Genomic DNA, 72,089 nt, shown 5'->3' with positions numbered 1-72,089 from the left:
GTGCTGTTTCATCAAGATTAATAGTGGGCTTTTGACAGTGCCTAGACCCCATCTGTTTGCCCAGGATGTCAGTTTCCATGCTTTTACATTTCTTCTAGTAGCTTCACATGCTAGGATAAGTTTTGTTCACCATCTCCTATCTGAACTTCCTCATCAAGAGTCCTCACTAGTACCATCCTCCAGAAGCCCTTGGGAAACTGTTGTACTGTCCACACGTGTGCCACCTGGAGCCCTGAAAGACATGGGGCAGTGATGTGGACAAGAATGTCTGTTCCCCAACCCCGACACGCTCAGTCAGCCTTTGTTTCTTGGGTCCCTAAAGGGGGCCCCACCTGAGCCCGGAGTCTCATACTTGGTTTATCATCTCCCTAGACCTCTCACATAGGAGAATATCTTGCAGATACTGAACTGGAAGTTTAAAAATTCCCCTCTTTGAGTCATATTACCATCAAGACTTGAACATTTTACCTTCAAGTATAAACCGAGAGAGAGAGAACCCTGATGCTGCCCAGAACAGAATTTAGTCAGCATTCATTTTGTGAGCTCTTTAGTGAGCCTGTGGCTTTGTAGGGAGGTCTCTAAATAATGCTTTTTTAAAAAATATGTTAAGAAGTGGGCTTGGAGACTGGAACAGAAGTTCTCAAATTTTTGGTCTCGAGATGCTTTTTAACTCTTAAAAAATTATGGAAGACCTTAAAAAGCTTTTGATTTGTGTGGATTACTGATATTTACTTAATAGAACTTTAAACTGAGAAGTTATAAAATAATTAAATATACAGTCATGTGTCACTTAATGATGGGGCTACATTCTGAGAAATGTGTCATTAGGTGATTTCATCATTGTGGGAACATCACAAGGGGACTTATTCAAACCTAGATGGCCTAGCCTATTACGTATCTAGGTTATATGGTCTAGCCATTGCTCCTCGACTACAAACTTGTACAACATGTTACTCTACTGAGTACTGTAGGCAGTGGTAGCACAATGGTAATTAAATGTATATCTAAACATAGAGCAGATACAGTAAAAATATGGTAGGAAAGAGTTTTAAAAAGGGCCCATTTGTGTAGGACACTTGCCACGAATGGAGCTTGTGGGACTGGAAGTTGCTCTGGGAGTCAGTGGGTGAATGGTGAGTGAATGTGAAGGCTTAGAACATTACTGTCCACTACCGTAGATGTTATAAACACTGTACACTTAGGCTACACTAAATTTATTTAAAAACTTTTCTTTCTTCAATAATAAAATAACCTTAGCTCACTGTAAATGTTTTACTTTGTACACTTTTAAATTATTTTAAAACCTTTTAACTTTTTTATAATAACACTTAGCTTAAAACACATTGTACAGATGTAAGAATATTTTCTTTATAACCTTATTCTGTAAGCTTTTTTCTACTTTTACAATTGTTTATTTTTCTTTGTAAACTTTTTTTTTTTGTTAAAAACAAAGACACAAACACACACATTAGCCCAGGCCTGCACAGGGTGAGGATCATCAATATCACCGTCTTCCACTTCCACATCTTGTCCCACTAGACGGTCTTCAGGGGCAATAACATATGTGGAGCTGTCATCTCCCATAACAGAGCCTTCTTCAGCCGAGCACGGTGGCTCACGCCTGTAATCCCAGCACTTTGGAAGGCCGAGGCGGGCATATCACGAGGTCAGGAGATCGAGACCATCCTGGCTAACATGGTGAAACCCCATCTCTACTAAAAAATACAAAAAATTAGCCGGGTGTGGTGGCAGGCGCCTGTAGTCCCAGCTGCTTGGGAGACTGAGGCAGGAGAATGGCATGAACCTGGGAGGCCAAGATTGTGCCACTGCACCCCAGCCTGGGAGACAGAGCAAGACTCAGTCTCAAAAAAAAAAAAAAAAAAAAAAGCCGCCTTCTGGAATACCTACTGAAGGACCTGCCTGAGGGGCTGTTTTATAGTTTTTTTTCTTCTTTTGTAAGTAGAAAGAGTACACTCTGAAATAATAACAAAAGTATAGCATAGTAAATACATAAACCGGTAACCTAGTCATTTGTGATCACTATTAGTATTCCATACTGTACATAATTGTATATGCCAGACTCTCATACAACTGGCAGTGCAGTAGATTTTTTTTTGCTCCAGCATCACCATAAACACTTGAGTGATGCATTGTGCTGCAATATGATGGTTATGATTTTACTCAGCAATAGGAATTTTTTCGGCTTTATTGTCATCTTATATGACTACTGTTGTATATACTGTCTGTCATTGACTAAAATGTTAATGTGGTGCTTGAGTGTAAATTCACTGTAAAATATCAATGATATGAATAAAAATCAATAATAAACCCATTACATGTTACCATAAATAACATATTTTTCTTTTAAAAAACTATATTTTCTGAAACCAGAAAAAAATTAGAGCGGCACTGCTTAACACTTTGCAAATGTCTGGCTTAATAGAAAGCACCTGGATTCTCATGTCTTCTGTGTTCAGTGTTTTAAGATATCACACATCATGTAGCTTCTGGAAAATGGCACTGTATGAGTGTCAAAGAATGAGAGTGAAAAGGAAAGTAACATTTTAGTATATGAGAATGGTTTTGATCTTGCAGACCTCTTGAAAAAGGCTTACAGGCCCCATGTTGAGAACTTGTTGACTGTAGCTTGAGTAACCTATTCCACGGGGAGATCTCAGGCTACTATTTAGAGAAAACTGTCCTTGCCAGTCTTGGTGATTGTGGAAAGAATACACAGAGAGCAAGGTAGAAGAGGCAGTGGATGAATACATCCTAATCTCCTTCTGGACCCAAATCCAGCCTTTGTGACTGGGGGAGTTACATTTATCCAGAGGAGTTCCTGGATGATACCTTAGAGGTAAGGTACATGCATGGATGAGGAATATTTGAGTTTGGCTTTCTTGAGCTGTTCCTTGTACCCAAATGGAGTGGGTAGGACACTGAAGAGGGATGGATAATGAAGTTTGAATGGGAAACTCACCAGAGGAAATCACAGTAGTGGAGATGGAGTGGCCCTGTGACTGAGGGCTGTGGGGCAGACCTCTTGGGACTAGAACCAAGGGGGAACCACAGCCGCTTCTTAGGGCTTCTTGGCAGATGTAAGAATATATTTTTACATTGCTGATGAGCTGGGGCCCAACTGGCAGGGACAACTCCAGTCTCTGACCAAATGGTGAGAGAACTGAGCATAGGTGCTAGGGGGGCCAGCTACCAGGCATCTGAGATCTACTGCTGGAGGACAAGCGAAAAGACCTGGATGTGGATTTCTCCTTTCTCCCCCCATCAGGAGACCCCTTAGGCTCTACTTTTGCTTACCCTCAGTTGCCATCTTGGAATAAAGCAGGGTGTGGTGGAACAAATCAGAATGGCTGGCTATGTATGTTAAAAAAGGCTAAGTTACCTTTAAAAAATTCAAGTTGATAGATTGACAGAAATTAATGGATTATTGCCGTGGTTTGAATGTGTCTCCTAAATTTGATGTGTTGGAAATGCAATCTCCAAATTTATATGTTGATGGTATTTGGAGGCGAGGCTTTTGGGAGGTAATTATAATTAGGTAAGATGATCAGAGTGGGACCCCTATAATGGGGCTGGTAGCTTTATAAGAAGAGAGATCTAAACAGCACACTCTTACTCTCACCATGTGAAGCCCTTTGCCAAGTTATGATGCAGCAAGAAGGCCCTCACTAGATGCCAGCACCATACTCATGACTTACCAGTCCCTAAAACTGTAAGCTGATTGAGACTCTATTATTTATAAATTACCCAGTCCGTGGTATTCTATTATAGCAACACAAATGTACCATGACAATTGCAGTACCTAATGTAGCCTTTTTCTCCTCCTGCTACCTAACATGTTGGAACCTTATGAGTGAGATCAGATAGTTATAGAAAATATAAAGATACTGTATTAGTCCATTTTCACATTGCTATAAAGAAATACCTGAGACTGGGTAATTTATAATGAAAAGGGGTTTAATTGGCTCACACTTCAGCATGGCTGAAGAGGCCTCAGGAAACTTACAATTTTGGCAGAAGGCAAAGGAGAAACAAGCACCTTCTTCACAAGGTGGCAGGAAAAAAAGGGAGAGAGTGAAGAGGGAAGAGTCCCTTATAAAACCATCGGATGTCATGAGAAACCACTCACTCACTATCATGAGAAGAGCATGGGGGAAACTGCCCCCATGATCCAATCACCTCCCACCAGGTCCCTCCCTTGACATGTGAGAATGACAAGTTAGTTACTTCCACGATACAATGGGATACAGGCATTGGATAAATTCTCTAATTTCAAATGGGAGAAATTGGCCAAAACAAAGGGGCTACAGGCCCTATGCAAGTCTGAAATCTGGTGGGGCAGTCATTAAATCTAAAGCTCCAAAATAATCTCCTTTGGCCCTGTGTCTCACATCCAGGGCACACTAATGCAAGAGGTGGGTTCCCATGACCTTGGACAGCTCTGCTCCTGTGGCTTTGCAGGTACAGCACCCCCCCAGCTGCTTTCATGGGCTAGTGTTGAGTGACTGTGACTTTTCCAGGTGCACGTGCAGGCTGTTGGTGGATCTACCATACTGGGATCTGGAGGACAGTGGCCCTCTTATCACAGCTCCACTACGGAGCTGTGTGGGGTCTGCAACCCTACGTTTCCCTTCCATACTGACCTAGCAGAGGTTTTTTTCATGAGGGCTAAACCCCTGCAGCAGACTTCTGCCTGAACAGCTATGTGTTTCCATACATCCTCTGAAACCTAGGCCGAGGTTCCCAAAGCTCAACTCTTATCTTCTGTGCACCTACAGGCCCAACACCACATGGAAGCCCCCAAGACTTGGAGCTTGCAGCCTCTGAAGCAATGGCTTGAGGTGTATGTTGCTCCTTTTAGCCACAGCTGAAGCTGGAGCAGCTGGGATGCAAGGCACCATGTCCCAAGGGTGCACAGAGCATCAGGGCCCTGGGCCCAGCCCACAGAACGATTTTTCCCTCTTAGGCTTCTGGGCCTGTGATGGGAGGGGCTGCCACAAAGTTCTCTGACATGGCCTGGAGACAGTTTCCCCATTGTCTTGGTGATTAACATTCTATGTTACTTATGCAAATTTCTGCACCTGGCTTCAATTCCTCCCCAGAAAATGAGTTTTTCTTTTCTACCACGTGGTCAGGCTGCAAAATTTCCAAACTTTTATGCTCTGTCACCTCTTGAATGCTTTGCTACTTAGAAACTTCTGCCAGATACCCTAAAGCAGCTTTCTGAAAGGTTCCACACTTGTCTAGGGCAGAGGCAAAATGCCACCAGATTCTTTGCTGAAGAATGGCAAGAGTCCCCTTTGCTCTAGTTCTCAAGAAGTTCCTCGTCTCCATCTGAGACCATCTCAACCTGGACATCATTGTCCACATCACTATCAGCATTTTGGTCAAAATCATTTAAAAAGTTTCTAGGAAGTTCCAAACTTTCCCACATTTTCCTGTCGTCTTCTGAGCCCTCCAAATTGTTCCAGCCTCTCCTCATTATCCAGTTCCAAAGTCACTTCCACGTTTTCAGGTTATCTTTATAGCAGTGCCCCATTCTTCAAGATACCAATTTCTTGTATTAGTCTATTTTCACACTGCCATAAAGAATATGTGAGACTGTATAATTTATAAAGAAAATAGGTTTAATAGACTCACAGTTCCACATGGTGAAGGAGGCCTCAGGAAAACTACAATAATGATGGAAAGCAAAGGAAAACCAAGTACCTTCTTCACAAGGTGGCAGGAAAAAGAGAATGAAAGTGAACAGGGAAGAACTCGTCAGTGGGTTCTCGAATCTCATGAAATGTCACTGTTATGAGAACAGCATGGGGGAAACTGCCCAATAGTTCAATCACCTCTCATCAGGTTCCTCCCTTGACACATGGGGATTACAACTGATATGAGATTTGGCTGGGGACACAGCCAAATCATATCAGATGCTTGATTTCTCTTTATGTTTGAGTGAATTGTGCTTAAATTAGTAACCGCATGATAGCTCACAATAAGTTCAAGAAGCCTGAAAGAAAGCTATTGTGCCATTTCTTTATTACTTTACCTCTCCTCATGTCTCAATTCCCAAAACTTCTCACTTCCTTCTAACCCCTAACAGTATCCTCATGCATACCACCTTTTGTATATGGAGCCAGCAAGGTCACTGGTCTGCTAATTCCCCATCAAGTTTTTCTGAGTCTGTAATAACTAGATCATTTTGGTGTATCTCCTTTTGTGTGTATATGTGTGTTCATGCTTGCTTATGCATATATAATTTTGGAGTATGTATGTTTAGGAGTATGTACGTTATATATGCTTATGCATATATAATTTTAGGAGTATGTTCTCAAAATCTTTGAAATTATCTACATTTTAAGACACTAGGGTCAAAGAGTTTTCGTAGATGAAATAAGGAGTTTGAGTTTTTTCCTGTTATTCTTCTTTCTTCACAAATTTTTGATTTACAGTACTGGGCCTAATCCATGTTACTAATATGATGTACTGGATTTCTGCTGTGAGTCCTTTTAGACCTATTCTTCATTCTATTTCCTGATCCCTACTCTCTGCAGCTGGTAGGAGTTATTTGGAATAGAACAGTAAGCTTCCTTGCTCTCTGGTTCCCTCACCTACTGATTTTCACCAATGGGGTAAACCAGCTGGGCATCAGAGGGAGGGTTAAAAGTGAGGTTAGCTCCCTGCCTGCAAAGTTGTCAAGAAGTGACTACATACTTTAAGGTTATGGCTCTGCCAGGTGGCCCTGTCCTCGCAGCCTCCCTCGTCTCTTGTTTCTTTTGACTGCTCTACCTCCTTTAGGCCTGGGGACATTAATGGCCTTCTACTCTTACTAGCCCTAGATACTGCCCTCTCTCTGTGCTTCCGTACATGTCATCCATAGCTTTGTAAATAGTTTATTGAATATTCCTCTCATTATGCAGTGAGCCACCTGTTCTCACCAGGAGCATGACTGATATACATGGGCATCTTTAGTTTATCAAACCCAGTTTTCTCAGCAGTAATATAAGTCCCTGTCATCTTATTTACAGTGCTGCACCTAGAACCCAGCATCTGAAATTACTTATAGGTTAACTGTACTATTCAATTCTTGAATATAGAGCTTGTATACTTGACTTTTTAAAACCAGGGAAGGGGGAAATCATCAGACCTTATTTCAGGGGCTTGTGTTTGCCCAATTTTTTCCCTTCCTCCCTTCCTTCCTCCTTTATTCCTTCCTCTCCTTTCTCCCTTCTTTTCTTTTGTTCTTCCTTTCTTCTCAAACATGTTTCTCAATCTGGGAAACTACATCCCAATAATCTTGTGTCGATTGGCAATAGTAAAAGAGATTTGAAATAGTTAATGTCATAGAATACTTTTTATTTTCTTTTGAACCAAGATAGAACTTTTAAGACAGATCTTTCTTATCTTGGATGATAGCAATTCAGTGGCTACAATATTTCAAAGGTCAGGCCTAGTACATGATGGAAAGCTGATGAAAATAGCTTTTGAGCTAAATCTGGGTAAAACTAGTGGTGTAGAACAGTAATTGATAAGAATAGGGTTTTGGCTAGGAACATCTTAAACTTACAGTCAGGTAAAGATAGTGAAATCTGCCCAGGAGAATTGTGAGTCTGAACTGGCTCACAGCAGAGAAACCATCAAATCAAGTTCATCATCCCTTAAATAAAGAGCAAGCATTAGATCTCAGGCTAATATTATAACTGAGACTGTGTAAAAGCTATCTTGAATATTACATGAAGATGACTGTCAAGATATCTGTGTACTCAATAGCACATCAAGGATTTTCTTATTGACAGGAGAAAACACTGGGATGAAATCAGCAGCTGGTGTGATGATGTTTTACATGTGCTTGGAATGATTCTTCCAAATGTATTCTACTTTGCATTTTACTTCATAGAGGAATTCTTGTTTCTCTTAAGGAGCACAGTAAAAATGAATAAAATAAAGAATCTTAATTTATACCCTCTCAGTGTAGAAACATTGGCTATTTAAAATATAGGTCTCATCTATGGAAACTATTTCACTTCAAATAATTTAGAGAGTCGCCAAATTCTTTGAGGGTTGCCTTACTGCTGTTATTGGAAAGTATACCTTGGATTCATTTAACATCTCCAATATCAGTTAAATGCATTTGCTTTCATAAAATTTTGTTCTGGGCTTGCCACTGAATTTGAGAGAAGTCTCCAAATTATTGAATCAGAGACTTCCCCTTCCCTCAGACTCCCCTCATTTTACAATGATAAAAATTCTACCAATTGTTCAAACCAAACACAAATGACAACTTCTCAAGAAGTTTTACCAGATCCCCCAGGTCCTAACTAATTACCCCTTTCCATTTTTTTTTAGCATAAGGTCTCATATATATCTTTACTGAACCCTTATTTCCTTCTACTTTGTAGTATAGAAATATTAAAGAGCTTCTGCATAGCAAAAGAAGCTATCAGTGGAGTAAACAGACAACCTACAGAATGGGAGAAAACTTTTGCAAACTGTGCATCTGACAAAGATCTAATATCTAGCATCTCTAAGTAACTTAAACAAATTTATAAGGAAAAAACAAACGCATTAAAACATGGGCAAAGGACAAGAACAGACATTTTTCAAAAGACCTACATGCAGCCAACAATCATATGAAGAAAAACTCAATGTCACACTGATCGATAGAGAAATGCAAATCAAAACCAACGTGAGACACCATCTCACACCAATCAGAATGACTATTATTAAAAAGTCAAAAAATAACAGATGCTGGTGAGGCTGTGGAGAAAAAAGGAACACTTTTACACAGTTGGTAGGAATGTATATTAGTTCAATTATTGTGGAAGATAGTGTGGTGATTCCTCAAATGTAAGCTTCTTTAATGTAAGTTACTTATTTACTTTTCAAAAAATCTAGTAATAGCTTTCTGGTGCTTAATCAGACTTGCTGAATAAATACATTTGATTTAGTAGACAACTCTTTAAAAAAACATACTCTTAAGTACTGTGCTCAATGATAAGGAAATGTTCTAAGCTAGTTACAGATAGACCTTAAGTGCTTAGCAAGACAGAAATAGAATACACAAAAAGAAAGATGCTTTTCCCCAATCTGACTTTAAAAGAAAAAGCACTTTGGTGTATATACATAAAGGAATTTCCCTTTTCAATTGGAAAAAACCCAATGAAGTTGTGAGGAATTTTGAAGTTGATAGACTGTTCATGCAAAGGAAGATTCATTTGAATTACCTTTGTTTTCAACAGGTTGAGGGAACTTGAAATTTGTTAATGATAATACAGGTGAGAACATTCTAACTAGCAACAGTTTCCTTGTTTGAAACCACTCTTTGGTGCACGGTTTTCATGCACAGCATGCAAATGCATGTCATGTTCATAAATCCAATCACAAATGATGGTTTTACGACCAAACTGTATTTCTTCCAAACAAAGTGGCAGTAATATTTTTAAAAATCTGCAAGCCCTTTGAGAGTCTTCAAAAAGAATTTCATCATCTTTTCTCATTGAAATGAAGATATTTATAACTGAGAGGATGCTGTATTGCCACTATGGGGAAGAATTGCATTCCTCACCTAAAATATAGCCACCAATAGTGTACATGTTTTGCATTTAGCATTCAAAATATATGGGGAACAAGATCTAAGTAGATGCAGTAGGATCTAGAAATTAGCCTAAGTCAGCTCTGGAGACCAGATTTAGGGAGGACTGTAAATCATACCCTTGGAATGCAACATTACTATTCAGAATACTCTAAAATGTACTATGGATCAGAAACCTATTTCTTAGCCTACAAGTTGTTTGTTCTCTAGGTTGTGTCAGACCCTCTGTGATTTCATAAAGGTATGCTATTCAGGTTTGAAGGCCATTTTAGGATTTTTCTGTAAACACTGAGTTTCATAGATACAAAGTTCCCTGAGGGTCTATGGGTCTACAACTGTGTTTTCGTGACGATGAAACATAAAGACTGAGGGGTATTCTTTTCCAAGATGCTTTCCTCCCACTAATTCCTGGTAGGGGATAAGCTTTTAAAAGGTTTTCTTTTTCTTTTCTGTCCTATGAAAAGCCATATTGTACATTCCCAGCGTAACTTCTAGGGACATTTACACCATAGTTTTGAAGAGCTCATAGTGATTTCAACACTTCAGCAAAGGGCACAGTGAAACAATATTTTGGAAGACATCTTCATCAATTTATTGACCAGTGTAACCTCTGTCTTCAACAGAGGCCTACGATTTAGATGAGCTCTGTTGAAAATGCAGCAGTACTGTGTAGCCTCCTCTCCGGGCCTGCTAGAACTGTCAAAAAATAATCAAGATTATGGGAGAGTGAGCTCTGATAATGGCCCTGAAATTTCCTTTAAGATGACGCTTCCTCACATAGACTCTGTGCTCAGAATCCTAAATTCCGTAAGTGGTGCACAGGTGTAATATTCACTCACATGGCAGATGTGAGTGTCTGAATCTACCTACTCATCTTCTGGAGCAGTGTTCTGTGTTAATGGCCACACTGGCAAAAGTGTTCTGTCATTAATTTGTTCAAGAGATGTTTTCTGAGCATCAGTTGTGGAGCAGGCATGCTCTCATGCTGTGGCTGCACAGTGACCAAGTCCAAGTCTCCGTCCTCCTGGGGTGTGTGTACTTCTTGTGGAAGAGCAAAGCAATACACAGAGAAAGAAACAAATTCTGGAGAGTGGTAAGTGCTATGAAGAAAAATAAATAGGTCGAGGTTTTGTGTTCGGGAGGTCGTGGGAGTTGCCTCAGACTGTACATAACATCTCTACTGTGGTCATATATTTTTTTTGAAACTACTTTTTAATTTGGGGCATACAGGGAATACTGTCTCAATGCCGAAGGGGTCTACTTGGCCTGTGATACATGTCTGCTTTGGTTTCTGTTGGGAAGTACCATGAGAACCCTCTATATAAACTCTGCATAGATTCCACAGCAGTATTCAGGATGGCAGTGATGCAGCAGGTAGCAGAGCTCTGCAGTCCAAACATCAGTATCCTGCGTAGACTGTTGATTACATTTGTGAAATGTAAATCTCTGAGCAGTGACTCCTGGGATTGACTAGAAATACACTTTCAAGATTCTTAGTAAGAAATGTGCCTTTTAAGGATTCTTGAAAAGATCAGGGGAGAATCCCTTCTCTTATTCAATTAATTGATTCTTTTATAAGGCAGTGAGTCAAAATGTTCAGAATTTTAGGTGGCAGAAATTATCCAAAGGGATTTTCAAAAATATCCCTTTTGTTTACTACGCAAAATAATGTTAAGTAGGAATTAAATAAAACTCACACTGTTTTCTCAGCTCTCTGCTGCTGAGGTGTCTTTCTCTTCCCACACCCATCTCTCCATCTCTCCATTTTAGGGCATTCAAGTGGCATAACTTGATGACTGTTTGTGGAGGGGCAGTCATCTGCAGCTTGCATGGAAGACAACCATGACATCCAGTTACAATTAAAATATGGTGTCCTGATTATTCAATAGAAATATTGTTGTCATATATCCAGACAGAAAACAAGACAGAGGAACTCTGTGGAACATCTCATGCTTCCTTTTCTTTCCTTTGTTGCAACTTATTATATAGTTTCTTTTAAGATGAAATGAATCAAGGACCTGTTGTACCAAGCTTAACTATCATTATTGGTGGTAATTCACCAAGCTCATCTTATTCCACATGCAAACACACAAGACTTTTGGCCTGTAGGGCAGGACTTTTCAGTGGTTTTAAGATTGAGACTCTGTGAGGGAGTTTCTTACAGCTCTATTTGGGCTTCACAGATCTTCAGGGACAAAGTTGGCTGTTACTCTGAATCTTTATTCTTGCTTGTGAGTAGAACATGTCAAAGAATATCAGCATTTGAATTCCCAAAGTAAACTCACTGACATCAGCTTTTGATCGTATGCCCCCAAGTTTTAGAGTGGAGACTAGAGTCAAGTGCTTACTGCTCTTGGTACTAGAGTCATATACAGTCTTGACTGTTGACATGCATATTATTTCCTCTTGTACTGATTTATTTGTCTTCATTGGGGAAAATTATTCTGCTGATTTCACTTTTACTCCATTTGCATCCTTGTAGGATCAGAGTAAAGTGAGAAGAAAACAAAAATTAAACCAATGGGACCTCCCTGTACAAAACGCTGACTAGCATATTGCCATGAGATTTAGGTCTCATTTTCTTTAGAGGTGTCCACTGTTTTGTTCTTGTACTTCCACAGTTCAAATCATATTTCATTGAAAAACTATCCAGATTACAACTGAGATACTTGAACATCATAATTTTTTTAAATCCAGGGAAATTTCCTGAGGAATAAATTGGGAAATAAAACAGACTCTTACAAAACAGTTATGCAGTATTGTTATTTTTTTCTTTTTGTTTCACCAGAAGAGGAATGCTAAAAGAAGCTTAATATTTTGATGGGGTCAATCTCAAAATGCTTTTTAAAGATGTGGGGTGGCCGGATGTGGTGGTTCATGCCTGTAATCCCAGCACTTTGGGAGGCTGAGGTGGGCAGATCACGAGGTCAAGAGATCGAGACCATCCTGGCCAACATGGTGAAACCCAGTCTCTCCTAAAAATACAAAAATTAGCTGGGCATGGTGGTGCACACCTGTTGTTCCAGCTACTCAGGAGGCTGAGGCAGGAGAATCGCTTGAACCCAGGAGGTGGAGGTTGCAATGAACCAAGATCATGCCACTGCACTCCAGCCTGGTGGCAGAGCAAGACTCCATCTAAAAAGAAAAAAAAAACAAACAAAAAAAGATGTAGGTTAACAATACAGCTTATATAGTTTGGAAATCCATTTATCAATTATGAAATTTTAATATTTTCACCTTTTGTAGAAACATTAACACTCCATGACACACAGTAGAGAGAAGCGGTAAACCTATCCATACTGAGAACTAGGAAAGAGGATTTTTAAAAAATCTTTCATCCAAGTAAATTGGTATAACATGAAATTGATATGAGATATAAGTATGGCTATCTTGTACTTTTTTCTGAAGAATTATTTCATATTAGAAAAAAGAATACTTGTCACATTAGTTTCAGTCATGTTCCAAGATTATCAGGCACAGTGAGGTTTTTCATGTGGGCCAAACAATTTGTTCCTATCTATACTGTTAAGAGAAGAAATTCTCTGCAAGGCTTCCGTATTTGAATCTGGATTTTAGAAACTTACCCTATTAACTTCTATAGATAGAAGTATCTTTTTTGCTTTTTTTTTCTTAGTGAAATTTTTGTTTATATAACTGGCCTTGGATATCTTGGCTCCCTGTTTAAAATGAAATTTAAAAAAAAGAAAGCAGTGTAATTTTTATGTGATTGTATTAGGCTTTAATTCAACTCAACTCTGCTTTATTTTAAACAACAGAACTATGAAAGTTAGTCAATACATATGATTGCATTATCCTGAGGGAGTTTCAGTAATGTAATAAAATTGAAATAAGTTTTATCTGAAAAAAGAAACATGAGAATTTATAAATTATAAAGCCTAACAGAAAATTCAAGAACAATTAGTGTTGTATAGTTTTCCAACAGGTGGATTGTATAAATGAAGCATATATATATATATATTTTTAAATGAACCATACATATGTAAAAATATGTACACAGGTATTCCACTTGAAGTAGCAGGGGTTCCAAACAAAGATTCACTCTGAGAAAAAAAGTGTGCAGTTTTGAATAGAATGATCTAAATAATTCAGACTGAGAACCAACAGCATATTGAATCTGGATTATGGCCCAGATAGGGGCTGGGGATGTAGGAACTAGAGCCAGAGACCTACGTATAAGATGTCGGTGTCAGTAGGGAGGCAAAGTTATAAACCAGCAATTCATGCAGAAATTCAATGAAAAAAAATGTCAGCCACGAGATCTCAAGTGGGTCAGGTATCATGAATAAGGGATCATGGATCAAGGGTCCAATGTAGGAGGTGTACTGTCAACAGAAAAGTTGCAAGAATTGCAAACAAAAAACACCACCAAAACGCCTCCTGTTTATCCTATATCCAAGTTCACCATTTTAAAACATTTTGCCACATTTGTTTTGTTGTTTCTCTCTGTATGTGTGTGTATATATATAATTTATATATACACACATATATATTGTATATAGTTTATGTATATATGTATATAGTATATGTATATATTGTATATAGTTTAGAAATACATACACACCCCACATACACATACATGTATATATGTACTCACATATGTACATGTATATGAATATGTGTATGCATATGTATTATATATGTATGTGGGGTGGTTGGGATGTATGTGTGTGTGCATGTGTGTTTCTAAACTACTTGAAAATAACTTAGAGACATCATACTAGCTTCCCCCTAATTATTTCCTAAGAGTAAGAACAAGGACATTCACTTATGTAGCCATAGCACTGTTTTTAAGATCAGAAAATTAACACTGATTATAATACTGTTTTCAACTATACCTACTTTATTCAATTTTCACCAATTGCTATTCTTCAGGGTATGTTTTTCCTGTGCTGTAGGATTCAATTCAAGGTTATGCATTGCATTTAGTTTTCATCTCTCTCTGTTCTTCCTCTCTCTTTTTCTGGCAATTTTATTTTAATTAGGGGGAATAACTTTTTAGTTGGGGGGGGTAACTTGTAATTTTGATATAATTTGCAACTTCTAGAAAAACACAAAAATATGAAGGATTTCTATATACTTTACTCAGATTTACTAATTGTTTATATATTTATATTTACACATATATGTATGTGTGTGTATATGCATGTGTGTATATATATGTAAATATGCAGGATGGTGAGGTCAGATGAAATAAGCTAGAACTATGTAAGGCAAAAATCAGAGGCACTTCATGATCTCTGAATGAATTAATATTTATTAAACTATGTTTTATATATGGTTTTCAGTACTCTGCGTCTACTTTCATGAAATTCTGTGAATCAAGAAAGCAACTTTATAATGTTGATGGGAACCCAGAGCTCAGGCTCTATGGAGAAGCCACAGGGCAGTCTTATGATTCAGCCTCTGCCAACCCAAGGTTCTAAATTATAGGCTGCAGCAAAGGTAACACGAAGAACATTAGAATGCTGGCACAAAGAAGTCTTTTTAGACTTTTCTTTTGGTATATTAAAACTTCTCCAGAGTTAATAAATAAATTCATGAAGTCAGAGAGGACACAGAGTCTCCATGTAAAGTAGTTGGGCAAAGATTGAATACTTTTGGGTCTAGTCATAGCCTCAATTAAACTCCAGGAGCCTTAGTTGAAGCAGCCTTCTTGAAGGTCATTTTCTATTGCTGACAATAGATAGGAGTCTGTTGGAATACTGAAGATTCAGCAGATACTGTATTTGGTATGTGCTAATTTACTGGAGCTGTATGATCTGATCTCATCAAGAAACTTTTGGATTTGTCACTGGGCTGATTCAGATAAGCTAAATTCCCTTCAGCAAGACAAAAGAGGAAGTCATTTATGTAAGCAGAGATTCATTTTAGACTGACTCAGTTTTCTGACATGGAGGCTGAGGACTTGAAAGACGCAGTTCCCACTAAATTCCACAAGCTGAAGCAGACATGAGTGAAAAAGTGACTGGCACATAGTAGGAGCTGAAGTTACTCTTGTTAAAATTATACTCTGATGTTGCATCACCTTTAAGTCTCTTTCCGATTTTTTAAAGAGGCTAATCATGTAAGGATGTGGTGGGATATTAATTGTTTCACTCACTGACTACTTACCTGTTTTACATTTTCACAGTTTGTGAGATTGAAGAGAAGTGAAAGGAAATGAGGCCCTAGCCTGCCAATTTTCTATTTATTACCAACCTGGATTTGTGACTTAGTGGGACTTGAGTATTAAACAGCTGTTTGACAATGTCTTGGGTTTAGAGGTGCATTGATTTTTGCAATCCCTGCTCTACCAATACCTTGAATGACAGATAATATATTTTGTTTGTGGAACTCTGTCACTTTAATTCTCTTGAAGTGTTTTGTAATCTGAACCATTTTTGCTTGCTGGCATGTATTTTTTCCCAAGAATTTCTGTTTTTTAACCCCACTTTTTTTAGGCTCTTGTTATTTATCTTGTAGTTTTCATAATGAGGCCATCTATTAAGATTTAAGTCAACCATTTCGTGAAAGAAAAAAAAAAAAACATGCAAGAAGAAAATATATGTCTACAGAGCCAGGATTGAATCTTCTACCTCTGATATCCCTAAAGCACTTGTAAGTTCTTAGTCCATACTTGTTTATGATACAAATATAAATCAAGGGCCACCCATAGGCCACGGAAATTACACATCCCTAGGGTAGTCTTGAGTTTTCTCACGATTGACTTGCTCTATTATTTCACATAGAAAACATCTTTAATGTGGAAGAGGAAACTTTGGTCCTATGGAACTGTGCTATCTTTTCATCTGGAGCACTTCTCATACTCAGAGCCAAAAAAAGATTTATATCTAATTCTGGATGACAAAGGCAAGACTACAGTCACCCAGGGGAAATTAGGCTTAAATCTTCCACTGTTTTTTTCATAAATAGTGAATATGGTCACTAACACTTAGATTTTCAAAATGTCAGATGCTATTTCAATGTAAAGGAACATTGGAATGTACCTGTACCTCACGTAAGGAATCCTGTAAAGATTTTCTAAGTATCCTAAATGCCCCTGCCTAAAAGTTTTACATTTTTAGATTTGATCTTGGCCATCAAAGGTTTAGCACTAAGAAGAATGCATGACAATGACAAGACCATAGAATATAAAAATATTTCTCAAGTTTAAGCACCCACATTTTATAATTTTAATCAAGGAAATCAAAGTATATTTGAACAATCTTTGATCCATAAAGAGTCATTGTGCGGATGGAATCTTTAAGAAAAGAATCCCCATAATAACTCCATCTGGTGCCAGGGAATATAATACAGTTTCAAGCAGCTATCATGAGGATTCTTGGGAAATCTTTAAAGAATTTCTGATCTCATGACAAATGTGTAATCACTATCTGTCACCATTTTAGATGTGGGATAGCAAATGGGAGCCAGAAGTATGAAAGGAAAGGGCCAGAATATGTGTATGAAGCTGTTTGGAAATTGTATGAAAGAACTTATCACCTTGGAAAGAATAGTCATTTCAAACTAGAAAGTAATGGTTAGCAATAAAGCAGCTGGATCAATAATGCAACTGCACAGCAACATCACCACCACCACCATCACCACCAAGGAAGATCGTAGTCACCCCAGGGACAAGATCAGGTGTTGAACCTGTGTGTTAGATTGTTGATAGAGCACTCTTGATTAAGGTGGAAGGAGCATGGGACTGTGGCTCCCCTGCCTGAATGAATTATCCCATTCTAAGAAGTATTTTGCTTACACAGGTGGCATTAAAAAATAAAGAAGTAGATACATAGAAAGACAGATGGACAGATAGTTAGATAGATAGAGAGAGAGAGAGAGCAGGCAGCAGGCATGTGTTGGCCACTAATTTTTCTAGGTCAGATTTACCACCTGGACTCTGTGCAATAAAAATTTGATACGTAGGACAGTGGTTGAGCTTTTTTCCTTGGCTTGGTATCAAAAAAGACTGTTTAAGTAGTTCTTAGAGGTGAATAAATAGTTCCTGTCAAGTGGGTACTTGATTTAGAAAAAAACCCATATTTTTCACTCTTACCTCCATAGATAGAAGTATCATTGAGAAAAGAACATTTGGGAATTCTGGGATTATACTAGCTTGCTTTCTCAATTATCTTCATTCAGCAGGCAATTCTAATTTTATATTCTTTTGGAAGGCCTGATTTAAGAATCCAGTTTCCTTTAAAAAAAAAAACAAAACAGTAAATAATTTTAAGATATCTCATGAGAGTTAAACTTTTTATCGATAATGAAAAAATATATGTACAGATACAGAGAGATGGAGAGAGAAATGGAAGAAAGACTTTATCTTTACCAAAATTTATTATCAAATTATGCCTAGTTAATTTACCTATGAAACTATGAGCAGACACATTGTTGGAGAAGTAGAGAAGTTCCTCTGTGAGAGACTTCCTGTATATTCTTGTATGTCATGGTCAGAATGCATTTTAAATAATAGTTGAAGTGAAAACACATTTTAAGTAAAAACACAACTTATAATTTAAGTTTCTTCTAAAAGTTCTAGGCAAAAAATGTATACATTAGAAAGAGAAGCAAAGTTATCTATATGTACTATAAGAATAAAAGTGTGATGTAAATCAAAGACTTTCTTGCATATATGGAAGGATAAACATGTTTAATGTGGTGGTGAAGTATATGCGGACTTCCTAAACCATGATATTTACAGGCACATTTTTAAATAAAAAATATTTCCTTCTTACCAATAAAAACACTCATTAACACTTTACAGTAAAATTATCTTTGCCAGACTCTCTTCTTGCTGTGTAGTTTAAAATCCGAGGCAGAATTGATGTAAACATTCTCACCACCGACCCTACAAGTTCGGTGATACAATAATGGAAATAGTAAAACAATGTTTGAGGTGAGAAACAGCAGGATTCTGACGGAAGGATTTCCTGTTGATACAGGGTAATAATGTAAAGAAGGATTGTTTATCTCATTTTCAACGAAGGAAGACTTTCATGGAGGAGGCCAAAATCAGCAACATCTTCTGTCAAGAAGTGATGAATGCTTTCTAACATAAGAGAGATTTTGTAACAGAATTTTTCTTGTGTTTGTCTGTTTAATATGGAGATTTATGACTCATTATAATGATTTAAAAATTGATATTTTCATTCTGTCACCTGATACTTTTAGAAAATAAGAATGTGGCCTCTGTCTGACCCCAACCATATCCCTTTAGTTTAATGTTTGTCCCAAAGTTGTGCCTAAGTTGTATTCACCATCCACTTTCAATGTTCAGTCGAGTGCAATAGTAGCAACAACAGCAACATCAGACATGGATGTGACTAGCACTTGAATTATAAAACATTTCCCCTTATAGTATTTCACGTCTTCATAAAACTCTGTGAAGTTGTTAGAGCTGGTATTAGTACTTTTTTTGTTTTTCCAAATATAGAATCTAGATTGAGCAAAAAGGTCAATTGACTTTAGCTAAAGTCATAAGATTGATCAATTAGAAAATGGGAGCTGAAGTTCCTAGTTGATTCTCCAATGAAGAAGGGGATCAGAGGCATGGTCTTGGAGTGGGTTGGACCTGGAGTGAGCTCTCAGCTTTCCCCTGCCTCATGTTCTAGAATTATTGAATAATATGACTGCTGAGTTCCTGGTGACTCAGGACATGTCATTGAGAGTATTCACCATAACGGAGACCTCGTCAAGAAATATGTTATTGTGTTGTGTACCTGAATTACGCAGATTAGTTACAGAGATTAATTTAGAGAGTGTTCTAATGTACAATTTGTATTTGTTGATTTGTATAAATATATCATGTTTATATACTTTTTTTTGGCCCTGTAAATTAATCTTTGTATAGATATTCTTGAGTTTCAGGAATATGTAGACTCACCTCAAGGTATTCTAGATTCATAAGCTAACCAGATCTTAGATCCAGCCTCAACAGAAGTGAAGATTATACTCTCTTAAGTGGAGAGTTGAAGGTGTTTACTGGGACATGAGTAAATGAAAATTTCACTAGTAAAATGAAACAGGGGGCAATGAAACTCTAAACTTCAACCGGGTAGACGGCTAATAAGGCTCATTTGTATTTAGAAGGTTCTTCCTTACCCTAAAAAAAAATGTAAAAACCCCTAATACCTTGAATATTTACTCTTTTACCCTTTCAGTGTGTCCATGTTTTGTATATTTGATATACATGGATATATAATTACATATGCAATCCTTTCCATATTACCATTTTATGATTTTTCCCATGTTCCAGTGCTTCCCTTTAATAATATTTGTTTCTTTTTAAATTAAACATATTATACAAGCTAAACTCTCCCTTCCAACTCTGATATATGAGAGTTGATATATCTTTGAATAATTAGCGTACCCATGTCCTCAACATGAGCTGTCATTGAGGATGTCCTAGTTTTATATTAACTCTAAATTTTATATTAACTCTAATTTTAGTTTATCACTTTCCCCTCCAACAAATTATTAAAACATATAAATATTTTACATAATTTTAAGTGACCCTCCAGTTTAGTTTATAACAGTAATATAATGGAATGTTCCCTCATTCATAACTGTAGAAATTGTTTCATGTTTTTCCATTTAGAAGTAGTTTCTAGTAGTATAAACTGTAATGTAAGCACTGTTATCTGCATTCACTTTAAGAAGAATTACTTGGTAAGTACAAAGTAATTAAGCAATAAGACATGACAGGCATTGCGTTTTGGGGAAATTATTATACATCTCAGATGTCTTGAGAGGTTCGGGCCAAAGGCTGAATGGCTTCAACCACCCAAGAAGAATAATAAACCCTCAAGAAATGTACCACCTGTCATATCTTATTGCTATTATGGAATGGAAATCATGAAACCAAAACAGGGGAAAAAGGTTAAATCTGTGCCCTTGCTGAGGATTACTTACACGACTATGACATCACTGACAGTTCTATGTGTGTCCAGAGAATTCTAAAGCCATTGCATAATTATTGCGCAAACAGCACAACTCATTTGAAACTGCTGCTTCAGCATTCCACGATGCCATCTCTGTCATATACCAGTCCCCCGATGTCCTCTTTTTGCAGAAATCATATTAGTGCTCTTAATCCCAAGCTTTCCGCCTTCACTGATCATACAGCTTCAGGGGCAGGGGTGGGTAAGCAAGAGGAGATCGAGATTGTTATGTAGAAATAATCTTGCCCCCTAGAGGATTGGAGGCATTTGGTTCCTTGTATGCCTTGTAACACCCCAAGGTCATTATCTCATGATAATCACATCTCCTGGAGTTGCCTTATTGCTTAAGTGTAACACTAAATTTTAATTACAATGAAATAGAGTCCTTCTGGTAGTTTACACAACATCTTGTGTTCTCATTGCCAGATGGAAATACTGCAGAGCTTTTACTCTAATCACATGTGGTGGTCCTGGACTCCATTACAATAAACACGTATTGAGGAAAGCACTTTGTTTTGTGGAACTAATCCACTTTCTTTTGGAGTATTTCAAGTCAACAGATTATTAGAAGATTTCTGCTTTCTTTAAAAATATTGAAGCACCGTCATACTTTTTCTTTCTGATTTGACTGTAATGGACAAATGTCATTAAAAAAATCAAAACGTGGAGTGCTGCTTAATAGACAAGGGAGATTATTTTACATGCAAGACTTGATTTTTATGGTTTCTCCTCACTTACTTGTTTTATTTTGAAACTCGGTGCGCCTGAATGCACATTTTTCTTTTTAAGAACCTTGTATTTTCTTCTGAATTTACCACATTTTCTCAAGTGATTACTATACATTTAGTTCCAGCATTTGGGCAGTTTCTTGGGCTGCCCTATCATTCTGATTCCTTCATAACCACTAATTTGCTTGTCAGATAAGTGCACAGTCCTAAGAAAGACTTTGAACCAGGCCTGAGAACTATGAGGTAGCTAGAGAGGTGGTACATACTACCATCTTTAAAGAATGATTATAATAAGAAAAAAGAAAACTCCAAACACAAAGTGTGACTACAGTGATCTTTAGAATGCTTCGATATTCTTATTTCTGACAAAAATTCTAGGTTAAGCAGTAGGCTTGCCATAAAGATGCAAATTCAATGTAAGTCTCCCTCCCTCCCTCCTCCCCTCCCTCCTCCCCTCCCCTCCCTCCCCCCCCCCCTCCCCCCCCCCCCCCTCCCCCCCCCTCCCCCCTCCCTCCCTCTCCCCCCTCGCTCCCCTCCTCTCCTCCTCCCTTACTCCCTTTCTCTCTTCCTCCCTTTCTCCCTTCATTTCCATATTGCTATTCTAAGCTGCTCCTTTGCTAAAATTCCAGGGCTTCTCCTTCATGGATACTGGAGAGCAGAAAATTGGTTTCTACCTTGCCACTCCTGTCACTCCAGCCCGTTCTCTTCTTACAAAACACTGGGTCTGTCTTCCCTAGGGCCCTGCCTGGAATGCTGTTTTCCCAGATGCCCAGCAAATCCCTCACCTCCTTCAAGCTTCTGCTTACAAGTCACCTGCTCAAGAAGGTGTGCACTGATCATGTTGTTTAAAATTGTAACCTGCTTCCTGTCTCATGTCTGGATCTCCCTTATCTTGTTCTACTTTGTCTTTTTCTATGACATTTATCATCTAATCTACTATATAACTCAGTTATTTACCAGGCTAATATTTATTGATCTCCTTATGATAGAATTCAAGCTCTCTGAGAGCAGGGATCCTTTGTGGTTTTGTTTACTGATAAATCTCAAGTGTCTAGGGCAGTGCTTGACACACAGTAACTGATAAATTACTTTTGAATGAATGAATGGATAATGAAAGTAGATGTGGAATACCCCAGAGTGTTTGGCAGTCCCTAGGACTTCACAGAAGGACCAGGGCTGGACTTTTTACTGCTAACACTTTTCTTAATGTACAGAAAAACCTAAGTATGATCCAGCTCCTTACTTCAAAATACAAAATGCTCTGGCAAGCAGAATCAGAGAGTTTGGATCCTGCATTGGCAAAGCTATTTTAGGAAGGAATTCAATCATTATTCCCTTAATATTTGTTTGCCACAAAATACTTTAATATATCCAATGTCATATCTGTAATTTTTGCATTTAAGTGTTTATATTATTCCATTCACTTTCCTAAATGCTGGTTATTTTAGCAGATCCTCTTGCACAGTAAAAACATACTACCACAATTCTATCAATTTGTGTTTTAATTTGTGATATTATTACAGGCATTTTTGTAAATTTATAACAATTCAATTGCATGCTACTCCACAACTGAATGACATTATTGTATTAAATTGTTCACTTTAGATGTTGAAGACAGGTATAGTCACCCAAATATTTATTAAGTTGCCAGTCTGGAAAATAGTATCTTTTCTCCAAAGGTTAAAAATTATTTTACTCTTACATTGCAGTGTGGATAAAATATTAAAATCAGTAATTATTTCTGAAAGCAATGATTTTAAAAATTAATACTTTAAAACAGATTAAAGAGACTATACACAATATATTGTGTTAGCATCCCCTTTTCTCCTCTTGAAGGTGAAATTTTAATAGTTTTATTATTGCTGAGATCTTAATAAAACTTAACAAAACTTCTCAAAATGCTTAGGTCTATGCATTTTTATTTTACAGTATATATAAATATGATTGAAAGCTGCATTTTTATATATTAGCATTCTATGCCCATTAGGTTTTGTTTTGTTTCATTTTCCATAATTCAACAATATTTGCCACAAGGATAGTTTATAAAGCTTCCAAGATATGAGTCTGTTTTTAACTTTGCTTAGGCCATTCAATGTTTATGTATATTTAAAATCCTTTTTCACCTTTGAATCTTTTTCCTCCTACTCTATTGTTTTAGTGTTTTGCTTTGAGATTGGATTTAATCTTTCCACATCTTATCAAAGGCTGCTTAAAATTCTTAATGACTATAGGACAAAATCCAGACTCTTTCCAGGCCTATAATGCTTGATCTATTCTGGCTGATTCTCCCATTGCATTTTGTGGACTATGTCTTGGTCATTAAAACCTCAGTTACACTGGCTTCTAAACTTCTAGAACCTTCCAAGCATTTGCTGTTTCCTCAGCATGAAACAGCTTGCTCCTGGTTTTCAGATAAACAGCTAGCCTCTTCTCCTGCATCTTAGCTTGAATATCTTCTCAGAGACACCTGTCCTAACCAGTATGTTTCATTATAACACCTGGTTTATTTTATTCATTGCTTATTCCAGTCTGTAATTATTTTATATTTTTTTGTTCATTGTTATTCTCTCCCATCATAACGTAAGCTACTTGAAGGTAGGGCCCTTATCTGTCTTGCTGACCACTGTTTCTCCAGCAGCTTGTACATATCAGGAATTCAATGTTTATTGAATGGACAAATGGATGAATGAATGAATAACCAAATTAAAAGTTGGGGTAGATATATACATAAAAATATATACCCCAACTTTTTTATTATATAAATATATACCCACTGTTGTGAAATTTCCTGATATCTCACCTAATAGTAACTTTATTTTTCTCCAGGATCATTTTTTGGATTGAAAACTAGAGAAGGACAGAAAGCTTTATAATCAATGTCTTTTGAAATTAGGGGTTTAAGATTTACAAAGATTTTTTTTTCATTAGTACTCTCTAACCCCCTCCTGGAAATCACATTTTTCCTGTATTTCCTCATCCCACACAGTAGGGTTAAAATTTGTGCTTTTATATACTCAATATTAATTTCACTGATAATCGTATTTCTATATGCTTTGGTTTATATAAGGCCAATGGAAGATTTTAAGGGGTGTTTAAGAAATTGTCTCCCAGCCATTCCTTTATTCACTACACAGTAGGCACTATGCAAAGAGATTCTCAGATGTTTAGTTACGCTGAGAAATTATTTTGATTCTTGCCCTGCTTGAAAGTTCTTAATATTTTCTTTAAAGTTATTTATACCATGAGAACCCCAATTATCATGCTGTCTGATACCATAAAATTTGATTTTTATTTTTTCTAATTGGCCATATGAAATAATACATGGCATATAGGATGCCTCAAATTTATTGTTACTTCCTTGGTAGTTCCATACCAACTAGACTTAGTATGACCAAGTAAAAATATAAAGAAAACATTCAACATCATTTTGTAATTGTCTGGAAACAGGAAGCCAAACTATTATCTATAGTACAGGGCAATCCCATTGTGGAAATTTCACCCTGACTGTACCCTCTTATCTTGTTCTGCTCTTACACACAGGTCATATTATGCACTGCTTTGTGCTAGTTTGACAAGAACTAATGTGGATGCTTAAATATTTTAAAGGCTGAACGCTTCTGAATGATAAAATACGGAGCTGATCAACCCTTCCTGTTGCGTTTGTGGTTAATGATAAAGTAATTTAATACTTTTCTCTTTTTTGGTCTATTAGTAGTTTCAACAACAAACATTAAAGTTCCTTTAAGGAAAAATCTTCAAATAAGGCCATGCAATGACACTTTTTAACTACAGTTGTTTTTTATTCAGCCATAAAATCTATCTTTCATAAAGAAACCCACTTACATGTCTTACTTCAGTGAAGGTTATTTGTAGACTGAAGGTCTTTTCTTGTCAAGATATGATGAATACCATGTGTGAAGACAGAAGAGCATCAGACCTGTATTAGCTGGAAAACCCACTGATCTGTGAATAACCTAAAAAAGAAAACCTGAAGATTAGCAACGTCGCTTTTAAGAATGATCCATCAAATTCAACAAGCAGATTCACAGAGATGAATCATCTGGTTTCTTTTATACCTACTATACAGTAAAGGTTATTTCCTTTCCCTACAAATAGAAGTTTGAAAATAAAGGGAGGCTTTTGAACATCCCTTGGTATAAGTCAATAGTCCTAAAGTGTTTCTGATATTTCAGATGTAAATCCTTACTAATGACAATTAAAATGGTGTTGCCTATTCATTCAGTATTGGATTCAATATTTCAGGGAATCACTCTGTGTTCTTCTGTTAGTGTGTGTTGAAGGGAGACAAAATTCTCAGTATATTGCCTCAAAATTTTTTACACTAACCTTTAATTTTATGGGAAGTTAAAATATCTGTCGAAATTATTTTTAGGAGTTGTCTACATAACTTACATAGTCAGTTACCATGTAGATAAATACAAATAATTAGGTAAGTTTCTATTCTGAATGCCAAGTCAATTGATTAAAAGCATAGACTATTTAGGGTAAATAAAAATAATTATATAGAGGTATAATCTTCTTAACAACAGTAAGTGCTTTGTTCCTATTTTTAAATTTTAAAATAGATCCAAAAGTATATGTTTAAAATATACATTTCATAGTATAATTTTTCTCAGTTCTAATGTATTGTGTTTGTAGTGGTTTCATTCATTTCTTTTCACATTGAATGGATTGAATAACTTAAAAACAGAAAGCACTAAAGAGGAATCACCTTAAGGATTTTTCAAATTTCTTTTATATCAGTGTTTTTATTAAACATGTGCTAATATGATTGAAGTGAAATCTATTTTATTTTTTATTGATGTATACCAATATCAGACAACAAAATAAATAATTACAAATTACATTCTAATACAGCTGCAAAAACTGAATTTTTGTGCCTTAATTCCTAAGGAAGACTTCTGGCAGTATACGTACTTTAGTAAATCAAATTAGCCATTGAGTGATTTTTGTTGTTGTTGTTAAGATAGCAGAAATTTAGATTTCACAGTTTATTTTTTAAGATAGGTTTAACACAAAGGGTAAATGCTCGAGGGGATGGATATCCCATTTTACATGATGTGATTATTATGCATTACATGTCTGTATCTCATGTACCCTATGTACAGCTATGCATTCACAAAAAGTAGAATAAAAAACATATTTCATTTTGGGGGGTGTCTTTTAGTGAATTTTTAACCATGCCTATTAAAATAATTAGTTTCTAACATGCCAACCTAATGAAAAATAATTTTTATAGTGATTGAATGACAAACTTTCTTTGTGTTTAGGCAATTAATAATCATTCATGCTTTGATATGAAACATTCTGATAATGTTATTTATAACCATTTACATTATGTAAATTAAATAGGAAAATAGAAACACCATGCTTTCAAGAGTGAGTTATAGTTCCATGAACAAGAAGTTTGCTGTTAGAAAAATTTTTCTGTTTGGAACCAGTCTAGGGCGTTCAAAGACTTCATTTCTCATCACATTATCTTAGAGTAATGAAGAAATAAGGAAGAGCTAAAAATCCTTATCCAAGGACTTCAATTGATTTTGTTTTAGATGAAATTTGAGGGCATGTTTTATAGAATTACATTCTTTCTAAAAGTCAGATATTAACTATTTTAGAAAACAGACTAAGCCCTGAACTTTTTAAAATTCCATTTTTTAATGAGTTTCTAAAACTGAGAACGGCAGTCTCAGTTCAAAGAGTAAGAAAAGAAAACTCCTCTGATTATTAGAAGCTTAAACACTGCAAGAGGCCTTGAAGCTTTCGTCCCACCTACTAGAACAGCCATAAATCATAGGTGAACACAGAGCAAGAACCGTCAGCGATGCTTAGATATAGAGCTGCGGCAAAGTGAAAAACGTGGAGTTTTAGAATTTAGCACCTAAGGCCCAGCTAAATTGTATTGATTTTAACTTTAGCTAAAATAGTCACCTGTTCAATTTAATAATCCTTTCTGTGGATGACAAAGCAAACTTTAACTAAATAAAACACGGCTTTAAATAGATGTGGCATTTATGACAACCAAAGAGTGAAACAATTTTATTAAGTGGTAATGTTCGTGGGGCTGCAGCAATAAACAACATATGCAGTTGATGAAATCCGGGACGGAGTTGAGGGCGAAATCCTCCTTTTGGGAATATTGGTCCACAGACCCTTCCCATTCTCTCTTCTGGTGGTGCAAGTAAGATGGGACAGCAGGGCAACTTTAGACATTTGCTTTTTTGGACATTTTTCCCTCCTCTGTTCTGTGTGGTGGCTATGTTTAGCCATTGCCTGAACTTAAGACAGAGTTTTAGGCTAGAACATGCCCATTCCTTTTTGTTCAAAACTGAAAATTTGCTTGTCTCTGTCAATGACCACTGAGGAATTATTCTCTTATTTCTTAGATTATATCAGGGCTTCTATTTATTGTCCTCCAGAAGTAGGTCAGTTTTTAATGTCAGTTTCTTTCCAATAAACAACTTGAGTGATCAGGGGAAGTACTGGTTTGCAAATATATGAACAATTGAATCCAATTCCAGAAAGGAATCTAGACTATAGTCAATAGTAGAAAGAAAAGGAAATGAATAGAATTCAGCATCAAAGCACTATATTCTGATGTAGTTGCAGAAGGAAATAGCAATGAGAAGAAACTGATTAAAGAGAGATGTTTAAGATCTCCCTTTAAATTTTACTTTTGGAAGCTTGGATATAATATGTTGCACATGAATGTGTATTTCATGATTCAATTTTTGCTTCAAAAATGTATACATACTATACACATATATGTCTATGTAAGTACAAAATATATTGGGAAAATTAGAAGGATATACACTAAAATCTTAATAGTAGTAGACACCGACCAGTTTTCATTTAAATTTTAAATGTAAACGACTGAGTTATGGCTAATTTTGATACATGTGTGTTTTTCTATATATATTAACTCACAGAAAGAAAACCTTTTGGATTTTTCCGCTGCAACCACCACTAAATTGTATAAAATTTGAATATATTTTTATAGAGATATAAGTAAAAGTCAAAATTTAAAAATTAAACATATTTTATATATTTTTTAAAAATTCTTTTATTATACCTATTAAAAATTATTGATTACATTAAAAATAAGTCTACAAATTATTAAGGGATATCAGTAAGTCCAAAGTTTTTTAATATAGCTGAAAATGTTCCATTTATTATTTTGAAAAATTAATTTAAGTGTTTTTGTGCAAATAAAGTGATTCTAGTGTTCAATGACCATTGAACAGGTAATGTATAATATTGCTATTATGTTTTATGTGAGTTTCATCTAGACCTACATGTATATAAAATTAAAGTCTATATGAATTTCTTAATATGGTAAAATATTTTTCAGCTGCTATGTGCAACTATTGCAAATACTCTGCTAATTCATGAAATTCATTAATACAAAAAGAAACTAGAAAATGGCTGATGGGCACTACTAGGAAATAATGTTTACAATGCGAGTGTTGGTTGTATCCTTTTTTGTCTGAGAGGAAGAGTTCAAATTAGTATAAATCTCAGGAATCTAAGGGCTTCTTCTGCAGGTTAAGGCACAACCTACAAACACTGAGGGAGGGCATTATAACACAATTGTCTTGTTTTGAAGATATTGAGCAAAGCAACACAAAGAAGCATTTCTCTGGGGGCCCAGCCATATTAGATAAGATGGAGTTGTGCTGAGTCAATTAGCCTATAATGATGGAGGTACCTATGTATTTTAAAAACACTTTTAATTTATCATGTGTGTTTATGATATGCGGGACCACATACCGCATGAGGTCCAGGGTAGCTGGTCTATGGAGGTACTGTCTATTGTCTATTTCAAATCTGTAAATATTACTGGGCACCTGCTATGTCCAAGGCACTAAGCTGTAGAGAAAACATAAGAACATAATCCAAATTATACCCATATTGGACAGATTTTTTTTTTTTTAACATCTTAGGGATGATGTGAGTTAAGAAGTAAGTACTTGCATAAATTGCACCAGTAGCAGGCTAACTTGGAAGAGGGACTGTAGGAAAGATCTGAAGACTAAGATTGCTAAATGAAGAGTGTGGATTTTGGGGGGTGTGTGTAATGGACCAACATGTTAGGCTAAGGTATTTGTATTTTATTCTATATGTTGTGGGGAAGTATAGTAAGTTTTTGAGTCCAGAGATAGGGCATAATCACTGGACCAGTTTATATACTTAATTGAAATGTTTCTGCTTGTTTAAATAATACTTATATAGTAATGGGGTTGTCAAAGCATAGAATATGGATGGACTTTGATGAAATTAAATATTTAGCGGTCACAAGTCCGTGTCTAACGCCATACTGATTTAAGTATAGGCATTTCCCAGAACAAAAGATGGATTATAAAAGCCAGGTATTTTATTCCTTAATTGCTTAGAAGCTAGTCTCCAGTTACAGCTCTGAGCTTTAGCTGAGGTAAGAGTGTTTCAGCAAAAGTTAAATTTAATAGAATGCATTAATTCTTCCCCATAACAACTAGAACCTAGCACACATTTTAGAATGCATTTACAGCATGTTAAAAGGGCAGACATTTATAAGGATATAACAAACCACCCTGCTAAGTTTTAGCTAGAAAATGGGACTATATGCTACTGTATTGTAAAATAATTGACTTAGCTTTTTTCAAAGAATAGATGGCTTGTGCATTTATAAAGTCACCAATTTTATGGAGAAAATTTCAGAATGTGTTGGCTATTGCTAATTGAGCCATATTTATATTCAATTATCTGGCAAGTTTTGTTTTGGGAGTAAGAAAGAGAAGATGGAATTCTGGCAAGAATTATTTATATCTTCTGTGAGAAGCATTAAATCCTAGGTTAAAACTATTAGAAAATAAAAACAGAAAGAAAAATAGACACCCACATCTAAAGAGCACAAAATAAGAAACTAGACAAACTTAGATAAAAAATACGAGCTATGTTTTTGCTCATTTTGCATTGAGAGCAAGCTAGTTGTTTTCTTTATATGTTCAAGCAGTACCCACATAGTTGCGAACGCTTGTCACTCCTTCAGCTTACCTTCAGTATTGAAGCTAGATAGCTGGCTTGTAGATACTTCACATAAACTACCATTTAGAATATTCCAATAAAGGAATTTGGAGACGAAGAGTCCTCTCAGATGGAAAGGAAAGACATTGGGATTAAGCAGTGTTGGACTCTATGGCAACAGTCCTCCCCAGATTCATTGAAATGATTTTGCTTTGCACTGCAAATATCTTTTCCCCGTCTGTGAGATAGAAAATTCTCCTATGGAGTGTGGGTCGAGCCATGAGTTTAATCTTGTATGTGAATTGAAGACGACTTAGTAGGGACATTTGTGATGTATCTTACTAAACTAAGGGGGTAGAAGCCTATGACAATAATAAATATTATATGATACATAATAATACCTTAATATGATTTTAGTAATCTGCTTTCTCTGCAGCGCTTGTCATTCTAGGTGAACTTTCACTGCTCTGCCCCTTATTTTTCTTTAAAAGGATTCATTTTCTTAATTGCTTATTGCTGTGGTATTTAGCCCCTTGTCATAGCTCTTTAACTAAAGTATATAAAACTGTATTGCATTCAGAACCAGGAAATATTAAATGAGATCCAGACCTCAGCAAATCAGAGAACCAATTAGGAATTTATCTAATTCTATGAAGAAAAACATCTTATTTTATTATTCTCATTAAGTGAATAATTCTTTTAAAAAGCTTTTAAGGCGTTCATGAACACAAACAGCAGAATGTTAAAGTAATGATCACATTGATTATATTGTTTCTCAAGTTTCTGTACAAATAAAAATTTAAGAATCATTTTGTAAATAGATAAAGTAATTACATAATATAAGGAAAAGAGACATTGACTTTGGGCAGTCATATGTCATATATACTGATTCATCTTGGATACATGTGCTACCAAAAATCATATAAAATCTAATTTGTGTAACATAGCCTAACTAAAATGGAACCTACATAAAGCATTAAATAAGTGGTTAATGTTTAAGTCCCATTTATAACTAAGCACTATATTATAAATCATCTACCCCTAATTATAAATCAGTTGATATAATCACTGGTTAATTAACAATGGATATAGTAACATATAATCTGGTTCTTACTGTGCTCTCATAATTCATGACCATCTAGACATGCCATTATAAACATGCCAAACTTAAGACAACAATGAACTGAGTTTAAACCAGCTTGCAAAGGACCAAGGGCTGATACAAGACTGCACTGCTGTATCATCAGAGATCTTAAAAAGTAATTGAAAACACTTGCCATGTCTCGATACCTTGAGGTATACTGACAGATTCTACAGCAATTACTGGAGAACTAAAGCAGGAGAGGCCACGTATCCCTTAGGAGACAAACATTTTTTAGATGTTGTACATAAAACATCAAGATAAGGCAAGCAAACGTGGCTTTGAAGCATGGTTTTGCTCCCTCGGTTACCTTGCTGTTTCCATAGTGGTATCACCAAAAGTCTTTACAATGATTGAGAAGGTTCCATAAAATTTTGAATGTAGGAGATGTCCAAGCCATAAGTCACTGATATCTACCACTCCTACTCTAAGATGCAAAAATGCTATTAACAATAGTAAATTAGAGTGGGGGATCATAGGTAATGTAGGAGGAAAGAATGACTTCTGAAGAAACTTATGCAACAAAGTTAAACATTAGTTCATTGATAGATTAGGGGTAATAGAGACAGACCAATCAATCAGTCAGCAATCTGTTGGTCAGTGGCATGGTGGTTTATTCTGTACGTGTACATGATCCTTTCTGTTTCCATCTCATTTATCTAACAACACAAATCCCACATGTTTTCAATATATCATTCTTTAATGATGCACCTGAGAGATTAGAGCCCTTTTACTCTACACTATTTGTTCAGTATGTTGGCTATTTTATTGAGCAAGAGTTCAATACACTTGTAATATATCTAGTCTTTTTTCTGTTTTCATTTTTTTTCTTTCTATATTGTAAGTTTCGTAAAGGCAGAAAACACCTCCACGATCAAGGAAGGCCTTAAATATATAACTTTATTCATTTGAATTTTGAGATAAACTCATTTTATAATTACTATTGGTGATATATCCCTGAGAAGATATTTATATCCTTTTCTGGAAAATATATATGCTATTTTCTAATGGTTTATGGAAAAGTGTATTTTATACTGTCTTGGAGGGATCTTTGTTTCATTTAATAACTCTCAGAAAATCATCATAGTTTGTAGAAATTTATACTTTAGTCCCTCCCTCCCTCCTTTCCTCTTCTTTTTTTGCTCATTTTTACTAGAAAGGGAAGTCAGATTTTACTTTTCTTTATAGTACTTTAAAAACTTCTTTGAGGTAATACAGCTGTTTGTTTTGGAGATCTAAATGAATAATTTTGTGAAATATAGACTCGAGGACTATATTGGATTTTCAGTTTCTCTGTCAGAAACTTCCCAAGATTCTCAGGAAGAAGTAGAAGGACAAAGGTGCTATAAAAAGTTAGTCTAGAGTGGTCTGAATGGACCTGGTCCAAATGGGAAAGGCTTAAAGTGGTTCTATTGTGTCAAATAAGCATTTGAGCTTTTTTTTCCAGAGATAAAATGTTAAATTTTTTTCAAGCCTGAAATTAGTTGAAATTCTCCTCTTCTTCCATAATTAAGTAATAATATGTGACAAAGTATGAGTTATTATGTAATAATTCATATCTTTTGCTTTGCTAAGAATGAGGCCATAGGATGAGTGCTTGTTTAAACGCACAAGGTATGAGTTATTATGTCATAATTCACACCTTGAAATGCCATATTGTGATTATAAAATGGCCCTGTGCAAATATTATTAATTTTTTAAAGTTCAGAAATAAATTATTAAAAATAACACATTATGACTTCAAAAGAACCTCTCTAATGTGAATTCATTAAAAATGGAATAAAAAATAAATTAGTGTACACTGAAATGGAATTACATATAACCTTTCTTGACGAACTATTTTCATTGACATACTGTTGTAAAGCATACATTCTATAATTTGCAGCTGTTGTGTAGATGTTTCCTTCCTTGAATGCTCTAACACATAATGTATTCTGGATTTTTATTTTTTTTCTCTCAAGGACACAACTTAACAGCAGCTGTAAGTCAGAGTCTTTGCAATCAGATTCAGTACTGTTTATTTTGTTTATCAGGGTTACATATACAAATCATAAAGGGCATCTCTCTTCATTTGACTGCTGACCACTAGTCTTTAAAGCCCGGTCATTCACTGGGTTCTAGAACAAAGCCTTTTGCTGGTCTCTCTCTACTTCCCTCTTTGCCATGTCTTTTACCAGTTTATCTTCGTCTTCCTCACCATTGGCTATGGGTACTCTCCAAAATTCTTGCCACACTTTTGTATTCTTTTCTGTCTGGTCTTACTTCACTAAGACATTATCAGTTTCAATGATTCATTTTCTGCAGGTAACCCCATAATACCTCTCTATTTACAAAATTTCACTCAGACTCCAAATTACTTGTATTTCTTGTTATTATTTTATTTATTCCAGTGAATATTCCAAACCTTAGAATTCTCAGTCTCTGAGGTTAGAAGTCCTTCAGTCATTGTTTATTCCTTTTATCTTTTTGATCCAACTATTGAACACCTACTTTGTGCTAGCTACTTAGTGAGGAATAATTCAAGGTGAGTGTCAAGAACTTTATTGTCATAAAAGAACCAATTATGCAAATAAGTAAATTTAATATGAGGAAGAATGTGATATGCATAATAGACAAAGGAGCACATTTGACTGCCTCCACCTGAAGTTATTATGAAAAGCTTCATGGAGAAGAGATATTTGAGGTGGTTTTGAAGAATGAATGAAGTTTTCAAAAGTAGGTGGTTCATTTCAGGGTAATCAAAATCACAAAGACCTGTAGGAAAGGATGCAGAAAGTCTTCACTGTATTAAAATTTTACAAAACTATGTCAGTTCTGTAAAAATGTTTGTATAGTAATAATAAATTTGAAATAAGAAATCATTGCCCTTTATTCACAGTCACCAAGTCTTTATCTCATATGGTCATCTCATATTTCATTTATTGCATATGTTTCACACTTTTCTCTTGAATGTTCTATTTATGTGGCTTTAACTGTAATTTAGAAACGCACTATTTTATTCTGAATTACTATAGCACAATTTTATCTAGTCTCATCCAACCTATTCTTTTTCTATTCTATTCTGTACTCTGCTGCCAGATTAAGCTGCCTAAAATTCAGATTTCTTTTTATTTTTCCTCTGATCATGAGATTTTTAGTATCTTCCTATCACCTCCCAGTTCAAAGTTCTGTGCCCAAGTAGAATGAGCACAGGTGTTCCAGTTCTTCCAACATCTATCTTATCTCACCTCTTCAACCGTATTTCCCATGACTTTCCAAAATGCTGGCCTCATAGTCTTCTGCACAAATACCCTCCTGCTTTTATTTACAAATTCTGTGAATTATTCTTCAAGTTATCTCTATATGCCCGCTACTCTTCCTTAAGTTCCAGCTAAATTTGCACCTTCTCTATGAAATGATCTTCAATGATCACAACTCCCATCTTGTTCTTCCATATTAATTCTCAAATTTCTATCATACCTAATATCAGTATGACTTATTATATCATTCAATAGCAATTAGTTTAAAACAGCTAGTAAATTTAAAACACTGCATGGGTAAAGGAAAGAAGAAAGAAGGACAAAAATATTGCTGTGTCTTTCTTTTGTATCACATGCTGCTTTGCATTTCCAAACACCTACATCTTGGTCCTTAAGGAGTTTCAATCTAGATATGAAGAGTCAATGTGCAAACCTGTAATGCAAAGGAGATAATGCTAAATGCAGACTACAGGTCAAAGAGTGGTGCTATCATGGAGAAAGGACACCGTGATTCTTACTGGTGCAACTAGGAATGGCTTCAGAGAGTGACATGAACTGGGAGGAAGAACAGATCATATATAATATGATAATATTATATCATATTACTTGTGATATTGCCTATCCAGGCATGGACAATATCATAAGTAAATATGAAGAGCTAGAAAAATATGGGAGATACTTGGACAAGAGTGATTAGTCTCATTTGGCTAGATCATTGTTTAACCTGTCATTGCGTTCTAATTGCATCATCAGATTGTTCCCTTATAGCTACATTAAAAGCCTCTAGAAACAGAAAATGTGACCTCACTTTTAAAAAATGGCCTAAAGAAAATAGTACAGGCTAAGGCCATAATAGTTACTCAGTAAATACATATTTAATTAATGTAATTTTATTAACCCACAACACTTTTCTAAATCCTATTTTACATTTATATATCACTTTTATTCTTTAGGTCTTTATGAAGAGTCATTTTCCCATTTGATCTTTCAAAGGGCTTGCTGAAGTTAGGAATCTTTTTAGATTTACAGAGTGTTTAAATACCGAGTTAAATGGGCAATAATTAGAATTTAACGCTTCAAGTGAAGACAGCTTTTATGTTTTATAATTCTCCAATACTCTGATTTCTTAGACTTCTGATACTTCATGGTTACAGATTGTTTTGCATTCATTATTGTTTAGCTAACAATCACCTAGAGCCTATTTTATGGCAAGTGCTGGAAAAGGGGTTAGGAGATGTAGGGGATCTATGGAAAGTGCTGGAAAAGGGATTAGGAGATGTAGGGGAAACCAAATCCTAGAATGATTAGTGCTGGTGTAAAACCTCAGAAGGAGAAAATGATTTGCTCACTAGGTAAGAATATGCATTGGGAATTAGTAAGAACTGAGGAAGCCATTCATTACATAAAACAGGTTTCTTAAAGTTTAGTCCAGTCTTATTCAATATACGTAATGTTAAAAATCAACTGGGTGACAGCCACTGTGGTACACAAGGCTAACCTAAACAATTCATAGACTGGACAGGACCTACCAGTAAGACAGCAAGTCTCTCAATGCAGACTTGGAACTGTGCTTACCAGGTTTAATCCTACTTCTTATTGTAAATAAGACCAAAGTTTCCCTAGACATTAAAAAAGTATATATTAAAAATTATTTTCTAGCTCTATACAAGGACAAAAAGGTAAACTTTTATAACCCATGGCATGTTTCAGCTGGATTTACTGTGCTATTATTATTGGAATCAGTTGAGATTCATCACTATAGTTGAACTCCTGAAACAGTCATCTACAGCTTCCAAAATACATAAAATACGTAATTTTGTGTGCATAAATTAACTACTTCATTGTCAAACGTTGGCCAGATAGCAGAAGAAAAAGTCAGTCAATGACATGGAAAAAAAAATATCCCTGATTCTTGGAACTACATTTATGGCTTAGTGAAATGCACTAACAACACTTTATTTCAGCTACTAAAAGTAGGTCCTTGCTGAATTACTTTTCCTGCCTTTAAACTCTTTCTGTAGATAAGATGATGGAGGAAGGGCAAGAGAAAATCAAAAAACAAGCTTAATAACACCATACCTTCGAAGCAGCTTGATTTATAATGAGTTTGTGGGAACATTCTGAACCTATTTCATGTTGAATTACTGTCCACCTTTACAAGTGGCTGCTAAAGAAGGAGTTCATGAACATACTCCTCATACTACTTCAATCCTCTTCCTGCTCAGTCACTAAAATTTAAAATGCGATACAAACAAAATGCATCTATAAATTTATATAGTAACTACACAAACAAATGCAAACTCATTCTTAGTAACCGTAAAATTACCTTCTGTTATCTATCACTTTGTGAATTATAGTTTCATTGCTTAGAACAGCCAACAGCACAGAATTACACTGCTTCTCTTCTTACCCCTGTGTCACTACTGTTCTTCTGGCAAGAGCAGCAATCAATAGTCTCGTGGATAAACAAATGATTAAAGGCCAAGATGAACTACTGTAAATAGGAATCACATTATCTATCTTTGCACTGAATATAATTAAAAAAAAAAAAACAGTGTCTTCTTTTGGACACCTGGCTTCAATTATAATCTATTCAAAGTCCTTTTGTTTCTGTGATTCACATTCTTAAAAAATCTTTAGAAAGAGCAAGTTTGTAAACTGGTACAAAGTAAACAATGAAAGATAGGTAGATTTGGGTGGATTTCTTATTGCCAAATATGTATAACTACATAATGAGACCTGGAAATTTTAGCTTCAAAGTCACTAGAATTGTAAAGCCTTTTCTTAGTTAGTGCTAGTTCAACATCCAAACTGTGTTACTGGCTAGGCAAATATGAGATTTTGCCAAGTTTTATATTGGATAATTGTACACCAATGTGGTTCAAGTGAAAGATGAGGACATTTTTTTCATCTCTAATTTCTTGTAAACAGAAACAAATAAATTTTCCTTAAGTTATGAGCTATGGAAGATTCACTTTTTATTTTTTAGATGAGAAAAATAAATATGAAAGTAGAAATATATTCCCAATGTATTTTCTACATAGAGATTCTAATTATAAGGCTAAACTATTGTGATTTTATTTTTAATTCATTGATATATTGCTATTTAGTAATATTCAATTAAAAGGTAATCAGTGTGATTGATCATTTTGCTTATACCTTATTTTAGTTTGAGTAAGTTTCTTATGCTATAGCAAGTATGTTTTATTAAACTCCAATCATAGCATTGAACTAGATCCATTTTTGATTCTTTATTATTTAGTCATACTGGTGGCTTAAAGTGCAGACATTTTAGAAATGCAAAAATTGCAGAAACTAGAATATGAATACAGGCTTGACAACTAAGAGCAAGGAAGTCTTTCAGGAAGCAGATTAAAATGGCAAACAGGGAAAGATATCAGATAAGAGACAAAGCATATATAGAATCAATATGTGGGCCAATATTCAACTAGTAGCACCATCAAAGACATAATCAAAGACAATTTTCTTAAACAGAAAGATCAATGTCCAGCACAATGCGCAAAACAAAACAAAAACTAGACCACCATTGTGAAGTCCTCAGAACACCAAGGATACTCTAAAAGCTTCCAAAAAGAAATAAATATAAATAAAGCAACAAATACCAGATTAATCTTGATGGGGTTCAGGACACACTACCCCAAAATATGGTTACACACTATGCCAAAATATGGCACCTTGACATGTTGAAGAGTTTAGACTCAGGAATTAAGCAAACTTCAAGAGAACAAAGGTCACTCTTACCTTCCCCTACCTTTGTCACATAAAGTAATTCATAAAGCCAAAAAGGATTTTCTGACTTTCCCCGTAAGCAGATCAGAAGACCTTCATGTGTGAGGTCCCCTTCTTATATCTGGAAGAAAGAAGCAGTCTTATCTCCAAAGACACAGAGATGCCAAGAAGAATCTAGACAAACAGGCCTTGCTAAGTTTCCTCATTTATTTCCATTACATTATACTCTCTTGCCCTATATTTTGCATCCACTGTTCATTCTTCAGCAAATCTATTATAAAAAATATTCAAGTTTAACTGATCCTTTAGGTCTTCATTTCTTTTCAAAGGTTCCCATGTAATGTAAACTTCTATGGAAATGAATTTGTATGCTTTTCTTCTTAATCTGTGTTCTTGTTAATGTCTTTTGTTAGGGACCCCCAGCCAATGAACCTAAATGGGAGGAAGAAAAAGATGTATTTCCTCCCCTACAGCATCAACTGCACATCTGTGTAATTGGATGCTAGAAATTAATAGAGCACTATCTTTGAAGGTTTGAGAAATAATCATTTTAGTCTACAATTACATACCCAGCTAATCTCTCCATCAAATTTGAAATTAGAAGATAAATATTTTCATGTCTGAAAGGATACAGAAGATTTATCTCTGTTTCTTTGGAAGCTACGTAAGGATAGATTCTGAATGTTTAAACCAAAAAAGAGAAATAGAATCCAGAGACTGTGGTAGAATTGACTCAAGGTATCAGTGGTGCAGCAGATCTGGAGAGCAACGAGTCTAGATGAGAACGGGACTCGGGAGGAGGTTCTGGAAAACAAGTTTCTGGGATGAAGGGGGAATCTCAGAGATTCAATATTATTTTTGAGATTTTGAAATGGTTTAAGAAAGCAATAAAGGAATGCAATACAAGAAAAAAATTTCACAGAAAAAACCTAAGGAAAACCCAACAAAATGATAAATCTGTGCTTAATGTAATTATATTACACTAGTGGTTATTCAGTATATAATTTTCACACAGTCATAACAATGAAGCATTGTCATTTTATACAAGAAATGCTGAGAAACATAATTATGTTTTACAGTACAGAACATAAATGCCATTACTCTTATTAAAGGGAAAGCAAGCATGGCTGAATTTAGGATTGAAAGAAGAAAAGGAAAGTTACAGGTAAAGAAAGAGGGTTTGGCATCCTTATTGTTCTCTGAATTAAGTCAGGAAATTGATTCGATGAAACAAATGAAACTATTTGCATATTATTTAAAGGCATAAAAGTTACCAATAGGTTAAAAATTAGTGATATGGGAAAAGGGATGTAGGAGTGGTATAAAGTGGTTAAATATACCTCACTTATAGAAGAAAGAAATATTCTTCATTACCAAATACATACCTGTTGGCTGAAGGAAGAAAGGAACAAGGAAAGATAACTTGGCAGTGGAATTTGTAGTCTGCAAATGATATTGGCATGCAAGATTTCTACCCTCTACCAACAATTGACTGCCTGTTCCATGCCAAACACTGTGCTAGCTGTTGGAGAAATATAGATATATGACTTAATAGAGAATGCAATAAAATATGAGAGAAAGACATGTTTAATAATTGCAATCAACATTATGAGTAACGTAACAGCAGTCTGTATCCACTCCTGTGAGATTACAAGGGGTGGAGTGAGTAACTATGCCTTGTAGGGAGCAATTGGTTAAAGTTTTCTATAGCAGGAACCTTGAATAGAATCATTAAGATCACCCATATAAGTTAATCATAAAATCATGGTGTGGTTGGTGACGGTGGAGTTCAGGGATGGCACTCCAAGTATAGAAAACAGCATGTAGGGTACAGATTGGAGTTCTCATAGTTTGAAGTGTGTACAATTAGTGAGCCATGGAAATTAAAGTGCAAAAAGAAATATTAGGTTGGTGCAAAAGTAATAGCAGCTTTGCAATTTTAGTGGCAAAACTGCCATTACTTTTGCACTGACCTAATAATTGCACAATGTAAGTCAACAGTAATTGAAGGTCATTGTTTGAATGGCCTTACATTTTATTATAATGAGCTCAGTGCTCCACCTGAAGTGTAACGAGGAGTCAGTCACTGAAGGAGCTTAGGCGGTAAAGTAGTATGGTCAGTTTTGCTTTGACATCAACCTCTGTGTGGGAGAGAGCAGATTTATTGGGGTCTCCGAGAGAACAATGGGCATTTTAGAAGTGATTTAAAGAGGATATCCTCAAATGGTCACCAGATATCTGGTCACCAGATAATGTTTGCATTCATAAAGGAATATTCTCGTGGAGGAGTTGACAACAAACTTGGAAATTCAGAGAGTAAATGAAAATAATTTTGGAAGAGTGCACAACAAGAAAGGATAAAGAATAATAAATATGTCCATCTGGTGGAGGTTGATAACTCAGCATAAAAAGAGATTTGTCATTAGCAGGCACACTGATGAGGCCAAGGAAATGAATGTATTATAATACTAAACCAAGTTATTTCCATTAGACCAAAGTTTTTCCATAACTCAGGACCTCAAACATAAAGGTCCTAAGAATAAGGGACTCAGAGGAAGTTTACTGGATTGAGTCAATATCAGCATGCCGTTAGGGAAATCGTAAGTGAAAAGGTAGAACATTTTATTTTAGTTCCAATTATTAGTCTAAGTTCTTTATCTTCTTTCATAAATGAAGAAAAATGATTGAAATTCAGGGTAGTGGTAAAGAGATTGAATACATTTTAAGTCACTCTAAGATTTATCAAATCAAAATCTCAAAGTAAGGGACAATGCATATCATTTCAGACTGTTCAAAAATGTTTTTCACATCTGTGAACAATGAGCCATTGTTACTCTATCACAGGGATTTGCATAGTATAAGCATTTGCTAATATCACTAATTTTACTTAGTAACTTAGATTCACAGTCAATACAAACTCTTCAGCAACTCTGCCAAGGAAATTGATATTACTACTTCCAAAATTGATTTTTTTGACCTAAGGCATCTTAATTTTTCTTTTTTTAAAAACTACAGCCAACTATTAGGCCATGCTTAAGAGACTTTCAGAAAGGAACACTGACGAGAGGAAACATATAACCCTATATTTAAAATATTTATTTTTATTTTTATTATTGTTATGAAAATTACTTTCCTAAGAGAATGGAGTTTAAATGAACACTCTCTGAAGTCCATTTCCTAGGCTAATCAATAATGACCTCATCTGTATGAAAAAGAGAGTACCTGTACATTTCAATAGTAAAATTTATGGCACCCATATAAGTCAAGGGATAGGAATTTCTAACACTTTAAGACAGCAAACGCAGATTTATGTTGAAATACTTAATTTAGCTTTGATAAGACCTTCTATTCCTATGCAAACATATATTTTCACTGAATGAAGCTCAGGATCAATCAGAAATCTTGGTCTTCTATCATTAACACTTGAAAACTGCTCAAAAACTCACCTAATAACTGTTCTTAGGTCAAATAGCTGGTGCCTCATTTGCAAAGAAGAACTAGAACTTTCTGGCTAGGTAAAAATGAAAGTAATTTTAACTGACCCATTAGAAAGGGGCAGGAATGATTTAGCACAATAACAAAGCAGTTGGTTAGTGCTGTTAAATACTTTCATTCTCAGACAGGAGTTCTGAGGTTTGGGCAATGGTGTATTGCAAGCACTTCCTTTTTGCATATTTGAGTGTATCATCAAAATGACTTCCTTTTTGTCACTGAGCAATGTTCATTTATACAGCTAGAGGCAACTTTCAGAGTGGAGATGTCCATCAACAGTCAAGCAGCATGGACACTCCCAGTTCTTTTTGGATGGGGTGTCCTTACACACATACCTGGTTTGGCTGCATAGCAAGTGCAAGGTTATTCACATGTATTATCTATATGATAATGCTTCATTTGCATAGCTTTTTATATGCATACTATAACTGCCAACATTTCAGTTAAAATAATATTGGAATTAAATATGAGGAGAAGGAAAAAATTAGTAGTTGAGATGAAAAAAGGATGCTCTCATGTGTGATTAGAAAATGATGGGGATTTGATGAAGTGGAAAGGTAGAAAGCTGTTCTGGATGCCAACTACCTGTATAAGCTCTAGCATCAATGATAGTGACATGTGATGGCAGTCTGCATCAGAAAGAATCCCTTTGCAATTTTGATAAGTATACACAGTACGAAAGTCAGAATCCATTGATGAACTTAAAGAAGCATTTGCCAGGAAGAGAGGAGCAAAGGATCATAATGTTTTATTATTAAAATGCTCTCTGTGCCTGCAGTTCGTTAACAGAACTGTTCATTCCTCTAGTCATTTGTTCGTTTAAGACAAAGATATCTCTACATTTTACTGTTCTCTTTTCAGAGTGCGATTTGGAAATGGGTCCCTATGGAAAATTAAAGTAGAAAGCAAAATGAAGACTGAAATCAATAGATAGCTATTTCTTGGTGTGTGTGTGTGTGTGTGTGTGTGTGTGTGTGTATGTGTTTATCATTTTGTTATAAGCAAAATTTTTTGCTAAATTCCTATTTTCAAATGATTTGAAAAATAGGAAATGGTAAAGCAATTACAAATTTGGGATAATTTCTAATTTCATTTTCTTTGGAAATCTTATGTTGGAGAAATACATGTAAAGATATATGAAACAGAGGCAAGCCACACACCAATTCCGTTTTACGTGGATTCTGTTCTATGATCTTAGTAGTGAGTAACTGGGGCCTTTCTTACAATGTAGAATCAGAGAAGGTTAAACAGAGTCTGTTGTTTAGAATAAGCAACTATAGAAAAGGAAGAGGTACTTGTGCCAATTAAAGATCAGGGGATCTGGTTGAAATTTTGTTGTCAAGTTTAGTAAGATGAAAGTGAGACACAAGTTTCTATTGTTACTGTATCACACATGAGGAAAAATACATATGACCCAGTCCACTGTAGTGTCAGAAATGGAAGTCTGGTGGCCTTTTTGAATGTGATTTTGAATTTTTATTGCTGAAGTTCCTGAAGGCAACAGAGATATCGCAAAGAATGTACTTGCTTGGTTGTTTTGTAATGTTAATTTTTAAAAATTAAGTAAAACATTTATTCTTTGTAAAAGTTGAACAATTTAGAAAAGCATAATGAAGAAAATAAATACTACCATGGTATTAGATAACTTCCTAATTTGACTATTCTATAAAATCAAGATAGTATTTTCAGAGGAAAGATTGTATAATTTGTAATTTCCGTAGCTATGACGTTATATTCAAATATAATTTATCAGAATTCATATTGTGATTATAATTTAAATTTATGATGTTTTTTAAATTCTTAATGCTTTTTATGTACTTTCCATTGTATAGAGTAGTTAGGATAGATGTTATAAGAATTTTCCCTGAATATTTAGGAGGTAAACTGCACTCCAGCCTGGGTGACAGGGTGAGACTCTGTCTCAAAAAGTGTATTAAATTTTGTCTAGTAATTTAATGTATGAGAAAATGGATATATTGAAGCAAAAAGCAAGCAATAGTAGCACAAAATATCGTAGGCATTTCAGAGAGGATATCCCATAAACAAAATCACTTATGTATTAATTTTAGAAAACAGTAGAACAGTTAAAAATACTTTACTTTCTCCTATAACAAGTCTTTACTTAAGGATCGTAAGTTTTATTATTAAAATTCGTTCTGTGCCTGCAGCTCATTAATAGAACTGTTCTTTCATTTCTCTAGCATGCCAAGCATATAGATTTTAAAGGGGTTCATAGTGAGAAAACATTTTACACCGAAAGACTGAGACTGCAAAGTGATCCTCATCAAGCTACCATTGACTTTCTTCACAGAATCGGAAAAAAACTACTTTAAATTTCATATGGAACTAAAAGAGAGTCCGCAAACTCAATAGGAATTGAATTTTTAAAATATGGCCCTGCTTATTGATTTCTTTTGGAAGCTTCTATTTAGTAGTATTTAGTAGACGTGACCAATTTGGACTCCTTTTTAATATATTTCCTGGAAAAATTTAACAAACCTTAGTCAATTATTTTATAAAGGGTCACATGTTCTTTTTCTATCAGTGTGGCTCAGATTTTGCTGGTTGGAACAGATGAGCACTGGGTCCTGAGTAGTGCAAGAGGTTGTTCTCCAAAACAGATCTGTGTATCTGTTTGGGGATCTAGCAGTGTTGAGCAACTCAGTCTGATCGCCCTCCTTTTCTGATGCTCTGTTTGGGTGGCCCAGTGCTATGGTGCAAGGTGCCATTAGTGTGCCCAGATGGCTGGATGGATAAATTCCTCTGTCATCAGTCCCTCTCCTCTGCTCTGAAAGAAGAACTCCGTCTACCTACCTTGACTCTGACCCAACAAGTAGGGCATCCTCTTCCTTCCTCGAGGGTCCAGAAGCCACACTCGGCTCCTCTGCTCTTTGCAGTAATATTTTCAATAATATGTTAACTAGAACTAACTTCTATGACAAAATATATGTCAATTTCCTGCTCTAGTGATCTACATGCCTTTTATGTGCACCTTCTATCTCACAGACCAGAGGAAAAAGCACGAGAAAAGTTTGACAAGATATGAAGGATAAGAAAGGGAGAGTTCACTGTGAGAATGGAAGGATGGAGAAAAGTGGAGTGGCTGGCTCTGGTCAGAGCATCTGCATTTCCCCACTTGCAAGACATTTGTTTTCCTAAATAGTTTGCTAAAGAAAGTGAGTTTTGTGTTACTTGCCATATAGAGTGTTGTTCATTGCTGATTTAAAGATGAGACCCTTTCGACTTTGTTCCACATGCGTGTATGCCCAAAGCTAAGACTGTTCACCATTTCCCCTTTTCTTAGCTCCTTGCCAGGATGGGCCAATCCTGGTCAGAAAGGAGAGAAGTAAAGAGGCCCTTATGGACAATGGTATAATACAGCTGTGGGGTAGCTTTGGGGGAATATCTTCCTTTCTCCTGTGCTCTGCTCAATCCAAATTGGAGGATGTAATCCTCAATTCCAGATAAAAATTTAAAATTAATAAAAGGAGATCGTTTCAAGGTGAGAGTCACCAAAAAGGCAACAAATATCTCTCATTTTTTTTGAAGACTCAAACCAAAACATGAATTACAAGGACAGGAAACTACGTATCTTTGTCTCTATTCATCTTTCATGAATTAAATACCAGAAATTGTTTTTTTTTTTTTTTCAAAAGTCAAGTTTATATAGGACAAACATAAGATGTGCTTAAGTTTATGATATGCTTGATTAAGCAAGAAATGAGAGAGGTGACATTGTTCTTGGTGACAAAGCATACTTTGTGGCAGAGAGTACTTTGAGATAAGAGGAAGGAATTTGAACTAGGTGCTTAATTAGTACAGTCTCCTTTGGAAATGAGCTAATATTTAAACAACCTATATACCCATGAGTGAAAAAGCACAAGAAAAGACTGGCCAGTATAAGAAAGAATGTGATTATACTTTTCTGAGGCAGCAAGGCATTGTAGTTAAGAGCGTGGACGCAGGAGCTCCATTGATGGAATTTGAATTGCAACTTTCCCACTTACTGACTGTGAGATTGTGGGCAAGTTACTGAACATCTCTGTGCTTCAATTTCAGTGAGAACAATGATGATGATAGTGCACATCTAATACACTGGTGAGATTAAAACATTGTATATGGAAAGTGCTCATAACATAGAAAGCATCATGAAACACTTCTTATTGAACATAAAGTTTTAACCAAAGGAGGTTAGGTTTGTAATGGAGTAATTTTATCTGTAGGAATCTGTTTACTAAAGGCAGAAAGTATGGAGAGTAAATTTGAGGTATAAATTAAGGGTCAGTGTTATTGCTGTTGTATTTTTAATTGTGCTCCATTTCCTAAGAGGAGTTCGACTATTCTATCTTCTGTCCTCATCAGCCCGTGGAACACTCTAATTAGGTAAGCTTGTCAGAAAAGAGACAACATGAGCATTTACCTACTAATTGAAAAGGCTAAGAAAGCTAAACTTGATTTATACATCATTAATAATTATATTTTTTCAAAATTTTTGAGTCTAGAAATTATATTTAGGCTGGGTGTGGTGTGATGGCTCACACCTGTACTCTTAGCACTTTGGGAGGCTGAGGCAGGTGAATCACTAGAGCCTAAGAGTTCGAGATCAGTCTGTCCAACATGGTGAACCCTATCTCTACAAAAGAAAAAAAAAAATACAAAATGTAGCTGGGTGTGTTTGTGCACATTTATAGTCCCAGCTACTCTGGAAGCTGAGGTGGGAGGATCACCAGCCCAGGGGGTTGAGGCTGCAGTGAGCCAAGCCCTGATCATACCAGTGCACTCCAGCTGGCGTGACAGACCCAGAGTTTATCTCAGAAAAGAAAAAAAGAAATTAAATATATTTAGAAATCAGGCATTTAAGTCCTAATCACCTGCCTGACAAGAACTTTTTGAGAACCACATTGATAGCTCCTCTGAATATTCTCCATACATATAACCCTCAACTGTCTAGTATTTATTGAGGTTCTTAAAATATAGATCAAATAATTTTTACAAATCATTTTTAAGGTGATACAAGAACAGGAGTACACAGCCCAATCCATCCAATATATGATTACCCAATGCAGAAATGTGCATCATTGCCATTTAGATACTTCAGTGATCTTCCAGTAGTTTTAGAAATGCTGTTAATATGTATGTAGCTAAATCTATATTTAGTATTCTGCAGATGAAGTCAAAGTACACTTTGCCCTTAAGGGGGAAGATGACAATCAGAGTACAAAGGGAATATTGCATAAGAAGACTGCGTGTTTGATTTTTGAAGGCCACGCTGTCCCAAAAGAAGATTAGGCTGCTTTTGACTGTCTTTTGTTTACAGAATCAGAAATAAGATTACAAATTACCAAATAAACTCCCTGAAGAGTACTGAAAGTTTTGAGTTTGCAATTGCTTCCTGTGTCAGTCAGGGCCCTGCGGAGAGGTGTGATGCCATTTTTAATGCATGCTCTAATAGATCTTTTTCTTGATGCGAAATCATCTCATATTATCAGTCAAGCTGACTTATTCTCTCCATCTTCAAAGAGGAAATTCAAACTATATCCTTCCCTGAAATTTTCACTCATTATCTTCTATGAATGACTTTTAATGCACCTTTAATATCAGTAACTTTCAGAATATCAGATGTTAGTTACATTCAAAGTGTGAGATTTTATTGACTATTAAATCAATAAATATACTGTTTGGTCCGCCCCCCTGCCATGGGATGTTAAGAATGAACATTTTAGCGAGTTTAACTCTACGTTTCTCTGGAATTAAACTGAAATTATTTTATATTGAGAACCTTTTCTGTCTTGTTTTTATTGAAGAGGAAACATGAAAAGAAGGCACATTCAACTTCGAGATGAATGAATGCTGCTCAGTGTTGACACTGAACAAAGATGAGGAAAGACATCATCCTTTGCCCACTTTCTTTGCTCCTAGTTAAAACCTAAAATGGAATTAAAGCTCTGCTTTGTGGTTCATGTGGAACTCTAGATAAATGTTGATTGCTAATGTAGATGTCGTATCTGTGTCACTAGTGTACCCTATGACACCTAGGACACATCCTTAAGAATAGGTATGGTGCTGAGAATTCTGAGGGATGCCTGGTCATACTGTAACAACACTGTTCAGTCCATGAATAATAACTGCCTGTTAAACTCCATGCATACGCCGTATGATGAAAATGAGCCTAGATGTGCTGCAGAGTGGGGCATCTAAAGTCTTTTGGCAGTTGGTGAATGTAAGACAGTAAGATTGAGGGGGTAATCTAATAATGAGATTTACCTATCAATCCTCCAATCCAGTGACTTGGATTCTATACTATTTCAGTCAAACATAAACTCAATCTAATTGTAAAATTCTGGACAAACAATTTCTTATTGGGCAATCTCATTTTTTGTTATGATTTAAACAGATACTAGTTTATCAGAAATTGTCTACTATGGGAGTACAAACTAAAGCTCTACTATCAGTTATAAAAAGCTTCCACCTATTAAATGTCTGTAAATCTGCATCCTTTTTAAATAGATTGCTTGTTCTTTATGTTAATTATGGCTTAGACTTCATTTTATGTGCATTTCTGTTTCCAGACATGGAATGCCCCAAGTAACTCTTACAAAAAATATATGAATAAGCAATGAGTTTTATTTTATCTCGTTCTTTGAATTTTTGAGAAATACATATAGTCATTTAATTAATTCTGTCAACATTTTATTTCATATGGAGCAACTTCTAACCTGGTAACCATGAGCAGCAATTAGCTATTTCTTTATTATATCTCTTCATTGCTGGGGTCTTAAATATCTGTCTTGACTACAAATTGACGTCACAGTTTTTTTGTCATCATGACTCCTTATTCAATTCCTTCATGTTGAATAGTGGTGATCTATTATATGCTACCTGATTATCTATTGGCTTTTCTGGGAAATGCTGAAAATGGTATACAAATGGTTTGAAAATGGTTTCAAACATAATTTTATAAGCATAAACGGAGCTAATGCACTATTTCTCAGTATGGGATTTTACTTAGTCCACTTGACTACTTGTAAAGAATGTGTCTGGACAGTGACTCAAAGAACCTTTTTAAAAGAGCATATGAATCATACTCAATGATTTATTCACATATCTATTTTAAAAATTCCATTGGTCATGCTAAAAAAGGTTGCAAGCCCTTTGACTTAAGTATTTCTATAATGGCTGTTAAAATCAATTCTGGCATTAAAGTCTCCAAGAATGAACAATGCATTGAGTGGAAAATTGATTACATGGTCAAAGAACAGTCCTTTGTGGCCTCGTTTGCTTTTTCGATTAGCACAGCTGTCATGGCTGTTGTAGGTGGTCCTCAAAACTTATAGGAAAAAAAATCTGTCCTTGACACTGAATGTTTGTCTACGGATTTTTGGGAAAGAAATATGTTTTTGCTTGCTTATTAGTATCTACTGATGTAGGTACCAATGTCAAATTGAGTTTTGCAAAGATAAAGAAAGTATACAGAGACTAATGTGTGAAGAAAAATGAGCTGAGTGATACAGAAAACACTTCTAGGACTTTTAGTTTATGAGAAATACATTCTTTTGTAAGGCAAGCTGTTCTGATTGTAATTATAGTCATACCTAAAGAACTATTTTTTTGATAGAAAATCAGTTGATGTATGGATTTGTGAAAGACTGTAGCTAAAGATGCATTTTCTTTTCTGCCATCAAAAAGACACTTTCAGACCAAGTCTTCTCTCTGGACCTCAGGGAGGGACTTACCCACCTACATTGATCTTGCACTCTTTACCTTGAATTGCAGCCTGCTGAGTGCATAATAAGTGCTTATCAAAGTGTTATCAATTTATCTTGGATATATTTATGTCCTTTTTGACTTATTTTGTACTTTTTCTTTATAATTAACAGATTTCAGATCAAAACCTCCTATAGTTCTGGAATGTTGAGCTGCTCTGCTCAATATACCAATCCCTCTGGCTTCCCAGGCTAGCAGAAAAAGGACAACTTTCTCCTTCTGTTCTTCTTGCCTATTGTATTAGTTTCCTCTTGCTGCTGTAAGAAATTACCACAAACTTATTGGCATGACACAGCACAAATTTATAATCTTACAATTCTGAAGGGCGGAAGTCTGAAATGGGTCTCACTAGACTTAAGTGAATGATGTGGTTTGGCTATGTCCCCACCCAAATCTCATTTTCAATTAGTTCCCATAATCCCTATGTGTCATGGGAGGAACCTGGTGGGAGGTGATTGAATCATGGATGCAGTTACTCTAGTGCTGTTCTCGTGATAAAGAGTGAGTTTTCATGAGATCTGATAGTTTTATAAGGTGCTTTCCTTCTCTTCACTCATTCTTCTCCTTCCTGCTGCTATGTAAAGAAGGCTGTGTTTGCTTCCTCTTCCACCATGATTGTAAGTTTTCTGAGGCCTCCCCAGCCCTGCAGAACTGTGAGTCAATTGAGCCCCTTTCCTTTATAAATTACCCAGTCTCAGGTATTCCTTCATAGCAGTGTAAGAATGGACTAATACAGTGAAGATGTTGGCTGAGCTGTGTTCTCACTGGAGGCTCGATGGGGGATTTCATTTCCTTACCTCTCCCAGATTCTGCAGGCCACCTGCATTCCTTGGCTTGTGATTTTCTTTCATCTTCAAAGCCAGCAATGGCCAGTCCATTCTTTTTCACACTGCATTACTCTGACGCTAGCTCTCTTGCCTCCATAAGAACCTTTGTGATTACATTTGATCCAATCAAATAATCCAGGATAATCTCTTTATCTCAAAGTCAGCTGATTATTAACTTGAGTTCTCTCTGTAACCTTAATCCTCCTTTGCCATGTAAGAGCATATGAACAAGTTCCAGGGGTTAGGATGTGGACATCTTTGTGGCGGGGTGGGGCATTAGTCTGTCTGCTACACTTACATTGATGCGAAGTAAATTTACTGCATTCAAAGCATTTCCAATAACTATGTCATCACAGCTGGGTCTTTGACTAGAAAAGGTACCATGTATCTGTAGAATTTCAGTGGTCTTCCCATGAGCCTCCATGCAGCTGGTATTTCCATCTGCAACAGGGATTTTTTTTTATCTGGGGTTTATGGACTTTTATGGGTTTCACACATATGGGTCTTTAGATCCTTTGAAATTCTATGTGAAATATATTGGTAAGTGCATTTTTTATTTTCAAAGAAGTAATGAGCAAAAATTATATATTTTTTATATATAATTCTACATATCCTTGCATCCAATTGTCATTTTTCCAAAATTATACTTTTCTTTTCCTTCCTTCTCAGAAAATGAAGGTAGTTTGTAATGATTTTGAGCTTATATTAAAACTTAGAAGCATTTGATTCAAGATTTTCCACTAGAACCTACGTAGGATTCTGAAAGGTTAACATAGAGGAATTTCTGGTATTTTACTGGTTTTTTTTAAAACTGGATTAAGTACCTTTGGTGACTAAATTACTAGTAAATCTTTCAGTCAGGTTTTCCATTTCTACAACTTTGAGCGTCATGCAAAGCATAAGTATATCCCTGAGCTGCATCAAGAATAATTAAAGGTTTCTTGGAAGATTTTATCGTTCCACTGTCATTCCTGTTTCTCTTTATTTTATTTGGTATTTTGGGGGCAAAACTTGCTCTAAACTTTTCTAAACGTCTTTTGCTTTTTTGTGTAGGATTCTTTAATTTGCATAAATTTATGGGGTATGAGTGTATGTTTGTTACATGCATAGATTGTGTAGTGGTGAAGTGAAAAGAGATATTATTGGTATAGTTTTGATGTCACAGATAAAATGTGAAGGAAGAAGTAAGTTTGTGGGCTACCAAATTTCTCTCAGAAACTCTTCCCTCAATTGTCTTATCTTTCTCTCATCTGGTTGTCAAGTAAAACTGTGTTTCTTAACTGATAATTAAGGCTCTGGCTTTAGCATTCTTGGATGGTAAAAGGAACTCAGGTATTTAGGAAGAAATCTCCAAATTTTTCCTCTTCCCTGGTCATTCTATGAGTTGAAGGCCTGTGAAACTTTTGTCCTTCTTGTCCTTGGCATTTGTCTCCTGAGAAACTCATCAGAACCGCTTCATACCACAGTGGGCTCTGTTAGGGCAGGTAGGTGAATTATTTGTGAGAGTCTGCCATGCTCCCCTCTCCCAAAGTGGTTGCCATGTATCCGACCTTGGGAAGCAGTGGATGAATGAGGATTTGGCACAACACCTCTGAAAGATTGCCAAGCCTTGCTAAACCCTACTGTCTAGCTACCTACCACTTCCCATCCTTCAAATCTTAGCTCATCAGTTTAATTAAGTCTCAGCAGACACCTGCCAGGCCTCCATTATAAGGGCAGATTTTTAAAACTCACTTCTTAAATCGAGAAACTTTTGTTAAGCACTTACTGTATGCAAGACAGTGTTATATGTCATGAAATACTGGGTCATACATCTTACTTTATCTGATACTTGCTCCCATAAAGCATAAAACATAGTTTAAAAGGTAAAGAAGAGACAGACGGGGAGAGAGGAAAGAAGAGACATGGACAGGGGAAGAGAGAAAGAGGGAGATATAGATAGATGGATTGATAGGTATAGGTATTAAATAATACCAATTAAAGAAATATTGCAGGTGATATTTTCGCCAAATGACTAATTGCCAAATGAGTGCTATGAAGTTAGGTGACCTTGGTTCATAGACAGGAGAGATCATTGTGGATTGGAGGGTGAACCTGAGATAGTTTTGAAAGGTAGCCAGGTGGAGAATAGAGTGGATATTTTGAATAGGTGGAAATTGCATGGACTGGAGACTGGAATGATCTGATATAGATCATTTATTAAAACAGTCCTTTTTAGCTTGCTTTATGCCTTACAAAAGCCCATTATTTACTCTTTTTAATCTTTTTTTTTTTTTTTTTGAGTCAGAGTCTTGCTCTATTGTCCAGGTTGGACTGCAGTGGCACAATCTCAGCTTACTGCAACCTCAGCCTCCCAGATTCCAGCAATTCTCCCTCCTCAACCTCCCGAGGAGCTGGGACTAAAGGTGCACACCACCACACCTGGCTAATTTTTACGTTTTTAGTAGAGCTGGGGTTTCACTATATTGGTCAGACCGGTTTCGAACTTCTGACCTCAGATGATCCACCCAACTCAGCTTCAGTGCTGGGATTACAGGTATGAACCACCGTGCTTGACCTATAACTCCATGCAGTTGGTAATCTAACCATAGAAGAAAATGAGGATTGATTTACATTGATTATACATGTAAATATATGCTTTAATTCATATTTACAGGCAATAAGCACACATTTGATTGTTAAAATATGTAATTAACCCTGTCAGCAATATTCACTAAGTCGCATGCTGAAAAAATGTTTTTATTTCATCAATACAATGTTTTTTGCCAAAATAACTTTAAAACCTTCTTTAGAGTATGTTAACTTTTCACAATCATGAACTTTTTGTGGGCTTCTGTCTTCAGTTTGACATTTCTTTCAGATATTTGGAGTTGCTGTACTATATTTACTTGTGATTAAATGGAACCCTCAGCTTGTTGATAATAACTTTTGGCCTGTAAAGAGCAATACAAAAATTTAAATCATTTAAAGTATAGCCATTCCTTGATATCAACCATTCAACATTATTCTAGTAAAAGAATGCCTAACATACTTCTAATGAATTTCCTTTTATATAAGATAAAATATTTAGTAAGAGAATTTAAGATGCCCATTAGAGCATCTCATTCATAAATGTCCAGGATGTTCATCTTGCAGAACCTGATGATTCAAAAAAAGGATGATGTACTGAATAAAAGTATCCAGCAAGTGAATTTACCATTGGTGAAGAAAGCTCCAAAGCCATGACTATGAAGACCCTTTATTAAAACTTGGCATACTAAAAATAAAATCTCTTTCTCTCCTTTAACAAATCTCTGTATAACAGGAAACTCACCTTTCCCCCCCACCTTTTTTTTTTTTTTTCCATAGGAGGCACATAGATGATAGAAAGGAATTTTCAGCTGAATGCTAGTTAGTGACTTTGAAGGAACTGTTAACAGCTGTTCAAGGCCAAAATAGATTACTCTGTTTTATGCAAAACCTATCAGCATTTTTGTATTGCACTTTTTTTTTTATTTTCTCAGAGTTAATTGCTAAATGTCATCCACTCCTTCTGTTCTAGTGAGCCGGAATTTTCTCAAGATGTTTTATAACTTTCTCCTTGGAGATTTCAATCTCTGTCAAATATTCTATTTTTTTCTTAAACAGTACCTTAGAAGGAAGAACATTCCGAATGTCCCTTATGGTAAAGATAAGTAGAAACATTAATCTCCCTCTATGTTATCTTTATTCTTGATTAGAAATTTCAAAGGATCTATATATTTGAAAAAAATAGGTTGAAGCTTAAACATTTCATTCATACTCTTCTTGCCTTTTTATTTCTCCAGTCTCTTCCTTTACAATAGCTGTGCTTTTCTAATTCTTGGATTTAATGATCAAATTGTATCCATTGTATTCTTCTGTATAAGTCTGAAAAAATAATTTAACAGCAAGCTCATAGGTTCTAAAATATCTTCTTTTGCAAAAGTACTCATGCACTTTAGTGGGTGTCTCTTGAGCTCTTTCAAAAATGTCTGGGTTGAAGACATTTGTTTATATTTCTTACCTAAAGGGTATCTTCCTCTTTTCACAATGTAACTAGGTCCTTTAGTCAAAATGTCAAACACCAGCCTGTCAACAAATCATGAAATAGGTAAGTTTCCTCTGAAGGTCACGCATAGAATTGCTCATCAAAGAATTATACCCAAGGTCTTGTAGCTTGACCACTTATGTTTGCTCATTTCACATTAATTTTTTTTTTCTTTCTTTTTGGTAAAGCTACCATCACCCTACCTGGATTTCTCCACCTCTATGCTTGCAGTAGCATGAAGTGTTTGTTGTTTTAAATTATAAGGGGTGCTCATCTAAACCCCCACTGCATTCAGTAGTTTAAATAGGTAGAGATAAGCAAAACAATACAAAACAACTCCCCAGGTGGCCAGGCGTCTGTTTTCTCCTCAGTTACCCTGGGCAGTGGGGAGGTGGGGAAAGATGTCAGGAACTCTCAGAAAAGACAAACAAACAAAACACTAAAACCAAAACCAGCAAATGTTGGGAGCTGAAAGAAGGAAATACACTAACAATACCTGGGTGCAGATTTCATCGGAATAAAGCTTTCCATACCGCACCTCACATTAAAGGCTTTTTAGTTATCCCACCCAAGCAGCCTGCCAAATTGCCTCAAACCTAATTACTGGACAAAGACACTGCTGCAGGTTAGTCATTGTCCCTGGAGGCTGACAGGTAAACGTCTTACTGGTTACCTTGGAGAAGTAACACACTACTTAGCTGCAATTGCATGAACTCACTAGACACTTAAATATGTGGGCTAGATTCTAAAGTGTGGGCGTCTGAGCAGCTGGGTACAGATTGTGGAATAAAGATTTTGGAACATTACAGGAGTAGAAAACCTATGTAGTCTCAAGAGGTCATGCCACAAAGTCAATGAATTTACTAAAATAGGTGGCTACTAAAATAGGTGATGATGAATTTTGTATGCTTCAGTTTTCTAGCCTAAAAAAAAATCCAAAAAACCTCATCTAAAGTTCAGAGTGTATACTGTATATAAAAAATAGAAAAAGTGATGTTCCTTCCCAGAAAACAGAAACACTATTCCATGAAAGGAACACATTTTTCAAAAGCCTTGGCTGGACTGGAAAGTCTTTAAGAATAGCAAGGAAATCTGAAAAATCTATTACATTGGACCACAACATTTAAAAAAGATTTTGAAAAGTGACATTCTTAAAAATGAAGGAGCTTGCTCCTGGTGGACTGTCACGGTTCCTTGAGGTTGGGTTTTTCCTTCTGTTGTATCCACTGAAGGCAGTGCCCAGTATTACTGAGAGACATTGAGTCATCCTCAGATGTGTTTCCTGAATATGGAGTTATTTAACCTAATTCATCCACCATCTCTCTTGTATGACGAGTTATGGATAACACTATTTTAATCTTCTGTTTTCCAATTTAAAAAGGTTGTATAAGATCTGTCATTATTTTTAATACTTGAATATTATTCTATTGTATACAGGAACTGTAATTTAATTAACCAATCCTCTGTGGTTAGACATTTAAGTGTTATTGATTTTTCAACATTACAAATAAACCCATGATAAACATCCTTATTCAAGGATATAAGATATCTCCATAAGAACTGGCTACCAGTCATAAACTCACCAATAGCGTGTGACTGCCCATTTCCACATATCTTTATAAACACCATGATATTTGAAAAACCTTCCCCATCTGATAATTTGTATTTAATTTGCATTTCTCTGATTATTAGTGACATTAAATTTCTTTTACTTGGTTAGAACATAGGTCAGAAACAATAACCCACAGGCCAAATCTGACCAGTGGCCTGTTTTTTATACAGACCCTAGGTAAGAATTGTTTTTACACCTTTAAAGGGTTTTAAACAATCAAACAGGAAAGAAGAATATGAGAAAAAAGATTATATGGCCTGCAAAGCTTAAAATATTTACTATCTATATCTTTACAGAAAATGTTTAAACCCCTGGCTCAACGTGAAATAATAGTAATTTAAAATAGCAAATGTTATTAACTCTAGAGGACAGACACAGTGCTAAAGGCTTTGTATGTACTAATTTATTAAATCTCTGCAGCAATTCTACCAGACAGATATTCTTTCATGACTATTTCTAACCTGAGAAAACAGTTCAGAGAGGTTAAGTAACTTGTCCAATGTTTCATCTCCTAAGACTGTATGTTTAGCTATTGTGCTAAATTGTATATGATTTCGTTACATTCATACATTAATTTTGAGACAACTAAAATCTCTATTAAGGCTTTATATCCAGAGACATGATGTCTCAATTTATTCACATCTTCTTTTATGTTCCTCTGTAAAGTTTTGTAGTTTTCTTTATAAAGATGCCATGTATCATTAATATTTTCTCCCAGGCATTTTATATTTTTGGTTGTATTATGGATGAGATAATTTCCCATTTCTAGATTTTCGACAGTTATTATTATCTAGGAAAGGAATTGAATCGTGTTATGTTAATTCTGTAACTAGTCATAGTTTTGAACTTCCCTAATAGTTGTAGTCAAATTTCATTTGTTCCCTTTTGTGGTGTCTAGGTAGATAATAATAATAGGTTTGCTGCCTCAGCTATAATATTAATATTTTTCCCTGTTTAATGATTTCACTGATTGTACTTTCAGAATGATGTTAACAGGCATTCTTGTATTCAGATTCTCTCTTTTTGATACAGCCATGCTCTGTCACTCAAGCTGGGGTGCCCTGAAATGATCTTGGCTCACTGCAACCTCCATCTCCAGGTTCAACCAATTTTTGTGCCTTAGTCTCCTGAGTATTTGGGACTACAGGCGCAGCCACCATGCCCAGCTAATTTTTGTATTTTTAGTAGAGACTGGGTTTCCCCATGTAGGCCAGATTGGGGAAACCTGACCTCAAACTCTTGACCTCAAGTAATCTGCCCACCTAGACCTCCCAAAGTGCTGGGACTACAGGCGTGGCCTTTGTTCAGATTCTTTTTTTTTTTTTTTTTTTGAGACGGAGTCTTGCTCTGTCACCCAGGCTGGAGTGCAGTGGCCGGATCTCAGCTCACTGCAAGCTCCTCCTCTCGGGTTCACGCCATTCTCCTGCCTCAGCCTCCCGAGTAGCTGGGACTACAGGCACCCGCCACTTCGCCCGGCTAGTTTTTTGTATTTTTTTAGTAGAGACGGGGTTTCACCGTATTAGCCAGGATGGTCTCGATCTCCTGACCTAATGATCCGCCCGTCTCGGCCTCCCAAAGTGCTGGGATTACAGGCTTGAGCCACCGCGCCCGGCCTTTGTTCAGATTCTTATAAGGATGAGTCTACTGCCTATCATTCGACAAGATCCTGAATGTCGTTTTGTAATAGATTTTAAGGCATGGAAAGAACTGTTGTCCTATATACAGAAGAGCAATACACACTGGGGTCTTTTGGAGAGTGGAGGGTGGGAGGAGGGAGAGGATCAGGAAAAATAACTGATGGGTACTAGGCTTAATACGTGGGTGATGAAATGATCTGTACAACATATTCCCATGACACATGTTTACCCATGTAACAAACCTGCACGTGTATCCCTGAACTTAAAACTAAAGTTAAAAAAGAAACTCTTGTCCTATTCTTATTTTACTCAGAATTTATTGTTTTGAATTTTTGTAGAATCTTATTAAATACCTTTTGGGTATCTAATGAGATGATTATATAATAAGAGCAAACTATCTTTATATTCTTAAAATGATCTTGATTTGGTCATGGTGTGTGCTGACCTTTAAAAAGTACTGTTATGGATTCATTTTGTTTGTTTGTTTAAGAATGCTTTGTATTTCAGTCCTAAATGAATTTGCGCTACAGTTTTCTTTCCTTGAAATTTTCTTTCTTTGTAAATGTTATTACTGTAAAATGAATTATGATATTTTTCATTTTTTTAATGCTCTTGAAAATATCTTTTAAAGCATCTGTAGGAATGATTTGTCTTTCAAATGGATAATCAGTAAAATTTGTCTGTTAAAAAAAATGTGGGCCCCATATCATTTTCAGGGGTGGCTCTTTGGTAGTTCTACTTTCTCACATTCCATAGTTGTTAGATTGGATAGCACTTTGAGTTAGCTTTGGTAATTTGTTTTCATAAAAAATTTTGACTTTATATATTCATAATGTACAATATGATAGTTTAATATATGTATACATTGTAGAAGGCTAAATCAAGCTAATTAACATATGTATTACCTTACATACTTTTTTTTATGTGTGGCAAGAACACTTAAAATTTACTCTCAGCAATTTCCAAGAATAGAAAACATTGTTATTAACTATAGTCACAATGGTATACAGGAGACATCTTCAGCTATTCCTCCTATCTAATTGAAATATTGTATCCTTTGAGCATTATCACCCTACTCTCCTTCTCTAACCAGCCCCAGGTAACTACTATTCTGTTCTATGCTTCTATCAGTTCAGTTTTTTAAGATTCCACTAATGAGTGAGATCATGCAATATTTGTCTTTCTGTGCATGACTTATTTCACTTAATGTAATATACTCCAGATTTATCCATGTTGTCAGAAATAACAGGATTTTATTCTTTTTTAAGGGTATGTAATCTTCCATTATATATATATACACACACACATATATACATAGTGTGTACGTGTGTATATGTGTGTATGTAAATATACAATACAGACATGTACACACTATGTATATATACACCTAACACATACACACAATATAAATATATATACACTTAGACACACATACACACTATATATACACACACACACGCACACACATATCCACTATGTTTTCTTTGTCCATTCACTGATGGGCTTAGGTTGATTTTATATCTTGGCTATTGTGAATAATGCTGTAATGAATGTGGGAGCACAGATATCTCTTTGGCATACTGTTCTCATTTCCTCTGGATATGTACCCAGTAAGAGTGGGATTATTGAGTCATAAGCTATTTTACTATAAATCTAAGTATTCTGTTTGCAAGTGTATTTTCAACATCCATCCATTCACTCATTCATTCAATGTAATTTAATATACATGCATTGACCTCTCCGATGTGCCAAATTCCTGGGGATAAAATGGTGAAAAAGGCACAGACTTTGTCCTTAGGAAACTTTTATTTTTATGGCAGAGACAGGTAGAAAACAAAGAAAAGATGAATAATCAAAATAATTACAGAATAATCCAAACAATTCAGTGGTAAGGCCACCGAAGGAAAGAGCAGGTTATTGGGATAGGAAATGGCAGTGGAGGAGGTGGCTGAGAAGGCAGCCATGCAGAGCTTGGGTGACAGAGAATAATGGATACAGAAACTACATATTCCATCTATGTGTCCTAACGTGGGAACAGAACCTGGCATGCTCTGGAAATGTTCGGAGTTGCAGAAGTTGGAGCCTGGTAAGCAATGACATAGGGAGGCAACAGCTGTGGTAGAGTAGAGATGGTACCAGATCTTATAGGGCACATAAGCTTTGTTTATGGGTTTGAATGTTACATGTAATGCAGTGAAAGCCATTGAAGAATATGAAGCAGGGAAATGAAATTATCCAATTTAAGTTTTAAAACATATTTTTTGACAGCTGCATAGAGAACATATTAAGAGCTCTTTAAGGTAGAAGTAGGGGGATCAGCTAGGAAGCTGTTGGGGTAGTCGGGGTGACAGACGACTGTGGATTGGATTAGAATAATGGCCCTGGAGAGGGAGAGGACTGGAAAGTTTCAAGATACATATTTTTCATATAGAATAGAAAAGTTTGGTTGGTAGATTGAATATGAAGGTTCGAAGGAAGGAGAGAGAGGACTGAAGGATATCTCCTAGGCTTCTGGTCTAGCAACTTTGTGGTGCTTTTTGCTGAGTTAGGGAAGGCTACATGAAGTGGAACAACATTGAAGAAAATTTTGTTGGGACATGTTAAGTTTGAGATGCATATGAGATATCTGAGCTGAGATGTCAAATAGCAGCTGGACAGATGAGTCTAGAGTTTCCTGGAGATATAAACTGACAGTCATAAGTATATACATTGTCTTTCAAGCTCTCCGAATGGGTGCTATTGTATAGGACGGCAGGTAAACATATGAGGACTGAGAACAAATTCCAAGGAATTCCAACATTGAAAGTTCAGGTGGAGGTAGAGGCAGCAAAAGAGAGTGTGTAGAAAACTGGGAAGTGGCGGTATTGTGAGACTGAGCAAGAAGGACCTTGCAGGGAGCATTTCTGAAGATGCCTTTGTCAGTGGTGGTCCTTCCATAAGTGATTTTCTTATTGGGGTTATTATTTTGAATCATTTCTTAGTTGGCTGGAGAAATGTTGTAGTTACTTCTCACGGGGTAAGATCTCAGGTGGAATACTTACCGAGTCATTGATATCTGAGACAGTCCTGCTGCATTACTTACCATAACTTTGGTTACTTTGGTAAGTCTCTAAATCCTGGATCCCAACTTCTCAAAACTCGATTATCCTCTACATGCACACACTGTTGCAAAGATGCTTATGGTCAGTGTAAAGTTCAATAATGCTATCAGGCTATTTATAATTATTAGTTCTTTCTAATGACTATTTTTCTAGTGCAGGACAAATTATTTCTATTCTTGATTCAGGATTTTCTTCAGTTGAGGTGTGTTTTTGTCTGTTATCTCTTTGGATATGGATTGTTTTTCATTTATACTGGTCTTGAGAAACACAGATTACCTGTATGTAAGGTTGTGATTGTCTGTTCTCAATCTTCTCTCTAATAATTGTCACTGGTTTTTCTTTTCCACTGTATTCTGGGAGGATTTTTCAAGGCCAAACTCTGTATTTGACTTTCACACAGTTCATTTTGTTCTCTGGAGCTTATTAAACACTAGAAATTTTAATGAATTAAGTATTGACATTCCATTATTACCTGTTTCATTTCAAATCATTCCTGATCTCACATGCCTTCCTTTGCACTTCTGCTCACCAATTAGTTGGTTCTCTTTCATCTCTGTCCTTTGACTTATTGTCTCAATTTGCATCTTTATTTTTGTAGAAACGTTTTTTCCCAGCTTGTATCTGAAATACTTTGCCTGCACTAAATATTATAAAAATGTTTTCTGCTTCTCACCTTGTTGACTCCAGTTAAAGATTTTCTTTTACAGGCCCTATTATCTATATCTATTTTCCACTTATTTCTTCTCTTAAATAGTGAGCATTTTGACCAAGCATGAGATTATCTCTGGAAACAGAATTGTTGTTGAGTTTCCTGATTTGTTTGGATACAGATGGACACCTGCCTTGAAGCAGAAATCTCGAAGCTAATTCACGACCAATTACTTGACAGAAGCAGGAGAAAAAGTGAAGTATTCACTTACTAAGAACAATGGTGATATTGAGAAATGTCCTCTGGAGATGCTTCTCTCAGTATTGCCACGTGATACCTGTTTGTTATCCCACTGCCTCCACTATCTTGGGATTTTTCCTGGAATTGTGCTTACTCATAGGATTTTCATCTGGAAATTTTCTATGCCCCCTTCCCCCCAGAGTATTTGAGAGGCCTTGGAGCTCCGCCTTGAACTTTCTGTGATGAGTCATCTTTAGTCGATCTTCCTTAATCTACCTAGCAGAAGTTCCTTGGTGCTTCTGGCATTTTCATGACTCTCTTTTCTAGTTCCCAATGTTGATGTAGTCCTCCCGTTTTATGTTATTACAATTATTGTTTTTAGAATTGGGGGAGGGGTTGGTGATTGGGGAAGTAATCATACATGTGCTCAAGTTCATATCATTCTCTATTCCCTGTTCTACAGTATTTTTAACAATAAAATATTATACAGCCATTAAAATCACTTGCTAACTGCAATATATAAATGTTTTCTGTAGTATAATCTGAATTTCATTGAAAATTGTTCCATATATTTTAGCTCTACATATGTAAACGAAAGGGCTAAAAGTAATATCCATAAAACATTGCTCGTGGTTATTTCTAGGGTATAAAATTATAGGTGACTTTTACTTTCTTCTTGGTAACCAGGTATACCTCTCTAAATTTCCTGAACTAAGTATGTATAACTTTTAAAGTTATAAAATGTACTGTCAGTTTCAAATGTCGTGTACTCCCGGCAGCAGCCACAGGGACTTTTCATTCCTTTCCTAACACAGAATATTCTTTGCTAGGTCCTAGTTTGGAAAGCGGTTTGTCTTTGTTATTGTTTCTATGTGGGTCACCACAATCCTTTCTTCCCCTGAGTGGTGGGGAGCTCACAGGGCTTAGAGTCCCCTCCCTTTATTTTCTGGGCATGTTTCTCTCTCACGAGAGAAGAAAGTAGGAGCCTTCCAAGTGTCCATGCCTCAGACCTTCCGCTTTACCTTATCTAGAGGAGAAAATGTTTGAAATTTCTAATATATAGGTGACAACCTTTCTTATTTTCAGGCTGCATTTTCCCATATAAGTTTGTTTTGAGAAAATTTTGCTGAAGCATTTGAAAAGCTTTGATGGGCATGCTGGTTACTCAGTGGGTGACAGTAATACATGTTGAGCAAAAACTTATTTTTTTGGTAGGGGGAGTTTTTCTCTTTAATAGAAATGAAAGGCTACTTACTGGTCCCAAAATAAATATAAAGTTATCAAAAGGGAAGAAAAATTACATTTAACACATTTCTACTATATATGTTTAAAATAGTTAAAAAAATTGTGTTATGGAAAATTTGAAATATATGCAAAGATAAAGAGAATAATATAAACTTCCAGATATTCACCCAACTTCAATAATTATTATCCGCTTTCTGATTCAGGGACAGCTATACTTTCACTTTTTTCCTATAGTGTGTTTCACAAATCTCAAACATTTCCCATAAATGCTTAATATGTCCGTAACATATAAAGATGTTTAGAAAAAATTAGCCACAATGCCATTATTGCACATGACAAACCAAAGAAACAGGTTACTAATGTTACCTATCATCTATTTATATTCAAATCTCCCCAATTATTTTTTTAAAAATCCTTTTATAGTTGGTTTGTGTTATAGTTTGGATATTTGTCCCCACCCAAATCTCATGTTGCAGTGTAATTCCCAGTGTTCGAGGTGGGGCCTGGTGGGAGAGGAATGCATCATGGGGGCAGATTTCTCATATGTGGTTTAACTCCATCCCCTTGGTGCTGTCCTCGTGATAGTTAGTGAGTTCTCATGAGATCTGATTGTTTAAAAGTGTGTGACACTTCCCGTCCTTCTCTCTCTCTCTCTTGCTCCTGCGTTTGCCATGTGATGTGCCTGCGCCTCCTTTGCTTTCTGCCATGATTGTAAACTTCCTGAGACCTCCCTCGAAGCTAAGCAGATGCCAGCACCATGCTTCCTGTAAAGCCTGCAGGATGATTAGCCAATAAAACCTCTTTTCCTTCTAAATTACCCAGTCTCAGGGACTTATTTATAGCAATACAAGAATGGCCTGATATAGTTTGCTTAATCAGGATCCAAACAAGTTACATACACAGTATCTTTGTCCTCAGGCTGCTATAACAAATCACCTTAGTCTGGGTAACTTATAAACAACAGAAATTTATTTCTTATGGTTATGGAGCCCACAAAGTCCAAGATCGAGGTGCCAGCATATTCGGTGTCTGAGGAAGGTAAACTTCCTCATAGACTGTGCCTTCTAGCTGTGTCTTCACATGGTAGAAGGAGAAAGGTAGTTCTCTGGACCTCTTTTATAAGAACACCAATCCCATTTTGTAGGAGATAATCTAATCACTACTACCTGCCTCCCTGCCACCTCCTAATACCATCAACTTGGGTTTGGGATTTCAAAAGACGGACTTTGGGGAAACACAAATTTCAGACCATAGCACTCAGCATCTGGCTGATATGTCTCTCTCTCTTTAATCTTTAAGTGCCCATCTACCCTTCTTGTGCCATTTGTTTTTGTTAAGGAAACCTGACCACTTACCCTGAAGCATATTCTGTATTTTGGATTTGGCTGGTTGCTTCCTTGTAATGTTTTTAAGCCTTTTGCTATTCCTTTTATTTAATGACAGTGATTTTTAAAGAAAGTTTTGTCACTGTTTTGCACATCATAAAACTGTGCCTCAGAGAATTTAAGTAACTTATCAGTGGCAGAGCTGGAATTTAAATACCTATCTGCCTGATTTTAAGACCCAGACTCTCTCTACAATACCTTACTTCATAAATATATAGTTACTTAAAAAAGCAACAAGGATGTGGAAAGGAAGAAGAGAGATGGGGAAAAGCTGCAGAATTTTCTTTCCATTGCAGAATTTTATCATGGTACAATATGAAGTAAGGATAAACTAGAATAATTCGGTTTTTGGCTCTAGAATAATTTGATTTTTGGCTATCAGTTTGTATTCTCTTTCTTTTTATCACAAACTCACAATGTCTGGAATTCAGAGGCTTTTTACATTCCCAATAAATGATTCTGTTGCACTGAAAGAATGAATGCGTAATGTAGGTTTTACTAAAGATCTTGTGCAGTTGGAGCAGTGTTAAACATCCCCGTGCCATGTGTATTATTTGCAAGGGCAGGTGTAACAAAGTACCACAAACTGGGTGTCTTAGAGAGCAGAACAGAAATGTATTATCTCAGTTCTGGGGGACAGGAGTCTGAAATTATGGTGTTTGTAGGGTTGATTCCCTCTGAGGGCTATGAGGAAAGGATCTGTTTTGTGGCTTGCATATGGCCATGTTGATTTACATATTGACCTGTACATGTCTTCATATCCCAAATTCTCCTTTATATAAGGTCACCAGTTATATTGGATTAGGGAGCCCCCCCCCAATGGTTCCCTATTGAAATGAATAATCATTTCAACTTGATTATTCCTACAAAGACCCTATCTCCAAATAATGTCATATTTTTATGTGCTGGGGTTTAGGACTTCCACATATGAATTTGGGAAGGATACAATATAACCCACTATAACACATAACACATATTGCAGCACATGGATTCACAAAGCTTGTGTATTTCTTCCAGGTCCTTCTACCCTTGCCACCATCCTTCCTCCAGAAACAGCAAGCTTCATTACAAATACATTTCTCTTCTTGTTTCCTGGAAGCAGCTCCATACATTTCTCTTTGTCCCAGGTTCCAGGGCCCTGTTTACAAGGGGGTTTTCAAAGCATTCAACCTATAAAGAACCCTCCTCAGGAAGATTTTTTTATTAGTGTCAAGCTAGGCAAAAACTAATTGCCAGTTCCAGGCTTTTTAAATTCAAATACATGAAAATCTCGATTGAGGACAAGTTCAAGTAGTACCTAAACCTGAAAATATTTTGTGAGCTAGAAAGAATCATTCTCATTTGTTATGAGGACAAACCTGACCCTCAGTAAACTGTGGTTTAATTAGTGTTATGCATATATTTTTTATTTCTTTAGATTTTATTTTACTTTTTAATTCTAGTTGTTGGTAATGTTACCAGTGTTCAGCTGCTTTTACGGAAGATACTAGTTCTTATTTTTATTTTTTTTATTTTTATTTTTTTTTGAGACGGAGTCTCTCTCTGCCGCCCAGGCTGGAGTGCGGTGGCCGGATCTCAGTTCACTGCAAGCTCCGCCTCCCGGGTTCACGCCATTCTCCTGCCTCAGCCTCCCGGGTAGCTGGGACTACAGGCGCCCGCCACCTCGCCCGGCTAGTTTTTTGTATTTTTTAGTAGAGACGGGGTTTCACCGGGTTAGCCAGGATGGTCTTGATCTCCTGACCTCGTGATCCGCCCGTCTCGGCCTCCCAAAGTGCTGGGATTACGGGCTTGAGCCACCGCGCCCGGCGTTAGTTCTTATTTTTATAAAGCTGATGAACGAAGAAGTTGGCTGTTCTATTTCAGTACCTATAACTGCAATTTAAACCTGGAGGCTTTCAGCTTACACAGTGATACCCCTCCTAAGTGGATCTCCTAAGAACATTCATGCTTCTTTGAAGGGAGTAAATAAACATTGGGAACTTTGAATCTAAACGTTCCAAATAAAAATGGTAAAAGACACCTTAGTGGAGGAACAAAGAGTCATAAACGACCTAGAATTTCAAAATATTTTAAAGTGTGTGGAATAACTTTCAATTTAAAAAGATTTTATTATTATTATTTTTTTAAACTGGAGTTACTTAAGCTACTATTCCTTGCAGTAATGTTGGTGGCTATCAAGGAAAAGAGGGCTAGTTCAGAAGTGGGTTGGTTGTTAGGTAGATACTAAGAATTAAAAAGAATGCTACAAATAACCTACAAACTGGATCATGTGCATGAATAATCTAGAGTTGTCTGAGCTTAGAATTAGTGAAATCTAGTGACTCTAGGAATATTTCACATTATTTGTGTAGGAAAGAATATCTCCTGCAATATGCAGAAATCCAATCATTTTTCATATGTTACTTTCTCTCAAGAAACCTCGCACACATCAATGAAGTTTCAGTTAAAAACAGCACTCTAGGAATAAAGCTGCTCCATTATCTTGAGCCCTGCCACTATCCTGCACGTCAATACTCAGACCAGAAACCTTTTTCTAAGGTTGATGGATGCACTGTGTCTCAGTGTGTATGTGCCTATAGTTAGATTTTGCTTTTAAAAAGGAGCCATTAACCATGCCTATTTCAGTGTTTTCCCTTTTTTATCTGTACTATCAACCTGATGTTTAACTATTTCACAACGTGTATTTCTCTAAAGTGTAGCAAAGGTGAACCAGAATTCTCTTTAGCACATGAATTTTATTTTGAATGATGTAGAAAGTATCTCCCATTCTGTTCAGAAAAGTAAATTATTATAGAGGATTTTTTTTTTCCCTCAAGTCTGATAACTCAGGGGACAGCAATCTGGTGTCTAAAAAATTGTAACTGATACCTAGAGATTACCAGTATCTAAAGCTAGTCTCTTTGGTTGAACCATATAAAATTGCCAATACTATACCATTCTTTACCTATTTCATATGTGATATGGTCTGGCTCTGTGTCCCCAACCAGATCTCACCTTGAATTGCAATAATCCCCACATGTCCAGAGAGGGACCTGGTGGGAGGTAATTGAATCATGGTGATAGGTTTTTCCCATACTGTTCTCATGAGATTTGATGGTTTTAAAAAGGGGAGTTTCCCTGCACGTACTCTCTTGCCTGTTGCCATTAAGATGTGCCTTTGCTCTTCCTTTGCCTTCTGCCATGATTGTGAGGCCTCCCCAGCCACGTGGAATTGTGAGTCCTTTAAACTTCTTTCCTTTATAAATTTCCCAGTCTCAGGTTTGTCTTTATTAGCAGCATGAGAACAAACTAATCCAATAATTCTTTAATTATTCATAATGTCTTTAATTTAAAGAATTATATGTTATATTTTGACTGAAAATAGGAAAAAAATGTTACTTAAAGGCAAATAGAACCAAAAAGAGTCAGTAACAGGTTTTTTTTTTTATTTATTTAATGAAAAAATAGATTTTATTAGCTACTTCTGTGACTCAATTCATAATTTTAAGCAGCACACCTCAATGTTAGAGAATGAACTTTTGCCTTGGTCCAGTCTAAATGTAATATACAAAATTTCATGATGGCAGGGGTTTATATTTATTCATAATTAGTAAATCATCATAGATAATTTCAGACCTCCATATGTGTTATGAAGGAGATTAAATAGAATGATATGGTGGACAGTGATTAGGGACCACCGTTGCTCAGGTGGTCTGGAAAGATCTCCCTGAGGATTTGAGGGATTGATTTTAAGAGACTGGATTTAAGCCCTTAGTCATGAGAATGAGGCAATGACATGAAGATTGGAGGAAGATCCTTTTAAGGAGAAGGAACGGGAAGTGTGAGGGCTGTGAGATGGGAATGAACTTGAGCCTTCCAGGGAGAGAAGAAAGATCAATGTGTCTAATCAACTGTTGTGTGCTTGTGAAATTCAAGAAAGACAAAGGCAGACTCTCTGCAAATAGTTGTTGAATGGCTGACTGACACAATGGCCCTGGGCGTGTGACTTAATGTTGCTGAATCACAGATTCCTCATTTATAAATGGCAAGAATTCATAACTATCACAACAGCTTTTTTGGACAATGATAAAGTATAAAGGGCATGTGACAGACACAAAGTAAATCCTCAATAAATGCGAGAGCTTTCATTTTAGGCTTGCTGTTTTCATGCAACCAAACCTTTAATGAACACTTTAGTGCCTAAACCAGCAAAATAAATGAATCAGATAATTTTTGCCTTAATAACATTTATAATTTTCTTGAGGCTATAAAATAAGCTTCTAGACTGTACAGTACCAACAAAATAAAAGTACAGAGAAGGCAGGGAAAAGTGTAGTGGAAATAGCCTTGGGGAGATAAAAGAGAGTCATTCGGGAGATGTGTAATTTAACTGGCCTTGAACATTGAGTAAGACCTTTTCTTTAAAGGGCCTCCTAGGAGGGAGTGTAAAAACAGGAAAAAACATAGTAAGATTAAGAATGGCATATTCAGGGGAATAGGGAATAGGAGTGAGGTTGTTCTGATTAGTAGAAGCATGTTTCAGTGACCGGGAATAATTGGCAAAATGCGTAGCTAAGGAAACTGAGGGCGAAAAGATCTAAGAAAGCAAAACCTTGAAAGTAAGGAAGAAGAGCCTGAACTTGAAGCAGTAGGAGTCAGTATTTCCTTAAACAGCATGCCAGGAAGGCATATGCTGAACGATTGGAAGAAACAAGACCTTGGAAGGAAAGGATTTGGTAGGATCAGAGCCATAAATCTAAAATGGAAGAAGCACATATGAAGGACAGCTTGAAGGGATTAAGCAACACTTAGTGGCAACATTTTTATTTTGACAGTATAGCTACTGTGAATTAAGGATGGTAATTTCAAGAACTAGACTAACTGCTGCACATTTGTCATCTCTATTAATCTAATGACCTGGGGACCATTATTCAGGTTTTACAGATGAGGAACTAAAGCTCACAGAGATTAAGAGATTTTTGAAAAATAATATTTGGGTCTCTTCACCATTGCTAATGGATATCCATGCCTCCTAGAATAAACCAAGATGCTTCTTTTAGCCCTGAAAATCTTAGAAGATTAAGATGGGTTTGGAAAGATTAAAATAGGTTGAGAAGTCACAGCAATCACCACAGGAAGGCTGGGCAATTTTGTAGCCTGCTCCCTCTTGTAATTTATCAGTTCTTTATTTTGGAGTTTCTCTATCCTGACTGGTGACCACAAGGAGAGAACAGCACTGAGAAGCAGTGTCAGTGGATGAGGCTTGTGGAGGCTTTTCTTAATTACTTTGGTTGTCAAGGCTTAAGTTATGTTACATTAGTGACACAATTCTGTCTTTATATTTTCTATAGGGACCACTGTTATTCAGGTGGTCTGGAAAGGTCCCCCTGAGGATTTGAAGGACTGGATTTTAAGAGATTAGATTTAAGACCATAATCATGAGAATGAGACAATGCTATGAGAATGAGGAGATATCTATCTATGTATCTATCTATCTATCTATCTATCTATCTATCTAGACATAGATATAGATACAGATTTTTTGGCAGGTATCTAATATAAATACACTGCCATGGTCCCAGATAATCAATGGTAGGGTATGCATTTTCATTGGTTTTGTTCTTGTTTGATCCATTCAAAGTTGAGCTTCTGAAGTTTCCAGAATAAATATTAGCTAATTAGGTGATAAATTATGATATGTCACTGACATGCAGGGCACTATAGTAGGCACTATGAATAAAACAAAAATGGCCTTTTAAGAAGCTTATACACTTAAGCAGCTGAGAATAGTGGCTAGTCAATTACCCAAAGGGCAGGGAGACAGCCCACTGTGATGTCCATAGCCTAAGAATATTCCTTGGAATATGTTCTAAATGCTTTAATCTTTCCTACTCTTTCTCCTGCTTTGAATGTCTATCTCCATCTGCTATATCCTTTGCTTGTCTCTTTATTTTCACTTTTATTTTCTCCTCCTTAAAACCTTTTCTACCCCTGACTCCATTATTAAGCATATTTCTTAGTATCAGGTTTAAGGAGTAGGTTTTCTTTCCCTAGGTATTAATTTTAAATGTAGGCAACTTCAATACCTTATTTATTATTTTTTTAAAAAACCCTTGGATTAAGTTACTTTATAGACTTTTCTTGTCCAATGAACTTTGATTAAAAATACGCTTACTTGTCTCTGACTAATGTTATTTGAGGTTTAATTTCCAGATATCTTCTTTTCAATTAGTTTTGTCGAATAAACACAGTCATAGACATATACACATACACGCAGAGATCCCAGGAGTGTTAAACTAAATTTTTAATTTTTCTTGGCATTCAGCCCAGATTGATTTAACTTTTAAAAAATTCTCATTGTGTCCTAGATCCTGTTTTAAAATAGGCAATTTATAATTACTAATTAGCCAGAATAGGAAGATAAGGAAGATGATTAGCTCATGAAAGCTTTAGTTTTTCTCAAAGATTGAAATCATGGCAATAGATATGTACAATGTAAACACTTTCCTATATAATAAAAGCCTGTTTCTTCCCCAGTAGTACAGATCCTCTTCATTATTACAAATGAATTAACCCTGCTAGAAAATTCAATCATGTTTTTAGCCTACTAAATTTTATCTCCCTTTATTTTCTGTTGATCTCTTTTTTTGAGCAGTGAATTAGTTCTAACAGACTTATATATAATTCACCGTTGTTCTTTTATCAGAGTGTTCCCAAAAAGTCAAAAAAATGAAAGAAAAGGCTATTCCATAAATATTTTTACTAGAGATGTAGAAAGTATCTTCTGAAAGCTAAGAGGATGTATTTCTCTAAAAATAGCTCCTCAAGCCCTGCTGAGTTTTAGACTTAAGATTTAGATAGCTTTTTAAGAGTATACAGCCAGCCCTCCATAGCCACAGGTTTTGCATCTGTGGATTCGACCAACCTGGTGAGTCCAGGAGGATCCACTGTATGTGTTTTCCTTCCATGTTTGGTTGAATTTGAAGATGCAGAACCCTGTATATGGAAAGTGACTGCACTACCCTATTTTTTAAAGAGACTTGAGTATACATGGATTTTGGTACACTAAGGGGTCTTGGAACCAAACCTCACCCTGTGAATATGGAGGGCCAACTATATATAATGGGGTGTTGGTAAAAGTTAAACAAAAAGCCCTGATTTGTGAAGCACACTAATTTCTGTGGTATACTCCCATCATATCTGATTTCAAGCCATCAACCTGAAATCACTAGATGCAAAGCTTCAAAGATGCCCACTAGTCTATTATTACATTGTGTCACCACTATACAAAAAAAAAAAAAAAAAACTTGAGGTAATTGATAATAGTAAAATCTAGTGAAATTATTAAGAAGTAATGAGTTTTGAGTATTTATTGCTTTTGTTTTAAATCTAATTTTTGAAATGTTTAATAATGGCTGTGTTTGACAACTGCTCACAACATGCCTGAAAAATTAACAATAAACTCTATAAGCTCATATGAGTTAACTTTGGCACACCATTGAATCACAGTATTACAATGCTTACGAGATTCCAGAAAATGAAATTTCAAATTTGTAAATTTGAGTTTCTAGTTCTGCCTAAATGCTCACAGACCACTTTTAGTGATTTGGACAAAGAAAGGGAAGAAATAGCTAAAGGAAACAAAGAAAGGAATACAATTTTTTAATTTATTTATTTATTTTTA

The sequence above is a fragment of the Theropithecus gelada genome, chromosome 17, assembly GCF_003255815.1.
Source record: "Theropithecus gelada isolate Dixy chromosome 17, Tgel_1.0, whole genome shotgun sequence".
NCBI lineage: Eukaryota > Metazoa > Chordata > Mammalia > Primates > Cercopithecidae > Theropithecus > Theropithecus gelada.
This window is presented reverse-complemented; position numbering follows the sequence as displayed.